Source organism: Lolium perenne, chromosome 3 (assembly GCF_019359855.2).
Source record: "Lolium perenne isolate Kyuss_39 chromosome 3, Kyuss_2.0, whole genome shotgun sequence".
In the NCBI taxonomy this organism is placed as follows: Eukaryota; Viridiplantae; Streptophyta; class Magnoliopsida; order Poales; family Poaceae; genus Lolium; species Lolium perenne.
Window position 1 is genome coordinate 194,650,479 of NC_067246.2, and position 72,089 is coordinate 194,722,567.

At 43.1% G+C, this 72,089-nt stretch overlaps 3 protein-coding genes and 1 non-coding gene across 4 annotated transcripts; 3 read left to right on the forward strand and 1 right to left on the reverse strand.

Annotated features, from left to right (window-relative positions):
• Positions 1–12,328: 12,328 nt before the first annotated feature.
• TRNAL-AAG (transfer RNA leucine (anticodon AAG)) lies at positions 12,329–12,409 on the reverse strand. Its single transcript has one exon. It is a non-coding gene; the product is annotated as a tRNA-Leu (tRNA).
• Positions 12,410–13,544: 1,135 nt separating this feature from the next.
• LOC127342968 (DEAD-box ATP-dependent RNA helicase 25) lies at positions 13,545–17,461 on the forward strand. Its single transcript, XM_051369032.2, has 10 exons — positions 13,545–14,011; positions 14,774–14,880; positions 14,979–15,034; positions 15,153–15,377; positions 15,451–15,657; positions 15,729–15,815; positions 15,894–15,989; positions 16,077–16,292; positions 16,366–16,548; positions 16,679–17,461. Exons 1-10 carry the CDS (start codon positions 13,641–13,643, stop codon positions 16,904–16,906), a joined length of 1,776 nt encoding a protein of 591 aa, XP_051224992.1. The 5' UTR covers positions 13,545–13,640; the 3' UTR covers positions 16,907–17,461.
• Positions 17,462–26,604: 9,143 nt separating this feature from the next.
• On the forward strand, positions 26,605–29,752 carry LOC127342969 (DEAD-box ATP-dependent RNA helicase 26). The gene is made up of 10 exons (XM_051369033.2): positions 26,605–26,953; positions 27,234–27,340; positions 27,441–27,496; positions 27,617–27,823; positions 27,910–28,116; positions 28,184–28,270; positions 28,367–28,462; positions 28,571–28,786; positions 28,860–29,042; positions 29,176–29,752. Exons 1-10 carry the CDS (start codon positions 26,733–26,735, stop codon positions 29,401–29,403), a joined length of 1,608 nt encoding a protein of 535 aa, XP_051224993.1. The 5' UTR covers positions 26,605–26,732; the 3' UTR covers positions 29,404–29,752.
• Positions 29,753–34,360: 4,608 nt separating this feature from the next.
• Positions 34,361–41,394, forward strand: LOC139838073 (uncharacterized). Its single transcript, XM_071827426.1, has 3 exons — positions 34,361–34,525; positions 34,575–34,757; positions 41,326–41,394. The coding sequence occupies exons 1-3, from the start codon at positions 34,361–34,363 to the stop codon at positions 41,392–41,394; spliced, it is 417 nt and encodes a 138-aa protein (XP_071683527.1).
• The last annotated feature ends 30,695 nt before the right edge of the window (positions 41,395–72,089 follow it).

Genomic DNA, 72,089 nt, shown 5'->3' on the forward strand with positions numbered 1-72,089 from the left:
AATATCCGGGCCCCGAAAAACGGCTAAGGACTAGAAAAAACGTGCCCCAGGATGGGGGCCGGATATTTGGCCGGATATTTGCCCGGATTTGTCCAAAAACAGGATTTTTCCGGGGGGGCCGGATTATCCGCCCCAAACTTGGGCCGGAATATCCGCCCCCCTGAAAACTGGCAGAAACATCAAACTGAAACGGGCATAACTTTAGCATCCGGACTCCGATTTTGATGATCTTGGGCTTGTTTTAAAGCTAGGAACAAGCTCTACAAGATCATGCAGGAAACCATAATAGTCCAACAAGGGAGGATAGAAACAAATGATGAAAGGTTTGACCTATCTAAAAAAGACATACCGGTAAAACCTCCAATCTTGAAAATGCAACAAGTTGCCCGTGCAAAAACCATTCTTGATGAACTAGAGCTTGTCATGAGAATAAGCACAAGCTCTAAATCATCACATGGATAAGATCCAAATAATAACCAAGAAAGATGATGAACCAAACTCGAAAACGCAACAAGTGATCTATGCAAAATCCGTTTTCGATGAACTAGAGCTTGTCATGAGAATAAGCACAAGCTCTAAAACATCACATGGATAAGGTCCAAATAACAACCAAGAAAGATGATGCAAGGATGCAAAGGTTTGAGCTCTCTCCGAACGATACGATCGAGTTACTCACTCGAGAGCCCTCTTGATAGTACGGCAACTAAACTATAAACCGGTCTCCAACTACACTATGAGACCGGTGAGAAAGAAACCCTATCAAGAGCAAACCTTATACTTGCGCATTCCACTTGAGCTTGATGACGACGATCTTGACCTCAACAAGATGGAACGCCTTTCTTGCTTGTGCTTGCTTGACGAAGTCTTGTAGATTGCTCCCCCATAAACCACCATGGGAGAGCTTCTTCTTCGGCGCATCTTCACATAAACATGACCACCATGTGGATTGCTCCCCCATAATCCACCATGGGAGAGCTTCTTCTTCGGCGCATCTTCACATATCCATGATCACCATATGGATGGCAAGACTCAAGCAAAGGATCTCTTCGAGATGGCTCATCTTGAACTTGCACATCATTTCTTCATTCTTCATCATGTTGATGTCTTGAAGTAACTTGAGGGCTCACTTCATCTTCATCTTCATGACATACTTGACACTTGATATCCTTCATCAATTTTTTCTTATTTCAACCTTGAAGCCAACATATGGTTCAAGAATTGCCTATGGACAACTCCTACAAATATAACTCAATGCAAACATTAGTCCATAGGGATTGTCATTAATTACCAAAACCACACATGGGGGCTCCATGCACTTTCAATCTCCCCCATTTTGGTAATTGATGACAATCTCTTTGAGAGGGTTTATATAAGGAATTTAAGTAACAAATAAGTTGAATCTATAGAGAAAACTCCCCCATAATATATGCATGTGTGAATGATCTTGACTTTCATAGCATATATTGGCATTCAAAGCCTAGTGGAGTTTCCTCTAAATATTCAACTATGAAAAGCAACAAGATGCAATGCAATAAAGGCACATGCTTAAGCACAAAGCAAAGACATAACCAAATTCCCTTAAACCCTCCAAACTTCTCCCCCATTGGCACCAATTGCCGAAATGGGTGAAAAATTTAGAAGGCCAATATAGTGAGAGTTCCTCCATAGCGTGTGCATTTCTCATAATTTGAGTGGAATCAAATGCACATATCCAATTACGAATATTCGGAAGGAATCACACCATAGATAGGATCAAAGATTGCAAAAAGATAACAAAGTCAAGAAGCTTCAACAAATGAAGCAAGCAACCAAATGAACCACAAAGAAGATACCAAAAGAAAGATAGATATTATGATAAGATCAAGAAGATTGCTCTAAATAATATGAGGAAGCTCCCCAAGGTTTGTGCACAAAACTAGACAATTTGCATTGGAGTATAAAGTGCACAAACATGGAATCATCACTCCCATAATATCATTCAAAAACAAAATATACCAAGTGAATCAAACTCTAATGATCACCAAAAGATAGTGCTCTAAATTAAATGAGGAAGCTCCCCAAGGTACATGCATAAATTAAAATGTTGTATTTGAATACAATATGCATAACATGGAATCCTCACTCCTTCATTACCATTTAAAACACAAACATTTGGAATAGATCATAGATAGAGAAATAAGCTTAACACTTGCAACAAACAAATAGTTGAGCAACAAGTAAGAGGCACCATAATAAAAAGGCTCAACCAAGAGGATATGTGAAAGGCATGATTAAGCATATTATAAGACTATTACAAGGATGAGCAAAAAGCATCATCATAGTCTTCAATGAATTATATTGCTTAGCATGACCAATCAACACGCAGTAAATAAATAAGATACCAAAAGGAGATGTATCATCTCTTAGGTGTATAAGTTTCTCTAAGTGGGCAATATCACAAAGATATTTATCCACAAAGAAACATGCACACATAAAATAGATACGCAAGAAAAATAGTATGATATCCAAGACGAAGTCATGCAATATACCAATAAGAATTTTTGCTTAATAGCATGGCCAAAGGCTCAATTTTATCTTATTGTACATTCATGAACTTCAACCACAAACAACTAAAATACATCACAAATATCAACAAGGGATAGAAGATAGTTGGGATGCATTTGAGAAAGGCAACAAGTATCACAAACGGGGATACCAAAAGAAGTAACTAAATTTGCACTTTCATCTATATTGCACATGTGAGAGCCTTGAGGAATTGATATGCAACAAAATTGCCAGATAGGCATAGTTGGGATGGATGAATCATGAGCATGATTTAAAATACTTCCCAACAAATGCACTCATCTCAAATTACTCACATTCACAATAAAGAGGTTTCATTAAGACTTTTGCAAGAAGCACAACATTTGCAAATCAAGAGATTCATGCCAAGATGCAACCATAAGGTTGGATACAAGAAAAGTATGCATGAGAAGATACTTGTTACCAAGATAGCATTGGTGTGGATGTAGTAGATATGTGTTCGTTGATCATCCTAGCTTGCCTCACGTTACCATTGAGTCACCACTTCTTTCCAAGAGTGAGACAAGCATTCAATGCATATCCATTGTACCTAACACAAAGGTAAGTACAAAATGGTCCCCAAACTAATTGGGTCCAAAGTAGTTAGACACACTACAACATATAGGACAAACTCCACAATTCTATGTGCATATAGATATGAAATTGAATTTCATGCACATCTTAGCCAAATTAGGATTTGATGGAGTTTACCCTATATATTGGATCAAAGAAAGTGACACATGCCATAAGATATACATATATTAAATATGCATGCACAATACTTTCAAGAACCAAAGGAGGATACAATTTGGACAAAACACCAAATAGACCAAGAGACAATGGTTGTCCAAATTATATCAAAGAATCAAATCAACACAAAATTGACTCCAAAGACTTATCTCATTATAAGAAGCTAATTAAACCTAAACACAAAGGAATGAGATAACCAACTCCCAAGAGAGCAAGGTTCCAACAAATAAACCAAACCCTCGAAACTTTTTATGATGGCACAAAGTACCAAAAAGAAAATTTATGTCTCCCAAAACCAAATTGTTGACAATGATCAAGAGATGTTAAGCCTTCTAACAAATATAGGAGAGCTCCCCCAAGATTAGTGCATTATCTAGGATTTTGCATATGAATACAAAATGCACAAAACTAGGATCATCACGCTACCTATATCTACTAAAAATGCTAAGAAAGTTTGAAAAGACAAATTAAATCCATAAGATGCAAGGAAGACACATGGGAGTCAAAGCACAACAAATTCATGGCAATAAATAAGGCAATATAAATACAAGTGCCAATGTAGATATGATCAATAATATCTACCTCATAATTGATTACCAATTGTCCCAGGACAAGAGGTATTAGGTAATATTTTCCGGTGGTAGTTTGTAAGTATAAGTAAGATCATATTTACAACGAACAAAGCATATGGTAAAAGATAAGAGTTAACCATCATGCAAAGATAGTTTCTTGATAGCTTCATTTAGTCATACCAACATGCAAGGCAATTAATAGTATTCATACCAACATGCAAAGCAATTAATAGTATTCATACCAACATGCAAAGCAATTAATAGTATGACTTGAAGCACATGGTTTTCCAAAAATGTATTGAGGGACACGTTGTGAAAAACCATGCCAAGAAAAACTTCCACAAATAAGATCCACAAAGATATTGGCAATGAAGCCATTTAAGCAAATTGGAGCTTGTTTGAGCAAACATGCCACATAGGAGAGAGATAATTTATGGTATCAATTCTATGTGACACAACCTCAAATGTTCACATTTTCTAGGCTTGTAATATGCACAAAGCTTATTACTCCCCCATAATGTGATAAGGAATTTATTTTCACAAGAGGCAAATAAGATCCAAGTAGAGATATTAATGGACATTAGAATTTGAATTTCTCATGAAGATGACATACCACATAGAGACTAGATAATCTTGCAATATCAATTCTAAGTGATATTCCTCATGTACACACATTGTTAGGATCATGAAATTCCCAAAGAAATATCACTCCCCCAAAATGGGATAGTCCATTAATCGCTTATAAGAGCCATATAAGATACAACAAGATGCAAAGTGGCTCATACACAAACACAAATACATGGTGTGCAACCCAACATGCATAGACTTGATTTCTCAAGAAAAGCAAATAGGAATCACAACATATACAAACACATGTTAGGAACAAAAACTAACACATGCAAAGGGGCGAGTAACTTACAATATAAATGAGTTGAGCACATGTTACCGCAAGGAGGAACATTGGATATATGATAGAAGCAAGATAACCAAGACTTGGCTTGAGATAATATAAATGATGAAGATCCCTTAATTCTTCATGATGTAGCCAAGTCTCCAATGCCCTCCAACAAGCACCTATTGATCAAGTTTTGGATTGTTGGTCCCCAAATAAGTTGGGTCCTAAGAGGTTAGTCACAATAGGCTTGGCAACCCAAATGGTTCTTTTCTTGACACCACTTTGAGCACCAACATATTTGGCAAACACATTGCCACCCTCATCCTTACAAAGAGAATAAACATCATCAATGGAGATAGAGTTGGATGAGGTACCAATAGTGCAAAAAGAGGAGATGTGGCCCTTCTCACGGCATATGTAGCAAGTTCTTTTCTTCTCCTTCTTCTCACTAGATTTCTCCACAATGGGAGCATTGGCTTGATTCTTCTTGGGAAGTGGCATTTCTTCAACTTGAGGTTGAATATGAGTTTGAGCGTGAGGCCGCTTCCCTTTTTGCTTCTTCTTCAAAGGGCAAGATCTAACATGGTGCCCTTCAATTTTGCACTTGAAGCAAACAATCTTGGCCGGGTCTTTGACTTGTACTTGGCCCTTGTTGTTGTTGTTGTTGTTGTTGTTGTTGTTGTTGTTGTTGGACTTGTTCTTGTTGTTGGATTTGAATCCAAGTCCACTCTTGTCATTGGGGAATTGTTGCACACTTAACATCGTGTCAAGTTTGCATTTCCCTTCATGACTCTTTACCAAGTCGGTCTTCAAAGAAGTGACTTGGGCCTTGAGCTCTTTGATTTCCTCTACATGGTTAGTAACAACACAAGTACTAGAGGAAGTAGAACCTTCATTGTTAGAGCAACAAGGCAAGGAAGATAATTCATCACAAGATTTAGCAATACTATGAGTGGATGAATTACTAGGACTAGCACATGGCAATATAGCTTTTTGGGTAGTAGTGCTAGTATCCACATGAGGCCCACAAGGTGTTTCCTTTGATATGATAGCCTCATGAGCTAACTTTAGCCTATCATGAGAGGCTAGAAGATCCTCATGGGAGCTAGAAAGCTTTCCATGATTTTCTTCCAATTTCCCATAATTGCTAGTTAGCAACTCAAGTTGAGCCCTTAGCTCAACATTCTCCTTCAAGATAAATGCTTCACAAGAAGTAGAGTTAGTAGCACAAGCATCATTATCAATAGCAATAGGAGAAGGCAAGTTGGCATGCTCTTTTAGATAAGAAGCTTTAAGTTGCTCATGCGACTCGGTGAGTTTGGTGAGCGCACTCTCAATGACCCTTGAGCCCTTTTTGAGTTGCTCAAAATCCTCAAGGAGTTTAGCATTAACAAACACAAGCTTATCATTTTTTAGCTTTAGTTCATTTGCCATCTCAAGAGTTCTATCATGGTTTTCCTTTTCTCTAGACAATTCTATAGCAAAGGTCTCCTCAAGAGCTTCCTTGATGGTTTGTTCTTCTTCAAGTTCATTCTTTAAAGATGCTACATCATCGGCATACTCTCGTTCAAGAGCACCCTTTTTATCAATGGTGTTCTCATGCATCCAAATAAGTTTTTGGCTCTCAATAGCGGTAGTCAAGATTTCAAAGAAGTGAGAGCTAGCAATTTTATCTTTGTAAAGAACCTTGAATACACTCTTACCCTTATCGCGTAGAGAGACAACCCAATCCTCTTCTTCATATTCATCCTCATCCTTATCACCACGAGAAATATTAGGTTCCATGGTAGGAGGTACCGTGGAACCCTTGGCCATAAGGCATATATGAGGGCCGTGAGATAAAGATGATGAGTTACTTGAGGATCCTTTCAAGATCTTGTCTTGACCAATAGAATTGTTGGTTTCCTCTACATTGTTAGTCACATAACAACTAGAGGAAATAGAAGCATTTTTTATCATGGTCACAAGACAAAGAAAGCATATCATCTTGAGATTTATTCAACAAACTTACACATGATATGCAAGGACTATTAACACAAGCATGTAGATGATTTATAGTGCTATATGTGTTTATGTCCATAGATGAAGCATTGCAATGAGATAGAGATGAAGAATCATCAATATTAAGCTCAATATCAACATCGCAATTTTCATCACCACTCACCATATCATTACCTTGTGTCTTGCCACACATTGGTGAAGTGGAAGAAGATGAGACCTCATCACGGCCGGAAGTGGAAGCAATACAACCATCCTTAATAATATTGGACACATCATATTTATCTTGAATCTTTGTCCATAATTCATGAGCGCTCCAAAAAGGCAAGTATGGAAAAAGACCTACATCTCTCAAAGCATTCATAAGAACATAAGAAGCTTGAGAATTGAGATATAAATTTTTCTCGTCCTCTAACGATAGATTTTGTGAATCCATAGGAGGAGAAAAACCTATATCTAGAATTTTCTCCATATGAGGGTCAATGTCCCGAAAATGACTAAGCATGCAAATTTTCCAAACATCATAATTTGTGCCATCTAATATAAGAGTGTTATCGTGCACTAATCCTCTAGCCGACATCTTTACTCTCAAGGCGGTGAAGCCTAAGAATGAGAGACCTTGCTCTGATACCAATTGAAAGGACACAGATGTCGCCTAGAGGGGGGGGGTGAATAGGCGATTTAAAACTTTTACGAGATGGGCTTAACAAATGCGGAATAAAACTAGCGTTTACTTTGTCAAGCCCAAAGCCTATAAACTATGGTTCACCTATGTGCACCAACAACTTATTCTAAGCAATGGTTCACCTATGTGCACTAACAACTTATGCTAAGCAAGACAAGCAACTTATGTGATAGCAAGATATATATATAACTTCAAGCACGATGGCTATCACAAAGTAAAGTGCATAAGTAAAGAGCTCGGGTATAGGAATAACCGAAGTGACGCGGAGACAACGATGTAGCCCGAAGTTCACACTCTTGCGAGAGCTACTCTCCGCTGGAGCGGTGTGGAGGACAAGTCACTCCAAATGCACGAGGACCACCGTATTCTCCTCGAGAATTCCCACCAAAAGGGATGTCCTCGATCCACTATGGGACCTTAGGAAGGTCACCGAACCCGCACAAAGCTTGGGGCTATCTCCACAACTTAATTGGAGGCTCCCAATAAATTGCCACAAAGGCCTTGCCCTTGAAGATTCTCCACAACTTAATTGGAGTCCCCAAGAACACCACTAAGATGCCACAAAGGCATTGCCCTTGAAGATTCTCCACAACTTAATTGGAGTCCCCAAGAACACCACTAAGATGTCACAAAGGCCTTGCCCTTGAAGATTCTCCACAACTTAATTGGAGTCCCCAAGAACACCACTAAGATGCCACAAAGGCCTAGAATCCGTCTAGGGTTCCAAGAACCCAAGAGTAACAACCTTCTTGCTTTCACCTCCACGAATCACCGTGGAGAACTCAAACCGATGCACCAAATGCAATGGCAAGAACACCACAAAGATGCTCAAGTCCTACTCTCTCAAATTCCAACAAAGCTACAAAAGCTATTGGGGGAATAAGAGAGGAAGAACAAATAAGAGGAGGAACACCAAATTTCTCCAAGATCTAGATCTAGTGGATTCCCCTCACAAAGAGAGGGATTTGATTGTTAGGAATGTAGATCTAGATCTCCTCTTCCTTTTCCCTCAAATAGATTCAAGAAGCATAGGTGGAGTAGAGGGAAAGAGAAGCTCTCAAGGTCAACAATGGTGGAGAGCACTTGGGGGAAGAGTTAGCTGCCCAAGGAGGAAGAAGGGGGGCTTAAATACCCCCTCCCATCGAAATATGACCGTTTGGGTCAGCTCAGGCCGGATTTTCCGGGCCGGATATTTGCAAAATATTCGGGCCCCGAAAAACGGCTAAGGACCAGAAAAAACGTGCCCCAGGATGGGGGCCGGATATTTGGCCGGATATTTGCCCGGATTTGTCCAAAAACCGGATTTTTCCGGGGGGCCGGATTATCCGCCCCAAACTTGGGCCGGAATATCCGCCCCCCTGAAAACTGGCAGAAACATCAAACTGAAACGGGCATAACTTTAGCATCCGGACTCCGATTTTGATGATCTTGGGCTTGTTTTAAAGCTAGGAACAAGCTCTACAAGATCATGCAGGAAACCATCATAGTCCAACAAGGGAGGATAGAAACAAATGATGAAAGGTTTGACCTATCTAAAAAAGACATACCGGTAAAACCTCCAATCTTGAAAATGCAACAAGTTGCCCGTGCAAAAACCATTCTTGATGAACTAGAGCTTTTCATGAGAATAAGCACAAGCTCTAAATCATCACATGTATAAGATCCAAATAATAACCAAGAAAGATGATGAACCAAACTCGAAAACGCAACAAGTGATCTATGCAAAATCCGTTTTCGATGAACTAGAGCTTGTCATGAGAATAAGCACAAGCTCTAAAACATCACATGGATAAGGTCCAAATAACAACCAAGAAAGATGATGCAAGGATGCAAAGGTTTGAGCTCTCTCCGAACGATACGACCGAGTTACTCACTCGAGAGCCCTCTTGATAGTACGGCAACTAAACTATAAACCGGTCTCCAACTACACTATGAGACCGGTGAGAAAGAAACCCTATCAAGAGCAAACCTTATACTTGCGCATTCCACTTGAGCTTGATGACGACGATCTTGACCTCAACAAGATGGAACGCCTTTCTTGCTTGTGCTTGCTTGACGAAGTCTTGTAGATTGCTCCCCCATAAACCACCATGGGAGAGCTTCTTCTTCGGCGCATCTTCACATAAACATGACCACCATGTGGATTGCTCCCCCATAATCCACCATGGGAGAGCTTCTTCTTCGGTGCATCTTCACATATCCATGATCACCATATGGATGGCAAGACTCAAGCAAAGGATCTCTTCGAGATGGCTCATCTTGAACTTGCACATCATTTCTTCATTCTTCATCATGTTGATGTCTTGAAGTAACTTGAGGGCTCACTTCATCTTCATCTTCATGACATACTTGACACTTGATATCCTTCATCAATTTCTTCTTATTTCAACCTTGAAGCCAACATATGGTTCAAGAATTGCCTATGGACAACTCCTACAAATATAACTCAATGCAAACATTAGTCCATAGGGATTGTCATTAATTACCAAAATCACACATGGGGGCTCCATGCACTTTCAACTACCTTGTTCACTATGAATCTCCTTCAGTTGTTGTGTTCTTGTTGTCTTTGTTAGCCAGACGAAGGTGTTGTACAGTTTTATTTATTCACTAGTTAAACTGAAATTTCAGTGTCTGGTAAACTGTAAAGAATACTGCTTGCGCTCTCTAAAAAAGAGTATTGTTGTCTGCTGGTGCTCTCTCAAGAGTATGTAGACGGTTGTAAAGATTACTGCGTGGACAGTGCTATTTGTCAAACGTTCTGTATCATGGGCACGGGATGGGATGTTTTGCAGTATATCCAACTGACCGCAAGATATTTGCTTGCTATCGTCCTTGCCTCGCTTCTGATTGAATCCAAAGGAGAATATGTGATTGATCGAACTTGTGTGCCCTTTGAAACACACAAAACAAAAAATATGATCTAAGAATCTAACCCATGATCTGTTTTAACTTGTACTATTTTTTTATAGAGGATTCACTCATATAAATTTCAATATTTCTTGGGCATTTATATTTTGTTAAAGGGTGCCTAATATATCACCTCCGTTCCAACAAAACAAGCATGTATTTCTAATTGAAAGTCAACATTATTTTTTATAGAGACAAATATAAACGCTACGATATATACAAAAATATATTCTATGGTGGATCATTTTTGTATTTTTGACTGTAAAATTGGTTGACATTGACTTTCCAGAAAAGTTGCATGCCTTTTTTTTTTGGTAACACATGGTGTATGACAATAAATCAATACCTATTCTAGATTTTCTCCTTGACCTTTTCTCGGCGACGTACCCAACTTCCATGAGTTTGCAACATTGAATTCACCATGATGTAGCTGGCATATCTTTCCCCACCTCATCCTTTCTTCGATGACCGCCGCCTGGCTCATCCAGTTTGCGGACAATGGTGGATGGGTTGTCTCCTTCAGTTGTTGCGTTCTTGGTGTCCTTGTTAGCCAGATGAGGGTGTGTATTCCGCTACGGTGACACATATGAACACATCTGATTTGGGGGGAGGGGGGGGCAACTCATAACATGGTGGGCTGCCAGCATCATGCCACTAGTGGTGATGCTAGTGGTTTATTCCTCATGTTGTGGTGGTGCTTGATATTTTTACATGTGACGAGATTGAGTTCCGAGGTTGGTGTATGACTGTATGGGCACACGCATAAGCTATGCATTGCCTCGGCCAATGCTGGCGGCGACGATGTTGTTGGGTGTCATTTGATCCTTGGGGACACTCGTCGTAGCCTCCTACTATTGGGCATGCAAAACTTCATCCATTCGAATCGGGACCAAGCGAAATCACAAATCAATAAGAACACCAACTACAGGTAGTTTATGACACCGGCAACACAAATAATTACATACTATCTCTATTCTAAAATAAGTGACCCACTTTACCTAGATATGAATGTATCTGCACGCATTTATAGTGTTGAGACTTTAGTTCAAATTTTGGCTAAAGTAAACTAAACCTTCGTTTTTTTATGAGTAGGAGGGAGGAGTAAACCAATTTAGGAAAAACAAACAGGACACATGCGCACGTGGGAAGCACTAACGATGTATCCGTGGCAGAAAATGGACAGATTTCTCACATCTGAAATTAACGAGAAGCTGCGCGCCTACACTCGCGAATGATGGAACGACTGCGCAGGAGAAGAAGGGCCGCTCCATACACGAGCACGCGGACGCCGGCGAGGAAGAGCACTAGCACGCGCCACCGTGCCGACCGACCTGCAGAAGTTCGTTGGCGCTACACAAGACGTTCTCCAGTCTCCACTCGCCTCCATCAGCAGTTCAGCACCGTGGGCTAGCCCATCTTCCTCTCGGCCTGCTGAACAAACTGGAAGGACACTGCGTATTGCCGATGCTACTATGGAAGACCTGGACGACGATCGCATGGAAACTGAAGAGTGATTCGTCTCCTTTGATCACAGCTGCTAGCTCCCTGTCAAAAACAAAGAGTGTGATGATGCCTGCTGCCGTCGTTCTGCTGGATAGCTTTTGAGATCAGTTGATCCTTTTGGATGTTAATCGTTCTGGTTCACAGGCCCCTGAGCGCCTGATGTTTAAACTTCCTAGTTTTTCTGCTGTAATAGTTTTATATTTTCTCTACAAACGCTAGCATTTGCGGCGCTCCCTCCCCCTGCTCTCTTCTGCCGTGTGCGGCATAACTCTTGTATTTTCGTTATCAGTTTGGTAATGAAAATCGATCCTTGGGATCGCTTGGAAAAAAAAAAAGCACCGTGGGCTAGCTCGAAACAGCTGCCAGATTTTCGAGAATACATAAAGGTAAAGAATTTGAACTGTGCAATCGAAACTAACGCCAAATTTCTCGGATTAAAAAAAGAAAAAGTTTTGACCAGAGTGGGATTTGAACCCACGCCCTTTCGGACCAGAACCTTAATCTGGCGCCTTAGACCAACTCGGCCATCTGATCGTTGTGATAATTTTTACACAGTAAGTTTAATATAGCACGTACTGTCGTTCTGATAGGCTCACTCTTTCGGCGACACAAGGAAACTAACCGGCATGATATTTGAATCCACGCCGTACAACTGTACAAGTTTCTTTCTCTCAAGCAAATAGACATCTATCCACCACATGACTTCCCTCACTTGGCTTCGTCTCAAAAGCATGTAGTATCAAAGATCTTTTCGAGACAATAGTACGCAACGCATAAAACCTCGAGATCTTTTAGGATTCTAGTGAATTTAACAATGGAAATCCACTCACAATTTCTTTTTCACCATGTATGAGAGACATCTTACTCCTTGCAACTCAAAATAAGATATGAGTCACTAAGACTATATAGAATCTTTTCTCCCCAAGGATATGACACAGCTTGCTCCTGGTCTCCGGTGTAAGCGCAAGGTAATCATGAATACCGTAGAAGGAGGCATCTTGTCACATCCTTTCCTACAAGTGGCCAAATATGGCGAGGGCTTGTTTTTCTTTATGGATACGTGTATTTTCACGAGATAACTACATGACGAAGGTCTATGGTTCGAAACTTTGAATGCCACCGGCGCGCAGGTCCAAGGGTGGTATTGATGGGCTATAATTCCTATATTTGTTTGATTAACCTGATTGTAGCTTTTGCACTTTCTCTTACGATACTCATAATCGTAATTGGGGTTGCATTCTTACTAGCATTTGTTAGTGAGACTGATGTGGCAATCATTCAAGGTGGTACCAGATCCCCTGGGGTCGTGATGGGCGATGGAGTTGTTATGTACATGTGTTTATAAAGGTTATACTAGGTTAGGATGGCTTTCAACGAAGTTTTGCATTTACACTATGCTAGTGTTGTGGTTTAATTTGTTGCTATACTAAACTAGCTAGGTTGTGTTCCATGCGCCATAATAAACATTACAAAGTTACGAAGAGGGCGGTCAACACAAACACAAATTACACATTTCTTTGACATGTTTTAGCTACCGTACCATTTCTTAGTTTTTTTTTTTTGCAAATATTACTACGAGTACAAAAATGTGGTTGCCTCCAATTTTTATACCCTACTAAAAATAATTCAGCCGTTATAAAGCCGCGCCCCACGAGGCACGAACCCGGCGAAATATCTTATCTTCTCGTCCCCGCGCGCCAAGCCGCGAACCCAGGCAGAACCTCCCGTCCCCTCCAGAACCCTACGCCCCAGCCACTCACCGGAGATGGCCGGCGGTGATATCCTGCTCCGCGCCCACGGAGGACTCCCCGTCCTCGCGAGGGCTTCTCCCTGCCACCTCCGCCTCCGCGTTACAGCCAGCGTCCGACGCATCGCCGCTCCCCTGGCCGCCGCCAAGGTCGACGTCGCCGACGTCGTCAGCCAGCTCAGGTCGGGAAGCGCCCGCGGCGCCGCCGACCCCAAGAGGCAGCGGAGGGTCGCGGAGGACGGCCTTGGGTTCCCTAGGGTTGTCGCGGGCAGGAGAAGGGGCGTCCGCGAGGAGGAAGGGGAAGGGGAAGGGGAGCCTCTGGGCTTCGATGCGGAGAAGAGCGGGGGCGAGGCGGGAGGCGTGGATGGCTCCTATCTCAGCGAGACAAGGTAACCGCGAAAGCCCAAACTTACAAGCGCCCTGTCCTCAAATCTTTTCAAACCTGTAGAAATGGAGAGCTCGAATTCAGTTAATGTTGCATGATTCTATGGTTTTAAGTTTGAAATAAGAAATGTTGAATGACCCTGCTAGTAGAGATTAGTAAATCTTAAAAGACTGTGTTAGGAAGAAATATTGAATATCTATTTTTGCCTTTTTTTTTGTTCCTATCGTGCAAGCTAATAAGCTATTATATATTGTTCTGCTTCAGTTAATCGATTTCACAAAGTTCTGATAGTATTCTGAGTTTTTATAAATGAAAATCCTCAGTATTGTAAATCAACAGTTGCGGCCTCTTTTAAGTAGTGCCGTGTTAGACATTGTGGTGGATTATAATGATCTCATTTGGTAGAGCTGCTATTACATACTTGGGTGCTTGCCTAACTTTTTTTTTCTGAACCAAGTTGCAACTGACATACTGTTTTCCAGAACATATAAGATTAAATATGATGGTACAGTCATTGGATAACGACTTTATTTAACTTGAATTAAGTAGACTGCAGCTGCAAAATAAGTATGGCATGGAACAATGAAGAACAACAAAATACTGGGGCATAATTGCATGCTAAGGAGTATCATGCCTCTCACGGTTGGGGCCTAAATGACTAATGGTCCTAATCTGTGATGCTCAGTGTTAGTGTTATTATTGAGAACTATCACAACTTGTATGCTTTGCTGAATTCGGAGGTTTAGTAATCTCATGCATATTGCAGGTTTGATCAATGTGATATTTCTCCATTTTCGTTGAAAGGCATCAAAGATGCTGGATATGGAAAGATGACCCAGGTTCAGGAAGCAACTCTGCCAGTAATCCTTCAAGGTCAAACAAAATTGCAAATATAATTGCTGCACTTTGATATCAATCTCTTGGGTAGGAGGAGCCTTGAAACTGATATTCCTTGTTTTCTTCCACTATAGGCAAAGATGTTCTTGCAAAAGCGAAGACAGGGACAGGAAAAACCGTTGCCTTTTTGGTACTCTTTGTTATTCAGCCCCAATAGTCAGATTGATGTTTAGCAGTTACTGAACTATCCGTTCGATATTCTAAACCATTATCCACTCTGACTGAGTTTCAATATTTTTCATTTCTAGCTGCCAGCCATTGAGGTTCTCTCTACATTATCCACTTCTCAGCGGACTCAGTTGCGGTCATCTATAAATTGTCTTGTGATGTGCCCTACTAGAGAACTGGCAAACCAAGTGGCTGTTGAGGCCAAAAAGCTTCTCAAGTATCATCGCTCACTAGGTGTTCAGGTTGTAATTGGTGGGACACGAATAACTCAAGAGCAACGGAATTTGCAAGCTAACCCATGTCAGGTCAGACCTATCAACTCAAGTGTGCGCATATCTAGCTGCGGTTATTCACTAATGCTTGGTATTGGTCAAACAGATTCTTGTTGCTACACCAGGAAGGCTTAAGGATCATCTTGAGAACACGCCTGGTTTTTCTACCCGGCTTAAAGGCGTGAAGGTTCTTGTTCTTGATGAAGCTGACCGCCTACTGGATATGGGATTCAGAAGAGATATTGAGAAAATCATGGCAGCCACTCCTAAAGATCGACAAACACTGCTGTTCTCTGCTACTGTTCCAGAAGAGGTATCCCCGTTAATCATTTATGCAATGTTAATCCCTGTTGGCAATCTGATTTTGTGAATGTTTTTTGTTAGGTCCGTCAAATTTGTCATGTAGCAATGAAGAAGGACTATAAGTTCATTAACACTGTTAAAGAGGGTGACGAGGAGACACATTCACAGGTTTAAATCCATCATTTTTCTATGAGTTGTACATTAGAAGTTCAAATCAAGTACCTTACACTAGTGCTGCTTCATCAGGTTAGCCAGATGTATATGGTTGCACCGCTAGATCTGCAATTTGCTATATTGTATGATGTATTGAAGAAGCATGTCTCAGAAGATGCAGACTACAAAGTAAGTCATCTCAGCATGTAGTTGCAATCATGTATACTAAAGATGTACTATGTGTTCTTAAGTCATCTTACCCATACAATTTTGCAGGTGATTATATTCTGTACGACCGCAATGGTCACAAAGCTGGTTGCTGAAGTTCTCTCCCAGCTGAAACTGAATATAAGAGAGATTCATTCCAGAAAGTCACAATCTGCGAGGACTAAGGTCTCAGATGAATTCAGAAGGTCAAAGGGTGTGATACTAGTTAGCTCTGATGTATCAGCTCGTGGTGTTGATTATCCTGATGTCACCCTTGTCATACAGGTAGGTTCTGTTTTCACAAATTTTACCGAAAATCCCATGCACATTCCTCATGAAAGTTATTTGTATTTACAAGGTTGGGATTCCTGCTGGTAGAGAACAGTATATACACAGAATTGGTAGGACAGGACGGAAAGGCAAGGAAGGGCAGGGCCTCTTACTGTTGGCTCCCTGGGAAAGTCATTTTCTTACTAGCGTTAAAGATTTGTCAGTGTCAGAGGCTGTGACACCTTCAGTTGATTCAAGCATTCAAACGGAAGTAAGCAGTATACAGTTTTAGTACATGTGTAATTTGATCTTCAGTCTGGTGCAAATTTAGCAACGACAGACTACTATTAGCTGTTTGATAAACCTGAAGTCAATTTTCTTATGTGTGCTTGACTTGGCAGGTGAAAGGTGCACTCAGAAGAGTAGAGATGAAGACAAAGGAATCAGCCTACCAGGCATGGTTAGGGTACTACAACTCGAACAAGACCATTGGCGGTAACAAGTCCAGGCTTGTTACTCTCGGTGAAGAGTTCAGCAGGAGCATGGGCCTTGCTGTCCCACCAGCCATACCCAAACTCATTCTTCGGAAGATGGGTCTCAGCAAGGTTCCTGGCTTTCGGTCTACATAATCTGATCTCCAAGGTCAAGCCGGACTTTTATGCTAGAACAGACTACGACAGGACCAACCAGAATGCTCTTGGTCTGGTAAGCTATTACTTTGCTCCTACTGTACCTCAGTGCTGCGGATATTGGGGATTTGCACATTGATCTGCCCGAGGGTGGTCAGAGCTTGAACAATGAACACTAGGATGACTTCCCTCCGAGTTCAGAAGTCTTTTTGAAGCCAAATGTTGACCGATTCGCTACCCACACAGGATGGGTTCAGACAGACCCATTGATTCATCATGTAAAGCAACAGACAGAACAATTTAGTGACCTGATAGACATATGTTCAGACCCATTTTGACAAATGTATTTTGCATTGTACCACAGGGCACCAGATAGCTTAGTACACCCAGTTGGTACGATATGTATCAGCTATAGTATCCTGTTGTATGGAAGCAGGAGTTTTTTTGTAATAGGTATTACACTGCAATAGTGCAGCAGTGCCTGCTGCTGGGTTTCGGATCAGTGTGATGTAGTGTGAATCTCCTAAAAATGCATTTGCCAGCATATTCGTTCCAGATGGCTTGTGCAATATTTCTGTAGCATTTTGTCATTCTTCTGCCCCGAGCAACTAAGACCTGTGGAGAAAGAAGCAATGAAACAGGAGGCTGGCGCGAATTTCTTTTTTATTAGATTAAGCTGTGACGCTAATTTGACAGATTGAGTGAGTACAAATTACAAAACCAATGTCCTGCTTCAAGCGGTCCTGGGGTTACACGCGGTGGCTGCTTAGAACGACTTGAGCTTTGCGACAACAGAGGGTTAGGCTCTTATTTGTAGGCAAAAGGCATCAGAAGATGACAGTCTTACATGCTGCTGAGGTTTTCAGGTTAACAGGGAGACTATGCAAAATCCAAAAATATTGTACAGTACTTATCTAGAACGCAGGGAGTAAAAGTCTCTTCTTTATTTTTGCGATTACTTGAAGACAGAGAGAAACACACAAACAAGCACCAGTTTTGTTGCTAATCACATGGCACATGGCAGAACGACTGACGTCCGGGCTACATCCGCCGCAGCGGCGAATCTAGAACAAATGGGGGTGGCAAGCTTTGTATTTAGCCACATAGTCAAAATTGTACTAGTACTAGTACGTAACAGAAATTCAATTCGGCACATGGGAGCATATGCTCCTGCCATCGAAAAAAATATTTTGAAATGTCAAAAAAATTCGAACAAGAGAACCAACCTGAGGTTGAGTGGTTAGGAGGGTGGTTGTACCTCCAGCCCACCAGAGTTCAAACCCCAGGGTTGACATATGTGTGTCTCATAAAGGCGGAATATTCATTCAGTGGGAGGCGACGTTCCCGTCGACAGCGAGGCGCATGTGGTGACTTCGTCAATTTCAAGATCCAATCCACCGGCTCAGTCTTCCGGAGGTGCTCATAGGGGTAGGGGTGTGCGTGTGTGCGTTCATAGGGGTGAGTGTATGCGCGTGTATGTGAGCGTCTGCGTTTGTAATGTGTTTCTCAAAAAAAAAAAAATTGAACAAAATTTTTCTCGCTTACGTTTCAACATTTTACGTGCGCACATCAGGTTTAGCGAAAAAACGACATTTTTTATAACTTGTGTGACAAAGACATACAAAACGTCTCGTATGCAACCTTTTTTTATAGCAAAATTTGTCTTTTTTACAGATGACACTCAAAATGTCGGTTTTCTGTGGAACAACTTTGTGAACGTGTAGAATTTCAAGATGTACCCACTAAATTTTATGTTCGAATTTTCAACATTTTAAAAGTATATTTAAAACAAAATTTAAAAACCGGAAGCATATGCTCCCGGGTGCCAAAACACCAAGCTAGAAGAAGTTCTATACTACCTCCATTCCAATGAATAAAAGACCCTCATTTTATGTGTTTTTTTACCAAGTATTACTCCAAATATACAAAGAATATTGATATAAAATTAGTATGATTTGAAAGTGCTTTTCACTAAAAATCCAACGTTACTCATTATGTGTAATATAGTTATAATTTTATTGCTCAAATTTTCTAGGTCAAAGTTTATCTTAAAATAAGCGTATGCCTTATTCATTGAAACAAAGGTATTACTTTTGAAGGCGGTGGCATAACACCCCCATTAGATACGCCACTAATGCCATTAATGCACCGACGTGTGTGTAATTGATGATGAGGAGACTCCAGTGGTGCAATGGAGTACCACTTTGTTTTTTTGTGTGTGATTGATGTGTACCAGGGCAATCACGCCCCTAGAGCTCTAGCACTCATCAAAGTGGTTGTCAAAGTTTAATTTGGTACTAGTACTAAAATGTCACTTGAAGAACTTGAATGAAGTTTGTTGTCTGATTCCAATCAATTTGTGTAAATCACTTCTTTGTTTTTCGCAGGTGATCCTTCACGCCAATTTTAAATTAACTTTTGCGCCACAACCGACTCGTATTGACATTGTTTGTAGATTTTTAACATGTCAGGTTGATTATGATAGTTTTGATAATGTATTGTTTGAATGTGTGGAAAGAGAGATTCAATTTTGACGCCAACCAGTAGCAGAGCTTGGTGGCTGGGGGGGGGGGGGGGGGGATCCTCAAAAATCCAAAATTTAGGCCTATCCCAAAAAAAAAATCTTCAGTGCATGTGCAAATCATGCGGGGGGGGGGGGGGGGGGGGGGCCCCCCTTTTTTCTAATTGATTGACAACCCTGACTCCCATAACAAACAAGACTTTTATATTAAGAATGTTAGCCACCTGGCAAAGAAAATGAAACGGGTTTCTGGTCTGTAGGGACCAGCGCTACAAGATTTGAAGCAAGTGGACTAGATAAAAGAAAAAAGTGGAAGAGGCTCAATGTAGTCGGCAGAACAAAGGAAACATGAATGAGAGATAAGAAACAAATCTAAGTAGTGAGAGGAAAATTGAGCTCGAATCCATAGCATTCTCCACGCACCCACCATTCATTAGCAGCGACCTTACCACACATCATCACCACCAACCATTTCACTCAATATGTAGGTTTGCTACCTTCGCAACTAGAGGCAATGAAGATTGTTTTCCTTTATTTATCTTTCTTGGCATCAATAACAAAAAGAACCATAGGTGCACCAACCAAGGCAGAGATTGGAGATACTACGATTGGACGAGCGGTTACGAACTTTTTGTTCGATTCAAAAAAGGATTTCCACTTGAGTAAAGCTATGGTGGGAAATAAACTACCAATTAGGCAATGCGCGTCTCTATTTCTTGAATTCTCTGGTATAGGCAACCCGAAAGCACAAAGACAAATCTGAATTATCCGGCAGATAAAAGACACTTAAGTCACCAGTATGGAAGTTACAGGCTCAAAAGTGGTAGTTCAGTCTCCGACAAGTGAGGCCGAATAGCCCCTCCTTCTAAACTAGCTGCTCTCGCTTGACTCTTCTAGTGAGCAAGCAAATTAGCCGGGGAACAGGGTCGGATCAAAGTAAGGAATGCGTCGATCTTATTATTGGTGTTTTTTATGGATTGCCATTTCAAGTATTGCTCCTATTGGTCTTCTGATGGTAGGATATAGCTCAAATAATAAACATGCACTAAGCTACGCCAGTGACGCCAAGACTAGGGGCATGCACAATGATGATATTTACGGGTGCCACTTATGATAAATGTTGCGTTGGGGGAAAGAGAAATTTGAAAAAAAGTTTGTCTTTATTAAAAGATGATCTCTTAGCAATATTTTTCTCACAACATATTTAAATATACCTAGTTACTATAGATAAGAATAAAAGATAAATTGTACATTATATTCTATTACAGTATTATATCTAGACTAGATTATGAGAGGGTATTAAGATAAGACGGTCTTGTGAATTACAGTACATGCCCTATAAGGCTATAAGGCTATATGACCTAGGCGACTAGGGTTTCTGACCTAGGCGACTAGGGTTTCTGCCTCCGGCCGGAGATCCTCTCCGACGCGGAGTCTTTCGTTCCCCCCTGAGGCAGCCTCGTCTCCGGGTCGTTTCCGGTTCTCCTTCGAGGGCGGACTTTTTTCTTCGGTGCAGGCCCTGGTTAGGGTTTTGGTCTCCGACGATGGCTTCTCCTGCTTCGAGCGCCGCGAGCCAGACAGGAGAGGGTTCGGGATCGAAGAAGGAAGAGCGATTGGATGATCTGCTTCAGCGACTAGGAATTGATGAGGAGGAAATCAACGATTTGGTCTTTGAGGAAGAAGCTGATGCACCGAAGGAGGGAATCAAGTGGATGGCTCTGGTAAAGGTGCACTCTATGAACTTCTTTAGTCCTCAAACTTTTGAACAACATATGCGGATCGCATGGAGCCCTGCAAGAGAGATCAAATTCAGAAATTTAGAGAATAATTTGTTCACAGTACAATGCTTTTGTCTGGGAGATTGGCTGAAAATCACTAAAGGAGGGCCGTGGTTGTTTCGCCAAAACGCGGTGACTGTCGAGGAGTATGATGGTCTTGTATCTCCTGATTCTATTGATTTGAACTTCCTGGCAGTTTGGGTCCAAGTTCACAAATTACCAGATGGGTATCGTGGGGAAAATCTGGTGAAGAATTTGATAGAGCGTAAAGTTGGATCAGAGGCGGTTGTGGATAAAACCCCTCATGGATTGGGAGATTTCATTAGAGTGCGTGTTAAGCTCGATCTTCGTAAGCCTCTGGCAAGATTTGTTACTATATCAAGAGCGGGACAAAGAGAATTCTTCAAAATTCAATTTGAGAAAATACCTAGATTTTGCGGAGCATGCGGTATGGTTGGCCACATTCACCTTGAGTGTGGAACGGGCAAACACGATGAAAGCAAGTTGAAGTGGGGAGACTTCTTAAAAGCTGAGAGAGATACTTGGTATGGACGTGTTGCGTTTGGAGGCAACCGAGGCAGAGGCAGAGGAAGATCTATGAACGGCCGGGGAAGATTTGATGGAGATGGCCGAGACATGGAATCATACGAGCCTATCATCCCTGGTCGTGGCCGTGGGACTGGGCCCTTTACCAGTTGGTGGCATAATGCTATTAGACAAGTCAGAGACTTAGAAATAGATGATAATTGAAAGGATACAGCAACCAGTCCGGTTAAAACACCCGAGGTGGTGATGACAGATGAAGAGAGTTCTGATCCTGGAGCAAAGAGGAGATTAAATATGTCACCAGAGGTACTAGAGGAAGAGCAGGAACAGACTGATACCGGCAATGGGACACTTGCTGCAATGCAGGTAGATGGAACTGAATTGCCTAAGGATGTTAATTCAGAGGGGGCTGAGAAGGATAGAAAGAAGCGTTCGAAGAAGGAAGGAGCTAACTCCACTTCGCTAGGATCGGCGGGTTCCTATGAGGAACCTGTCCGGTCGCAATGAAAATATTATCTTTGAACTGTCAGGGTTTAGGGAACGACCCGACAGTTCGCACGCTTTCGGATCTACGAAGGCGATATGATCCCGATGTAATGTTCCTATCTGAGACACACTTAGAAGATTATCCAACAGAATGTTTGAGAAGAAGAATGCAGATGGATTTCAAAATTGTTAATCCAAGTTCTACCAGAAGTGGAGGTGTACTTCTTTTTTGGAGAAAAGAGATTGTCATTCAGCAGATTTTCTCAGATCCTAAATATATTGATGTTAAAGTTATTGAATCACCAGAGAAGATCTGGAGGTTAACTGGTATCTATGGCGAACCACGATGGGAAGATAAGTATAAAACGTGGAATAAAATCAGAGAGTTGAACAGTAATTCTACAGTACCGTGGGCCATTATTGGGGATTTTAATGAGATTGCTTTTTCGCACGAGAAGGAAGGGGGTAATCCAAGACCGGATTCGTTCATGCATGCGTTCCGACAAGTGCTGGATGACTGTGATTTGGATGATCTGGGTTATACTGGTGATGCTTTCATATGGAAGAGAGGCAGAATTCGAGAAAGGTTGGATCGGGCGGTGGCTAATGCTGCTTGGATCACTATGCACCCGGGTGCTGCTTTGCAACACCTTGGTTATATTAAATCTGATCATCGCCCCATTATGTTGGACACGGAATATAAATCAGATTTAACTGATCACAGGGGAGGTTCACGGAAGTTTGAAGCAAAATGGCTACGTGAGCCAGGTTTTCGGCAGATTGTGCAACGAGCATGGGAAGAAGCTTCATCAATTCAGAGTGGAGTCTTAGCCAAGCTCAGCTGTATGCATGCATCCTTGCATGAGTGGGATTCAAATATTCTGAAAAAACCGAAAAAAGGCTACGTAAAGCCCAGCGTGAACTAGAAGAAGCTATGTCTGGGCAATTAACGGATGAGAACGAGGCTAAAGCAAAAGAGATGGCGAATCTTATTGAAATCCTTCTTGAGCAAGAAGAAGTGTACTGGTCACAGCGTTCCCGAGCTAATTGGATTCGGTATGGGGACAGAAATACAAACTTTTTCCACAATTTTGCTTCGGCAAGAAGAAAAAAGAATTTCATTGTTAAGTTGAAGGATGGTAACAATAATTGGGTGGAAGGCACGAATGATCTTAAGCCTCTTGTACTTAACTATTTTACTGATCTTTTCACCTCTGAAGTCCAGGAGACAGACCCGGCGGTTTTGGAAAAAATTCAACCAAGAGTTACTGATTTCATGAATGAAAATCTAGATGCTCCTTTTACTGCCGAGGATGTCAGAAAAGCGGCTTTCAGCATTGGTGATTACAAAGCGCCTGGTCCGGATGGGCTTCATGCTATTTTCTATAAACAGTTCTGGAATATTTGTGGGGAGGATATTACACAGGAGATTTTGCAAGCATTGAACTCTGGGCAGATTCCTGATGGATGGAATGATACTACTGTGGTTCTTATCCCAAAGGTAGAAAATCCTGAGCTCATTACTCAATTCCGTCCGATAAGTCTTTGCAACGTCATTTATAAAATTATATCCAAGATGCTAGCCCTCCGACTTAAACAAATTCTACCTGAGGTCATTTCCCCTACTCAGAGTGCTTTTGTCCCCGGTCGTCTTATTACTGATAATGTTCTTGTGGCATATGAGAGTATTCATACTATAAAGAATAAGAGATCGGGGACTAATGGATGTTGTGCAGTCAAGCTTGATATGCACAAAGCTTATGATAGAGTCGAATGGATTTTTCTGGAAAATATGATGAGGAAGATGGGATTTTCTGAGCGTTGGATCTCTATTATGATGGCTTGTGTTAGATCGGTTAGATACCAAGTGAGATTTAATTCAGAAGAAACCGATATGTTTGTTCCTACTAGAGGGCTTCGCCAAGGGAACCCTCTATCACCTTATTTATTCCTGTTGTGTGCAGAGGGGTTATCAAGTCTGCTGTTGTATGCAGAAGAAGTTGGTGGTATCGATGGGGTTAGGGTGTGCAGAAATGCACCATCAGTTTCACACCTTTTATTTGCTGATGATTCTCTGATCCTCATGAAAGCTGATATGAACAATGCAACTTCCTTACAACGGGTCTTGGACACGTACTGTGCAAACTCAGGACAGATGGTGAGTTTGGCAAAATCAAGTATTTTTTTCTCTCCAAATACTAATGTTCTTCTTAGAGCAGAAATATGCGAGGCGTTACATATCGATACAGAAGCATTGTCGGATAAATACTTGGGTCTCCCAGCTTTAGTAGGGGCTGATAGGAGTGATTGCTTCAAACATTTTATTGAAAGGATTATACAACGTATCAATGGCTGGAAGGAAAAACTATTATCTATTGGGGGCAAAGAAATCTTACTGAAGGCTGTAGCTCAGGCTATACCAGTTTATGCTATGTCGGTCTTCTTAATACCAAAAGGGGTTTGTAAAGGTATGATGGATGCAATCTCCAAATTCTGGTGGGGCGATGATGATAATTCAAATAAAATGCACTGGTTTGCATGGTGGAAACTCTGCTATCCCAAGAATGAAGGTGGAATGGGGTTCAGGGACTTTCACTCTTTTAATCTAGCCATGTTGGCAAAGCAGGTGGGAAGGCTCATTGATACCCCGGATTCCTTGTGTGCACGGGTCTTGCAGGCCAAATACTACCCTGATGGAAATATATTGACAGCGGGTCCTAAAGCTGGTTCCTCTCTAACTTGGCAAAGCATCCTAGCGGGGGTAACCACGTTTAAGCGAGGCTATATTTGGAGAATCGGTAACGGAGAAAAAATAAACATTTGGCGTGACCCATGGATCCCCAGTAGTCCGTCGAGGAAGATATTATCCCCTAGAGGTGGAGTGATCTACACTAAGGTCTGTGAGTTGATTAATCTGGTGACAAACCAATGGGATGAGGAACTACTGAGAAGCATTTTTGCAGATATTGATGTAAGGCGTATCTTGCAAATTCCACTACATAGTCATGGTCTTGAGGATTTTATTGCTTGGGGACCAACTTCTCATGGAAGGTATACTGTCAGGTCGGGATACTATTTACAGTGGCGGCATCAATTTGGTCCCTCGGCGCCACAACTAGCATTACCTGGATCCTCGGCTACAAATCCGGTTTGGAAAACCCTCTGGAAGATCAAAGTACAAAGCAAGGTTAAAATCTTCATATGGAGAGCATTACACGGCATCATACCTCTTAAGTGTATTCTTGCAAATCGCCACATTGGTACATCGGCTAGCTGTCCTATTTGTGGAGTTGGCCCGGAGGATGTTCTGCATCTATTATTTCTTTGCCCAGCAGCTACTCAGCTTTGGGAAGCAATTGGTATTCTTGATATTATTACTGATGCAGTGCAAACAGACCGATCTGGCTCAGTTGTCCTTGAGGTTTTGCTAAGAAGACAGGATAATTCGCTACAAGGCTTTGAGAATATGGGGTTAAAGGAAACTATTATGGTTACCTGTTGGTACTTATGGTGGATAAGAAGAAGACGCACAAACAATGAATCGGTTCCACCAATGTTTAGATGCAAGATGTCAATCCTAGCTATTGTAGCCAATTCAGCTAGGGCTATGAAGATACAAAGTAATTCTGAAACTGTGAAGTGGCTTAAGCCAGACCCTAGATACATCAAACTAAATGTAGACGCCGCTTATCATGATGACCAGCGGGCTGGGGCTACTGGCGTTGTCCTGAGGGATTATGAAGGAAGATTTGTTGCAGCATCAAATTCACTCATACCGCATGTCGCATCAGCGGCGATGGCTGAGGCAATTGCCATGAAGAACGGACTATTATTAGCAACTAGAATGGGATGTAATAGAATTCAAGCTGAATCTGATTCATTGGAGATTATAGATGCTTGTTCTGGAGGGGATAGATGGTGGAGTGAAGCTACTGCCATTTTTGCAGACTGTGTGGATCTTGTCACAACTATTGGAGATGTGAGCTTCAACTACTGCCCAAGAGAAGCAAATAAGGTTGCTCATGAGTTGGCTAGGGCCTCTTTTACCAATGCAAACTCTTGTAATTGGGACGATGAGCCCCCTAGATTTCTTTTACCTTTTTTGCTTGACGATGTAACAATACTGTGATTTGGGCGGCAAGTTTCAGACGCACTCTTTTCCTTCCAGGGTACCTAAGCGGGCTGGAAGGTTTTTAATGAGGCGGCTTGCTAGCCAGTATTATATATATATATATCTGTTAAAAAAAAAAGGTTATAAGGCTATATAACAGGACTAAAGGTTAACGGGTTTTTCTCTGGAGGGCCTAAATGCAAATCAATTGTGCGGTTGCAGTGGTGCGCATTTGGAAACCCATAAATTGCTGTCGCAAACGCGAAGTCCGTATTCGTGTTTCCTAGCTAGGTCATTGCGACTCCGAGTTTGTGACCTCCGCGTTCCCGCCCGTCCGCCGCCGCCGCCGCCAAAATCGTAATCACCGACGTCCCCAGCGGGATCATGTCAGGCAACCCTGGATACGCGGCTGCCCCGAAGCGGCACCGGAGGCGGCGCCCGAGGGACGCGGAGGAGGGCTCCGGGTTCCCCAGGGCTCGGCCAAGAGGTGCCGACCAGGTCCGCGAGGTGGCCGTGGTGCAGCCGGAGGTTACGGCTATGGATGTCGAGCCGAGTAGCAGCGCCGCAGCAGGAGGCGTGGACGGATCGTACCTCAGCGGCACACGGTAATGGCGTGCGCCGCATATTTGGTCTTGAATGCGCGCAGGAAATATTTGCATAACTGTGCAAATCATGTAGTACCATACAGCATATCTCTTGTGTGATTAATATTGGTCCTCGGCTTTACGAGCTATGATTATTATCTTTAGTTGGCGTCAAACGACTTGTAATTTGCGACACTGCTGGCTACCCTGTTTGTGTTCATCACATTATTGGGGATTGCATTAGTGTCAGGCTGTTTTTCTGCTTTGTTAGTTTGTAATGTTATTGTTATGCTTATTGCAGGTTTGATCAGTGTGCTGTTTCCCCATTGTCATTGCAAGGAATCAAAGATGCTGGGTATGAAAGGCTGACCCGGGTCCAGGAGGCAACTCTGCCAGTAATTCTTGAAGGTCAGCAAGAATGCAAACTATTTTTAACTCCGCTGTGTATTACCATGTCAATCTCTTGGAAAACTCTGAAGATAATTATTGCATAATATGTTGGCTGCAGGCAAAGATGTTCTTGCAAAAGCAAAGACTGGAACAGGGAAAACCGTTGCCTTTTTGGTATTCTTTCCCCTTCAGAACAACTATTCAATTTGATGGTTTTTGCAGTCCATGAGTTATTGCAGTCATGCTGTCGTGGGGATTAACCAGTCTGACTGAGTTTCAAATTCTTATTGCTAGCTTCCAGCCATTGAACTTCTCTCTACATTACCCCGTTCTACATCGATAAACTTGCTGGTGATGCTCCCTACTAGGGAGCTGGCAAACCAAGTGGCTGTTGAGGCTAGGAAGCTTCTTAAGTATCATAGCTCACTGGACGTGCAGGTTGTAATTGGTGGCACACGATTACCTCAAGAGCAACGAAGCATGAAATCTACACCATGTCAGGTTTGTACCCGTAAACTATATCAACTTCAGTTTGTTCATATCTGGAATACAGTTCATGTACTAATATTTTAGTGCCGACCAAGCAGATTCTTGTTGCTACACCTGGAAGGCTCATCGATCATCTTGAGAATACACCTGGTTTTTCTACCAGGATTAAAGGTGTGAAGGTTCTTGTTCTTGATGAAGCTGACCGCCTATTGGATATGGGATTCAAAAGAGATATTGAGAAGATAATTTCTTTCATTCCTAAAGAGCGACAAACACTGCTATTTTCTGCTACTGTCCCAGCAGAGGTATCTCCTTTTCTCAGACCACCTCTTTGTACCTGAAACAATCTGATCAGTTGAATGTTTACGTTAGGTCCGTCAAATATCTCATTTAGCAATGCACAAGGATTACAAGTTCATCAATACTGTTCAAGAGGGTGACGAGGAGACACATGCGCAGGTTTAGATTTGTCATTTTCCTGAGTTGTTAAGCTAGAATATTGAAGTAAGCTTGGCACTAGCTCACAAATACCTTCCATTATTGCTTATGTATCAGGTAAATCAGATGTACATGGTTGCCCCATTAGAATTGCACTTCTCTATAATATATGGTGTACTAAAGAAGCATGTTGCTGAAGATGCAGAATACAAAGTAAGTTATCTCGCTAGTTTTGTTTTGTTTTTATTGTTAATATTTCTTCTCACCAAGGTGCAAGCTTACATCTTTGGGTTTTTCTGGCGTGACATTGCAATTTTGCAGGTGATTATATTCTGTACTACAGCAATGGTGACCAAGCTTGTTGCTGAAATTCTCTCCCAGCTGAAACTGAATGTAAGAGAGATCCATTCAAGGAAGACGCAATCTGCTAGAACTAAGGTTTCAGATGAATTTAGAAGGTCAAAGGGTTTGATATTAGTCAGTTCTGATGTTTCTGCCCGTGGTGTTGATTATCCAGATGTTTCACTTGTCGTACAGGTAGGTTCTGTTGTTGTAGACTTTATCGAAAATACGCATGTACATTTCTTGTAAAGCTTATTTGCTCTTTCAGGTTGGGGTGCCTTCTGATAGGCAACAGTATATACATAGACTTGGTCGTACTGGACGGAAAGGCAAGGAAGGACAAGGCATTTTACTGTTGGCTCCCTGGGAAACACATTTCCTTAATAGCGTCAATGATTTGTCAATAACAGAAACTGTGGCACCTCCAGTCAATCCAAGCATTCAAGCAGAAGTAAGCAGTATATAATTTTAGTACCTTCTCATCTAGCTCACTTTGTAATCTGGACACTGGTGCAAATTTAGCAAGAAATTCTACTCCAGGCTTCTTACGAAATCTCTAACTTTATGTTTCCTTGACTTGATAGGTCCAAGGTGCCATCAGAAAAGTAGAGATGAAGACCAAAGAATCAGCCTATCAAGCATGGTTAGGGTACTACAACTCAAACAAGACCGTCAGTGGAAACAAGTCCAGACTTGTCAAGCTTGCAGAAGAGTTCAGTCAGAGTATGGGGCTTGAAATTCCGCCAGCCATACCGAGACTCATTCTTCGGAAGATGGGCCTTCAAAATGTTCCTGGACTAAGGGCTTCGTAAATCTGATGGTTCAAGGTCAAGAAGGACTTGTGTGCTAGAACACACTATTGGCATTTGAACAATCATAGTGCTCTCACCCAGCCTCGTAAACTATGCTTCACCGCTGCTGTATCCGATGCCGTGCTCTTTCTGAATCGAGCTCGAGTGAAGCTTGGGATGCTCCTTCATATAATATGGTCCTGAGCTGTTCCGAGGAGTGAAAAAAATGCGTATTTGGCAATTCGCCTCTAGTCAATGACAATATATAATGCACTCACATTGCAACATTATTATTTATCAGCTTGTATCATTTATGCTATCATATGGAATCAGAATCATTATTCATTACCAGCCTATGCTGTCTCATTAATCACTTAGCTTTGCCCGCATTACGTTCTTTTTTGTTGCAGTGCCTGTATTGTGCCAATGTAACCTGTTGCTGTTGCTTATGTTTTTCACAAGCTAGCAGTCTTTGCACCACGACTTAAGAATTTCTCTTGGTTTTTTTCTCGAGAGAATTTAGAAAATTGATTCATTTTCCATCTTGAAACTGGGTTTCAAGTACTCACAGTTCTTGTTGCAATCCACGGTGTGGCATGATTTTGAGCATTTTGTCACCACTTTGCCTCTTTCAGTGTTTCAGTGTTTGGCCTAAGAAGCTCAGCTGGTTGGAACGACAGATTGTTCTCGTCTCTTTATCCCTAGTCATCTTTTGTTTGCATCATTTTAGGACCATGCGCTGTGCCAATTTCTACCTGAGCATGTTTATATTTTCTTGCTTCTGCAGCGAAGCCAGAGCTTTTGTTTCGCAGTTTCGTTGTGCCATTTGTTTCCTTTGCTCCTAGTTGTCTATCCAAAATTGCATCTCCGAGCTCATCAGTGTGGGATGGCCGGGAATGGAAAATGCCAGTTCAGGTGGTGAAAAGGAAGGCGTGTGCCAGTTCAGATTTTATTTGTCAGCGTTGCTCTTGCATACAGCAAGATTCTAACAACTGAGGCCGATAAGTTAGGCTACATGCCGCCACTTGTGTTCTATGCAGGGTGAAACGTCTGTGCATCTGCTTCTTCATGGCCACTTGCAGGTCGGCGGCCACGCAACTAACTCCATGGCAAAATTGCAGATAGGTGGCTCAAGCTGCTAGAACTAGTCTGAGACAAGGTGGGCTGCTGGTGCTGCGATGTCATCTGCGTCTGCAGGCCGTATGATATTCGGAAAGGAACGCAGTACGTAGGCGAAATCTTCAGTCGGTCCATGGATCTGTGCAGCAAGTTTTTCCCATCTAGTTAGAGACAAGGTGGAAGTGTGGAACAACGGGAGAGAGCTTCCCATGCACGCATCGATGCACCAGCTATCTTGAGAAACTTGACCCTTCTTCTATGTTGCTTTCGGCTGATCACTGGATCGTTGCTTGCCTGTAATGCTTGTTTTGGCTGTTGTATCTGTCGGCTGTGCTATGTGCATGGGGCTCAAAGCCCTCTTTGATTTGTCTTATTCCGCAAATAGAGAAGACACAAGATCACAATGGGTCTCAATGGCCTCTTCAAAATTGGTCCGATTCAGAAAATGGGTCTCAATGTAAGTTTTGATCACAAGGATAGATGCAGCTTAAGGTATACCGGTTACTCAACAATTTAAGCTCGTTGTACTTGACAAGTTGGAAAATTCTGACACTCCTAGCTCATTCAGTTAAGAACTTGAGCCGGGTTTTTAGAACAACCTCCATTCGATAATAAATAACTACAATAAATCTAGATACATTCATATCAAGATAAAACTGAGTAATTTATATTTTTGAAAGGAGGGAGTCCTCATTTGTTAAGCTCATGCATGACTCACCAGTTTATTTTGCACTAACGCTAGCGTGATGTGTGAGAGTGAGAGAGAAGACGACGATTGTGCTCTTGAGAGAATCATGAAGCAAATCCGACAGTTGAGAAACTAAAACCCACTAAAACCAAAGGGGGATGTGGAATGCACCACACGACAGGAATGATTTCACTTGGTGCATTGTTTATTTTTATAATTCGTACGGTGCTGTGGGTACATTTTCGTGACGAGGAAAAGTTAGTTAGGAACAGATCGGATCGAACAATGGCTGCAGATAGCGGATGTACAAACTGGTATGCAAGATTGGTAGATGCAGGTTACGCATGAGCGTGCCTGGTCAAGTTGGTGCGAGGGTTTCGCGGGAGCCATGCCAGCGTCGTGGGCGCCTCACGGTCAACGTCACAACATTTGTGTTGGAGCCTGGATGATGGAACCCACCGCACGCGGGAGGTGTTTGTTTGGAGGTAGCGACGATTCAGAAAGAGTGTATCTGAGAAATGGCCTGTCATCCAGGCTAGATATCCGGCAAAGTTCGTATTGAGGTTATTGGAGCCGGCTGAGCAGACTCAATAATTTCGTAGCAGTGATTGCAGGTAGCAGCAGGCTCGACCATATTAGGACTAGTATTAGTGAAATCTTTAATTAGCCTACACATTAGAGAATGGCTCAGTAATCCTTTTGGTAAGGGCATCTCTCACGGCTCGACCTAAACGGACCAACGTGATCCATTTCAGTGTGTGCGAACACTTTCAGTGAAACCCTAAGCTTAACGGTCGGACGCGAACGTACCAATTTATCTGCTGCGACCCACTCATGGCTCAAAATGGGACCGTGGATGCGTCGCCGTGAACACAACATGGATTGCTCGGGTGATCGCCTATTTCGCCTTACGCTCGTGTGGCAGCGGTGCCACGGGCGCATCACTTCCCCTTCTTCATGTGCTGACCAATGTGGCACCATGAATGGCACACTTAAGCTTCTACATGACATCAAAGGCACACACTTGGAGACGAGCGCCGACATTGAATACGGTGGCACACCCATCCTTTTTATGGGTAACGCCATTGGCATCGGCCTTCCATCGACCAAACCGCGCATGTGGCATTGCCCTTCCTGCTGCTTCTCAAAGAGCACTACTTCACCATGGTCATGGCAAGGGGTGGCCATATAGGAAGCCCAAGAACGACCATGAGGCCGGATCGTTGTCGGCAAAGAAGAAGAAGCGGCACATCCGCATCCCCACCACCGTCGACGTGGAATAGGCCCCGACGGGCGCGCGCCGTGCACTCTAGGCTGGAAGAAGGTCCACCTCACCCGGTGGCTGGCTCCATAGCCACCAGAGGGTGCCGATGCCACCGGTGTCGCGCCATGGCTTGGGGAGGCGCCAGAAGATCGGTAGACGATGGTCCCTACTGCATCCAAACCTCATCGATGACCCCACATACGGTTTCAACTCGCTGATGTGGGACACCTTCGGCCACCTTTAGTGGGTATATGATTGCTGCACTAGCTAATTCAACTATCAGTTCGAACTAATGGAAGGAGACTATGTTGTATATTTATATTCAACACTCTCCTCACGTCTATTTTATTTTAGTACTTAGAGTGGATTCGGTGTAGGACGCATGGTATTTTTTCCTTTGTTTTAATACTGCGTGAGCAGGGTCTTAAACTTAAGGCCTCGTGGCACAGATACCATATAGAATTGTTGCACTATCCAATTAAACTATCAGTACAAACTAATGGAAGGAGGCTATGTTATATATTTATGTTCAACAGCGCGAACCGCGCTACCATGTAGGGTTCCTCGGTGACGACCAATTCAACAATGACGCTTCATCGGCACCGGAAGTGACGGTGGAGGACGAGGAGGAGGCGTATGATGGTGACCAAAACACGTGAGAGGAGGAAGTGAACGACACTGAGGACTACCTCGGCAACCTCGCGGAGAAAGCCAAGGAGGAGGGCATGGTGGACCAGCTCCCTATCATGCCGAAGGCATGGATGAGGATGAGGAGGCGATGAGGCTGGCCATGAAGGCCTCGCAGGACCAGCCGCCGCCACAAGCGCTGCCTCGCTATATGCCGCGTTGTTCATGCTTTTGGGTCTGTCCGAGGATGGGACCCTAAGGTATGCCATGGACACCTCGTGCGCGTCGCCATCTCCATCGCCTTGTGAGTAGTGGCCCGCGCCAATTCCGTTCTATCCCCAACATCCTCTAACGATGTATCCACTGCCTTCCGGGACGCCCAATTATCTCTGGGATCAGCAACCACCGGCTGCACCGGCCGTCCCTCCTCCTCCACTGTCGGTCCACTATCTGCTAGTGTTGCACCCAACTAGTTGTGGGCGTCAACGACCAGTAGAATAGGCCTAGGTCTCGGCCCGTTATTTTTAATGTTTTTATCCATTTATTTATCCATGTAAAATTATGCTTCCTATGAATGAAAATAAACTATTTTTTATGTCGGGCCGCTGTAGCTTGTCCCGATTCAAACGGACAAGAAATACGGCTTAATTTTTTTATATCCGCAGCTCGACGTAAAAGTAGAAAAACAATTCTTTTAAGAAAGAGTAGGCCCCCACCCCCGAAGCTAAACTTGGCCGGAGAGATGCCCTAAGCTTTAGTTTGCGGGAGCAAACGTCACACCAAACATCCTGACTCCTGGTCTCTTACGGGCGCCAATTCCTTGGCACGTCGCAAACAATCCGGTCTAATCCTAGCTGCGTTAGTTAACTCAGTTGCGTGCTGTGAAGTCAAAACCGTCAACTGCCTGCGTAATTAAACACACTAATCATGGCGTGGTCATCCTCTAGCAGCGCGCAGGTGCCATAAGAGCATCTCCAGCAGGCGCGCTAAAAGGCCCGCGCGGCAAAAAAACCGTCGGTTTGGTGCGCGCGGACGCTCGCGCGCAGCTCCAGCGGACGCGGGAAAAAAGCGCGCGTGCTAAAAAGTTTGCCGCGCGTCCGCGTTTGCGCCATCCCGCGCGGGAAATCTGCCGCGTCTGCTGCCGCGCGCGCTATATAGACGACACGCGCGAAGCGTCAACTGTCACTCCTCCCACGCGTCTTCCTCCCGCGCCTCTCTCTCTCCCCGCCGCTCTCCCTCCCGCGCTGCTCCACCTCCGGCCGTTCCCCGACGACGCGAAGATGCCGGCGTGCCGCCGCCCATCCTCCGGCTACCACGGCGTCCGCGCGCGGCCGAGCGGCCGATTCGACGCGGAGATCCGCTCCGGCGAGGAGCGGATCCGTCTCGGCACATTCGACACGGCGCACGAGGCGGCGCGCGCCTACGACGCGTCGCGTGGCGGCTCGGCCGCTCCGGCGGTCGTTGAACTTCCACGACGTCTACACCCGCGAGCAGGCGGAGATGCTCGCGCCGCCGCCGCCCGTCATCACGCAGGAGCAGGCGCGCCGGCGACGGGAGTTGGAGCAGCGCCTCCTCATCGCGGAGCGCGACGAGGCGATGCGCGTCGAGTGGGCGCGGCGCTTCCCCGAAGACCTCGCCGCGACGGAGGCCTTCTACGCGCAGAAGGAGGAGGAGAAGGCGGCGCTCAAGGCGAAGAAGAAGGCGAGCCGCGAGAAGCGCCGCGCCGAGTCCGCCGCGAGGAAGGCGGCGAGGGCCGAGAAGGCGGCGAGGAAGGCGGAGGAGAAGAAGAACGGCGCAGGGCCGTCGACGATCGTTCTGTCCTCCTCCTCCTCCTTCGAGTGGACGTCGACGTCGGTGTCGGAGACGACTCCGAGCACCCACTCGTCGGACTTCGATTGGGACTCCGAGTAGCTTTAGATTTTCGTTTTCGACTACTATGTCGCGCTGTATCGTTGAACTTTTTAAATATTCGTATTTTCGATCAAATTTTAATCGTTCGTTTGATTAATTTTGAAATTAACGGTCGAAACGCGCTGCAAAATACAGCCTCCGGCGGAGGTGCTTTTTTCCCGCACCAACGCGCGCTGCAAAATGCAGCCTCCGGCGGGGGAAAAATCGGTAGCACGCGCGCCAGTGGTTTGCAGCGCGCCGAAACAGACGTATAGCGCGCCGCGATATAGCGGTTGGAGATGCTCTAACTCAACCGCGAGGACCATTGAAAATTTCTTTGATTATAGGGTGCCAGCCTGCATGCGTGAGCCGTGACATGGCACCGCCCGATCGCGGCACATTCATGCACGCCAAAAGGCAGACCCGACCCAACCCGACGCCAAGTGGCTCGGCCGTTCGACGTGGCAGCTGCCGTGCATGCACAGCGCCACCCACTGGCGGCACTGGCCGCGACCCGCCAAGCCGCCATTGATCTCGCTCGCTAGCTGATGCCCGCCGGAGTTTAACCTCAGTGGTCACGGCCTGCTTCGCCTGCTTTGGCTGCTGCCTGCCGCGCGCGTACAGGGAAAGCAGCGCGCTGGAGTGAATGCGGCAGCAACAATGATACAGCTACGGACACAATCGGACAATCTTGATTAACACTTAATCGAATGGTATGCTTCAAATCATATCACGAGAGAGTCCAAAGAATATCTCTCCAAGTTTGAGGAGAAAATTCTATCTTGGTGCGCCCACATCACACGGCTTGCTTCTTATTCAGCATTGGAGTCATCTTTATAGCTACTAGTGCATACGCACCCGGGGGCCGGATTGAATTTCCGCTAGTTATAAACATAATTGGATGACTTCAAAGTATGCTAGTTCACAACTTGGATCGTGCGACCACCTCAGGTCTTAGTATTCCACCTCTCAAAAAGCACATAGCGACTTGCTCTCGTGTTGGCTTGATCTTTGGGCATGTTCAGCTTGCCTAACCCTTAGACATAACTAGTGCTGGTCGGTTCAGCATCTCGGTGCTCTACGATAGTTTTTTCTTTAGTTTAAGGCAATCGTTTCAGCCATCCGAATAAATAAAAAAAGAGCTATACAAAGAATGATTTAGTTACGGTTTATAAGGAAATTCGAGATGAAAACCCACACAAATGAGGAGCCCCATCATCTACAACGTAACTACCAACGCAACAAACACACCTCCAACTTCAGGGCTACCGCCCTGACTTACAAGTCAGAATGACCTCTGCACTGCCCGAAGACGAACCAGCCGAGCTGACATACTTGTTGTCCACACATGTCTCCAAGCCGTCACCCAAGCACCATGCCTTCAGGGCCGCCGCCCCCAACGTAGCAACCATGATGACCTTCGCATAGCCCGAAGATGAACCAGTGGGGTCGATCACCTTGCTGCCTCGAAAACACCCGAATCACCACCCAAAGCCAAACAGTGCCACGACCAAGCCGCATAGGACCGCAACAACTGAATAGGAGGCTGAGGCTACCGCTTCGATGTGCCACACCACCTAATCTACGATAGTTGGAACCTAATCCCGCCGATTTGCTCATTAGTTTCGGTAGCTTGTGTCTTAACACAACGTCAAACAGACCAAGAACAAACATTGCATAAACTAATTAAGTACGTGGTTTCATATTCGGATTTGTAAATCCGGCTACAATGCACTAGTTAATACATACTCCACCCATTCTTTTTTACTCTACATTTTAGAAAAAAATAGACAAATTAGTAGTGTATTTATTAGTTCTACTTAAATTGGTAAACAACCAAGCTGCTTACGTTGAAAATAATGATATCGAATAGATAAAGGAGGATCACTTTGTTTTTTTGTATTCATGTTAACTAAAAGCTAAAACACATAGAGTATTTCAAAACAAATTTTTTGTCTAGAATACAGAATATTTCAGAACGGAGGGTGTAGACACTTAACATTACAGATACATAGTTGGAAAGTGGAAACTTTAGGGCAGGAAGAAACTGGTACTACTAGTATATATGCAAGATCGGTAGATGCGGTGCCTGGTCAAGTTGGTGGGACGCTTTGGCGGGAGCCATGCCAGCGTCGTGGGCGCCTCACGGCCGTTCAACATCACAACATTTGTGTTGGAGCTTGGATGATGGAACCCACTGCACGCCGGGGTGTTTGTTTGGAGAATGGCAGGGATTCAGAAAGAGCGTATTGGAGAGAATTGTCTGTCATCCAGGCTAGATATCCTTCAGAGTTCGTACTGAGATTATTGAAGGCGGCTGAGCTTACTCAATAATCTCGTAGCAGTGGTTGCAGACAGCAAGCTCGACTATATTATGACTCTTTTTAGCGAAGTCTGCAATTAGTCTGCAGAATGCCTTTATTTAATCCTGGGTGGCTCGATAATCTTACGGGTAATCTTTTGTTTGTTGGGGCAAACGTCGCAACAACACCCGTTTTAATCCGGTATAATATGGCTAGCACATTTGTTAATTCTGTGGCGTGCTGTGAAGTCAAACCCGTCAACTGCCAGTGTAATTAAACACGGTAATTGCGCTGCGGAGTAAACGGATTGAATCGGATATTGCTATTATCATATTTTTTTTACTATATTTTTATAATAGATTTAGATCAGAATGGATAATGCTCGGACCCGACTCAGATCAGATGCGGACTATTAAGCAAAAATACATATAAAAAATAGAAGCATGCTTTTCTATGTAAACTGTGTTTGTAATTATAGACTATAGCTAAATGTACACATTTGTTCGTACAACAAAGCAAATTGCGTGCTAATAGCACACATAGTTTAGCCAATAAACTAACTATATTGTTTAAACATTTAGGATTGAGCTAATTTTATAGAGATATCCTCTTTGTGGACCTCGAATAATCCGCAAAAAATGGTGAATAATTTGTATCTGTCGGATAGTATCAATGCCATATCTGTTACCGAATCCGCTTGATCACTATCCACATCTAAATCTACACCGAATGGATATCTAAAAATATATCCTAAAAAACAAATATGAGCGCAGATTCGAAACGAAAATTATCCGTACCATTTATGCTCCTAGCTGTGACCATCCTCGGACAGCAGTGCGCAAGTGCCATTATGTTATGGGGTGCCAGCGCTGCTTGCGTGAGGGCGGCACAGAATCTGAACATGATCGCCAAAAGGCAGAGCACACCAGACCGGACGCCAAGTGGCTGGGGCGTTGGACGTGGCGCTCGCGGTGCATGTGCTGGGTGGTCAGGGCGGGTGGTCGAGCTGCCGTGCATGCACAGCACCACCTGCCGCCGCGCCCTGCCGTTGATCGCTAGCTGACGCCTGCCGGAGTTTAAGAGCATCTCCAGTCAGGGCGTCCCCCAAACGGCGCCGGATTGAACGTTTGGGGAACGTGTTTCGTTCGTGCCGCGTTTGGGGGACGTCGCTCCCCAGTCGCGTCCCCCAAACAAAATTTCGCAAATTTTAAACTTAACTAGATTCGATTAGATTCGTCCAAACTTACATAGATTCGAACGAAATTTGACTAACTTTAAAACTAAACCTAATCTAGAACCACTTGCGGCGGCCGGAGGCGTCGTAGTACTGCTGGAAGTTGTACATCTCGTCGGTGACGACCTCCTGCTTGCCGCGCTCGTCGACGGGCTCGTCCACGGGCTCGTCCTTCACCAAGCCGCTTGGTCCTGCCTCGCCATCGTCGGTGAGGTCCACCAGCGGCTTGCCGGAGTCGCGGATGGACATGGCGATCGCCGCGTCCAGGTCGCCCCTCCAGGCGTCCTTGTCGTCCATGGACGCCAAGAACGCCGCCCGCAGCCCTGGGCAGTCCTCGGGGTCGTCGCTGCTGGCGATGAGCCGCTGCTGCCGCTCGTACTCGCCGGCCAGCGCCGCCTGCGACGCTTCCTCCGGCTCCTCCTTCACCTCCGGCTTCGGGATGAGGAGGGCGCCGCCGCGCCTCCCTTGCTGCCGCCCGCTGCCGCTACCGCCACGCCTCGTGTTGACGGGCGTCGCCGGCTCCTCCTTGACCTCCCGTTTGGGGACGGTGTAGGGCGCCGACCGGTACGACGAGGACGGCGTCGATCGCGCCGGTCCCGAGGAAGAAGAGTGCGAGGAGGACGAGTACGTCGTCCTCCTCGGCTGCCATTGAGGAGACGGCAGCGGCGATGACGGCATCTCCAGCCTTGGAGCGCCGTTGCGGAGGCCGCGGATGACGTTCTCGAGGGTGCGCCCCGGAACGCCCCAGAACAGGGCGCGGCCTTCCCTGTTCCAGCTGTTGGGCCCGCCGATGAGGCCGGTGGTGCTGTGCATCTCGACGTCGTACTTGGCCTTGAAGTACGTCTTCCACCAGGCGTCGTTGTCGTTCGCCGCCCACGTCGGATCTGCCGCTCGGCGGCGGTGAGTTGAGCCCGCCGGGCCCTGATGCCGTCCCTCCATTGCTCCGTGCCCGGCTTCGGCGGCGGCGGGACGCCAATGCCGTTCATGGCCATCTTCCAGCCGCCGCTGCTTGGCAGCCGCATGTCCGGCGGGACTGGATACCGGGCGTGGTACAGCGCCCACGCCTCCGCCACGGTGAGGCTGCCGCGTCCGAAGCCGTTCGCCGCGGCGATCTTGCGGGAGGACGAGCTCGACATTTTTTGAGCGGCGAGGAGAGGATCTGGGAGGGGGGAGGCGGCGGCGACGAGAAGGATTATGAGCCGCGATAACTGGAGATGCTCTTAAAACAGCGGCGGCAGCGGGTGGAGGTGGAGGAAGTCTCTGGAATAGCTGCTTGTGCTACGTAGGTAGAGAACCGGACCCATCAAATTAGCAAGTTTCTCATGGATATTATACCTAAAAAAATATAGTACGCGTAAATTTTCGTAGGATCTTTAAAGCGTGACCAATAATAGATGCCAAAATATAAAAATACCAAAATGTACGAAATGAACTACTCCCTCCCATTCATAATAAGGGTCGGAAGTTTGGTTCTAATTTTATCCAAACTTAAATTAAACTTCTAACTTATTATAGATATGACGGAATATTAAAAATAGAATTCTAAGGATAACATAGGATACATGCCTAATTCATAATCCTACCAGGGCAAAGAGTTAGGCTACTATGATTTTGTTTTTGCGAATCAAAGAGTTTTACTGATTAATCAATCGGACTACTATCACTCAAAAGAGTGCTAACTAGAGCGTATGAATTATAATTGATACACATGCATCTACTCCTAGTTGAACTAGCTTGTTTAGCACAAATATGGGCCGCTTGATTAGCATCCCGCCCAACAAAAGCCAATGTGAAGCTAGAAAAAGCTCTCGTAATTTTCCTAGTCTCCTGGCATATAGATTTTAATTTTGATATATCCTTCCCTTCCTCCGCATGGAGCTGGACAAATTCCTTAGCACCAGATTCAATAATTACACGACTACACCATCTCGAATCACCAACGCTTCTAGCACCCTAGCGCTTGATAAATGCTCATACCACACTATGATTTCAAGACTAACTTAAACTAAGTTTCATTAACCACCTCGTGTCACCCCAATGCCCGATTACAAAAGTGGTGTAGATATAAGGCACACGAAGAAACATATATAGAGGGGTATGACTGTATGAGTGTACCAATGTCTGCACGGTCATGCGAAAAGATGAAATAGCCACTTTCAAGCAGCAGGGAAGCAACGACAATAGAAGTTGTGAATTTTTATATTTTGCGAAATTATATGATCCACACATATATATTTTGGGGTTTTTTGTGTGTGTGTGTGTGTGTGTGGGGGGGGGGGGGGGGGGGGGTGCAGGTGCCCCACCCCTTCTTGCAACTTTTACTTGGCTCACACCCACTCTTGATCGGTATGAACGGATGCAAACTTATGCCGGATGTGCTTGGAATGCGGTCCACCATCCTAACACCCTAGTAGGGCCTCATCGGCATCCAGATGTTCATTGTGCACCTATGAAAACACACGACACTAATTGTTTTCATGGATTCTCAAAAAACCTGAACTAATATGGCTCGGGGAATATAATGGGCCGTCAGTAGAAAGCTTGGCCTAGCAATCCTTCTGCAAAAGGAAATGTGCCAGGCGCGCGGGCGCCAGCGAGGAGGACCCCTTTCAAGCAGCAGCGCAAAACAACAATAGAAGTAGGGCTATGTTTGGATGTTTGTATTGGGAGGCTTGACATTGCTTTCGGTGATATATCAACATCCTGTGATATTTGCATTGAGATCAATACCAATATTTATGTTTAGATGTTTCGATATTTGGTTCCTCCCGTTCTCTGTCAATTTTAACTTCTTACAATGATTGCTTCATCCATGCAGATGGTGCTGGGTATTAGAGAACAAGTCCTAAGGCGCGGCATCGTGGTATTGTCGACACATACACTATAGAAGGCACCTCGGGGTGAGGGGAGAGAGAGAGAGGATGTAGGGCGGGCGGTTGTCCGGGACGACGATACACACGAGTTACCCAGGTTTGGGATCCACGACAACGGTGGAGCTCTATTCCTCCTATAAATCACTATATGACAATAATGTGCGGCGTTACAATGATGAGATTAGTCATGCCAAATGATAAAATATAAGATTTGGCTATTCTATAAGAAAAACTAGCTGAAAACCGGTACTACGGTACAACAACAACTACTCACATGATGAAACCGATGTCACGTTCCACGTGAGCCGATGACTCTGTCACTCAAGAGAGAAAAGACATCACCCTAATCACGACGACGTTTTTCGGAGCCTAACATCCACACCGGCCCCAGGGCCGTACACCCGCCTGGTTGACAGATTTGTCGCTCAAACAGCCAAACCTGACACCAAAAAAGCTCGTAGATGACATCGAAAGCCCATAGCCGAGGAGGCTTCCTAACAACAGAAGGTCACAAGGCTAGTGCCACTCGATGACCAGACCTCCAAGACGATGCTTCAAGGGGGATGCGATGAGACAACGCTGATGCCCGTTCAAACCACAACCTAAACTAGGGTTTTCACCTAGAGATACAAAGGCTGGGAAGATGAGGCAGGTAAAGGTGCTTCACCATGGCACCCCCGGGGAAGAAAACGACATCCGAGGACATCCTCATCGCCGACATCAACAAAAGACGGTGCGTGATTTTAACCAGCTCACCCATAGAGATAAGCATGGACGCAATGTCGCATCACTGCATCAGTTGAAATGGATGGAGTATGGGCGTGCATGTTGATGCAGTACGCGTTACTCATGCTACATTCATTTTATGACTTTTCCTTGGTGGTTAATGGTTAACAGAGGTAAGCATGGCCCGATTATTGCTTACATCGTTTGAACCCGATATGGAGTATGGGGGAACATCCGGATCCAGTACGCGTCACTCGTATGCTCCATTCATTTACGCCGACCTAAGCTGTGATGGTTAATGGAGTACGCAGCATGCTGTTGCACGATGCTCTCACTCACTCTCTTGCAGATGGGCATGCCAGTCACTACCGGATGCTGAAATAGTCCGAGGCATTCAAACCCAGAATGCTCTGCCGATCTACATGACTAAATTCCACGGTCAATCAATTTTGTAGTCCATCAGTATGGAGATCACCCACGCCCATGTGCCACCGGCCAGGGAATGAAGTGCGTGCATACATGAACATGGAGCAGTCCACATTAACTGCATACGGTCTTACACAAAACAAACCGTCTACATCGTTTTACTTTCCTACAAGTTCTTGCTTCCCTCGATGTTGATCAATGGGTTTTCTCCGATATGACATGACCTAGGACTAGGAAGAACCGAGAGAGGAGATCGATCGTGATAGCCGACCAAGCATTTGGCAGATGCAGATCAGTATTTTTATCTGGATATTTTTCCAAGATTCAGCATCTCCTGAATCACGCCGCGGGTCGCAGAATCTCGGCATAAACAAACATTTTTACTTGTCTCGTCCTCCTCGCATGGAGGCGCTCGCTGTCGGTCTGATCGATGGAACCACAAGGATTAATTTACCCAACGACTATCGCAAAGGACAAGGGCGAGGCACGAGAGCGCCATTAACTACGCGGATTATTCTTCCGCCGTTGTTGGCGTCCACGCCATGGACGGAAGCTCCTGGCCTCGTCGTCTCCGACGCCTTTCGTCTACCGTCCCGGCCAACGTCAGCTTTCTTGCGTTTTCTTTACTTCCCCTAGCAAAAAAATTCTTTGAAACAAACCAGCGGCTTTGGCGTGTTTTAGATGGTTGTCCGGATGAAACGAATTGGAGTGGCAGTAGTTATTTGGTAAGTGGCGAACGAACATAGTATAGTGGTACGAAAAGAGTGTTAGGACTAATGGTGGTAACTATCCACAGTTTTAAACCCAACTAGTTTCTCTGTGATTCGTTCGTGCTGACTTTTTCTTGCTGCTGCATTTTTTGGCATATGTTGGTTGCATGCTACCAGCGGCACGAAACTGTGAAGATATAATTGTTGGTTCACTTATACCTCTTAATTTTTTGGCATATGTTGGTTGCATTTTTTGGCATATGTTGTATATAGAAATAATGCGATGGCCGCGAGCACCGAAGCGAACCGATGTGGCCACTGTCATCGCTATACCTCAGTAGAGCCTCTCAAACCTTGTTGTAGAAGACAGTCAAGAAAGATGGTCGGTCAAACACCAACGCGTTTTGAGGCTGCTCTAAAACCGATCTAGGGTTTGGTCCCTCTCACCGGCGACGCTGCCGGTCCGCTCCGCCTCCGGTGCCCTTGGGGCTTTGGAGGTGTGGCGGACCGCGGCCTCTCACCGGCGGGAAGGTTTCAGTTTTTAGTTCTTCGTTTAGTTTGTTTTCGGTGTCTTCTTCGGGATGGTGAGGCGGCGGCTACTTCCTGAAGTCAGAATAAGGTCCTCCCCGTCCTATCCTCGCTCCGGTGGTGCATCTAGCGCCGGCAGAGGACGCGTGGAGTTGTGTGTCCGGCGGATCCCCCGTGATCCGATCATCTCTCATGTTCGATTGTGTGGTTTCAGGTCAGTCTCTTCCGATCTACGGTTGTCATCATTGACGATGGTTGCTGCTCTGGTGCGCTAGTCCTTTGGGCCCTTAGCACCACGACTTCCCGTCTGTCTACTACAACAAGCTCTACTACGACAAGCTTTGCCTGACTCCGGTGATGGAGGGGCGAGGACGGCGGCGCGCCCTCGGCTTGTGCTAGTGTCTGTAGTCGTCGCTAGGTGGTCCAATGACCTATTTGTAATTTTTATTAGTTTTAGGCATCTTTGTACTACTATTGATGATTATTAATGGATCGGTGGAATTTTCGAAAAAAAGAAGACAGTCAAGAAGTCATCGCGCTATGGCCCCAAAGGACCGCTGCACCAGAGCAACAATAGTCACATCAACGAGAAATAGAGATTGAAAAGTCAAACCCGCAACCACACCAACAAACACTTCCTCTAGATCCAAGCAGACCCGCCGGAAACCAACGCCCGCCGGTTGCAAAAACATAACTCTGCACGACCTCTACCGAAGGTAGGAGCAACGCCAGAGCGGAGATAGGGTAGCGAGGAGTTTATTCTAACTACAGGATATCGCCACCGCTTCACCACCCTAGGCTAGACAATGAAACAGAAACCCTAACACCAACAAGGGGCCATCGGCAGCCACGCTTCGATGGCCCAATTGGCCAACTGAGGCATGACATACGTCTGACATCACCATTGAGGGATAGAGGGGGAAGGGACGAACACTCTAATCGCCGCTACATAGCCTTTTCTCTTTTTTGGTCAGTTACCATCCTGAACCCTTAAGATATTATTTGTACAAAGTTAAGGTGATTGTGATTTGTTGTAACATCCCAAAAATTTCAAAAGAAAGAAAATGAATTTCCCTTTTTCCAAATTTTGGAACCAACAAAAACTTTTATTCAATTAAGTTTGAGACATAGTGACCTTGCTTAATTCTTGTGCTTTTGCCATGATTGCTTGTTAAGGTATCTTTGAAATGATCTTAAACCCTAAACCTCACCCCTCTTTTCACCATCCCAGTTAAAATAAAATAAAAGGAAATTAAATAAGAAAAAGGTATATGTGCCTATGGCTATTTTTGTAAATCTTTACCGTAGGCCTTTCTACTTTGTTTAGAGGTTTGTAAAACCTTCATAAACCTTACCTAGTACTTATCAAACCAAATCCAAGTTGAAACAAAAGAAAATAAAAAGAAAATAAAAATGCTATAGAGGCATATGAGAGCAAAATGCAAATTTGTGAATTTGAGGATCTTGACCCTAAGACATGTTGTGAATGGTTGGATCACTCCTCTATACCATTTCAACACTCAACAACACCAATTGGGTCAAGCCAAGTCAAATTGAAAATCAAATGCAACATATGCATAGAGGCATATGTGACACATAACCATAATACCCAATTCTTGTCCTATGCCTTTATACCTTGACCAAATGGTGTGAAACCATCTCTAAACCTAATCTAACCCTAAATGGACCCTAACCCATGCCCAAGTAAAGCAAGGGGAATAATTTACAAGATTAAGAAAAAATGGACACATCACCTCTTATGTGTTTATGGCCATTTTTGCAAATCTTTGAGCTAGACCATTTGGAATGGTTTCAATGGTTTGGAAATGTTCCTAAACTAATAAGAATCACATTTGAGTCAAGAAAAGTCAAATCAAATGGAGAGAAATCAAATAGTGAGAAAATTCCATTTTCACTCACATACACTTAGCCAATTTTGCAAATCTTCAACCAAGGCCACTTTTGCTTGTGCCATTGTTTGTAAAACACTTATATATCAATAACACACCCTTTTGAATCAAAGAAACCCAATTCAAATCAAAGATGAATTCAAATTCAACTAACATGTGATAATGGTCATGTGACCATTTTATAACATCTTCACCACTTTGCACCCCTGGTTTTAACTTTTCTTCAACCAAACTTGGTCAACACTTGCCACCTCATCCAAGAATATGTCAAGGTGAACCATTTTGCTGTTGACCACCAGTGCTGACTTTGACCAAGTTGACCAGAATAGAGTTGACAAGATGTGACATTGAAACAAAGGGAAGATAACCCCAATTTTGAAATCTCACAAATCTTCACCAAATCTACCACCACCACCACCATTCTACCTCTCTGAATATATAATTGAGATCCACCAAAAAGATTTCCAAAATTTGACAAAAAAGTTCTTGCGGCCATTATCACAAACACTTGGCAGGCATGAATTGCAATTTGACATACACTCTTTTACACACTGGTTTTTAGCCTCCACCACTTTCTATTTGTGATCATCACACCCTGGCACCTCCTCTGCATCAAGCAAAGCCCTTTGGCACTGAGTAAAGTGGAGACATGATCACCATTGCAACCATGCCGTGTACCATGCCACACACACAAGCACTCCATCTCCCTGGCCCTCCCCTCTCTCGAGCACCATGTCAGCAAGCACGCCCACACTTCCCTGAGCACGCAAGTACCATCGCTGACTCGAACCCAGCTCGGCATTGGCCAGAACGTCGCACGCCCAGACGCGCCAGATCAATGCCAGGCACACGGTGAGCGCGCACGGGCACGTCCTGGACGCGCCAGAGCACGCGCGTGTGCCGTCGCTCTCGTCCTCCCCTGCAGCCCTACCTCTGTCTCGAGCGTCGCCACCATCTCCTCTACCCCGTAGACATGCTCGCTAGCTCGCGGAGGACTTGTCGCTGTCGCCATGATCGAAGTTCTTGCTGCCAGTACACGCCGCAGTCGTGGAAGCGATACGAGCTGTCCCTTCCTCTTTTCACTGAGCCAGATACACGTTGAGAAGCTCCTAGCCATTGCCTACCTCCTGCGCCCCCTAGCTTGCCCCTTCGCGCCCTGGAGCGCCATTGCCGCCGATGACCCTCCACGGCACCCCGCAGCACCATTCACCCTATAAAAGGAGAAGCTCCCGCACTTCAACCTCCACACCATTTCTACTCCCCTCCTTCTCCTCGACCTCCTCCACCTCTTCCCCATGTCGATTACGCCACAGAGAGCCCCAATTGAGCCATCGATCGCCGGAGTCCGCCACAGTGCAATCCCGCGACTCCGTCCACCTCCGCTCCTCCCACGGCTACCAGTAGGATCCTCGTCCTCGACAACCTCGTCTAGCACCTGCGCCGCCCCTCGCCGGAGCTCCAGCACGCTGCCGACCCCCTACCTCCGCCGCGGCAGCAAGGTCTTCTCCCCGACAAAGACGACGCCTCTGCACCGCCCGATCCACATCTAATCCAACGGTCCAGGTTAGAGCATACCGATTCGGTTGAGTTAAGTCACTGACTAGTGGGACCCCTTGTCAGCTGGCCCGAAACGTTACTGGGCTGGCCTTTCTCTGTTTCAAACCAATTTGGCCCATCTAGTTCCCGCCTAGCCCATTTGGTTAAATTCAAATATTATTGTTTCAGCAATTTTCAATACTGGTCCCTTACTATAAATTGAATAGTTTCAAATCTACAAACCCAAATTGAGTGATTCAAATTGTTCCAGAAAGCTTATGAATTTATCTAACTAATCCCACTGGATTCAACCTCAGAGCTTTTGTATAATTTGAATAGAAAAATTAACAAGACAGAGACTTTTCAGTATTCAAATAAATCTTAAAAATCAAACAATTTGAATTTTGAAGCAAATCCAATTTCTATAATTCACATTTCACAAACTCTAATTTACTATGTAAAAATATAGTATATGTTCTGTACATGATCATGGGCTAGAAGCAAAACATTGGCTATGTAGTCAATACTAGTCCATTTAAACCATTTCAAATTTTAAGAATTTAAATCTATGAGGTGTAGCACCTCATTTAAATCAGTTTCTCAAGTGTTACGAAGTAATGTGATGACCTCTATTGCATGGGTTCATACTTGCTCACTTGGGGAATTTAAATCAAAATAGTATTTAAATTGCAATGGTTATTTAAATCACATGAGATGATGAATCTCATTTAAATCACTTTTCTCAAATGATAAGTGTGAAGTGTTGACCTTGGTCATCATGTGATCATCCCTGGTTATTTGAGAAGATTAAATCTTAAGAAGATTCAATGAGAGGAAATTATTTCTCCAAACCAAAGAGAAACCCTAATTCCAATTTCAATGAGAGGAAATTATTTTCCTAATACTAAGTAAGAAACCCTAGCATAATTTGTGAATAAATGTTAAGTAGTGGTGCTAGATCCATGGTGTGAGCCATTAAGGCTAAGTAAGACTACTTAAGTGTTGTTTGGTGATTGTATCCTCGTATTCGTTTATAGACGCTAGTACCGGAGACTATCAAGAGGAAGAGATCTTCTACCAAGAGGAAGAGGAAGAACACTTTGATCACCTCACCAATCAAGGCAAGCTATTTACCAATGCAAGCTAGACTAATGCAAGCTATTATGGTTGCAAGCTTATATTCTTGCAAAGTGCAAAGCTCTGCAAGAGCAAGGCACCATTACTTTTTTACTTTGTGATCCTATCCCAAGTTTCTACTTTACAAGCTTTATTGAATTTTTATTTATCAAAGTTACTTTTTGATTTATGATTCACTGGGTTTAGTCATAGAGTAGTACAAGAGCATCACACTTAGCCTAGCAAGCTCCAAGATATTTAGCACCCCTCATAACTAGTTGCTAGTGCTAAAGATTAAAAGTAACTATTCCAGTTGGGAACTTGTGAATTGAAATGACTTTGAAAACCTTGGAATGATGAGTCATTCTATTGAGAGATTTTGAAGGTGAACATGACTTTTGAATGACTTGGTGAATTTTACCAAAACTGATGGTTGGGTTCGGATGCGATACCATTCCAATTTTACAAGTACCCCCACAATACCTGAATCTGGGTAAGGCTTGACTGGAAACTTATGTATTTTAGTATGGGTTCCCTCTGAACAAGCTTCATAGGGGTTATGCCGAGGCTGCCTCCATTGAATGTGAAATGACATGAAATGAGGTGAATGTACTACCCAAGCCCTGTGCAGTTCCCGGGTTGACGGTTTGTTTTCACCGGGAGGCCAAGCTCATGGGGAGAGGTGCCTATACTAGAGTATGAAAATGAAAGGTTAGGATTGGTAGTTCGCGTACTGCGTACGATAAATCAGGGCCAGTTACCCCTGACGAACTATTGCAATTGTTGTGGCACAAGTGTACAACCACTGCAGAGTTTAACCTATTCGAATAGCCGCGTCCGCGGTCATGGACAGTTGGAAAGGCCATACTGTTCCGTCATCAGAACTTTTCTAAAAATATGAATGGTGACTGGTGACTTGAATTAAAAGGTGACTTTGACTTTGAATCACAACTGAGTTGTAGGAATGACACTAATGTCCCCACTTGAGTTAGTTAAATGAAGAGGCTTTGAGTATTAAAGTGTTTATAAAATAAAACTGGCTTTATGCAAACAAAACTAGAGCTTAGAAACGCCTTACTATAGTTGATAGTGTTTACCTTAGTATTAGTTTGCGAGTACTTTAAAGTACTCATGGCTGTGTCCCTGGCTATTCAAATGGCCAGACTATGAAGACGAGTACCAGAACCCGGAAGAAGGACAGCAAGACGTCTACGACAACTAGGATCACTCCTGACGTCAACAGTTGCCTGTGGAATAGATGGACTACCACTACGCTATTTCGCTTCCGCTATGTGTTATGTAATGGATCAATAGAACTTCTATTATTGTAATGAGACTGGATCATGTGATCCTTTATTTGTAAGATGATTATGTATTGAAATGAATGATGTGTTGTGATATCAATCTATTATGTCTCGCAAAAACAATATTCCTGGGATTGCGAGGAATGGCATAATAGGCATCTGGACTTAAAAATCCGGGTGTTGACAAGTTGGTATCAGAGCCATTGTTGACCTTAGGAGACCCTAGTTAGAATGGACGTCTGCAAAACTTAGTTTCAAAACCACAGAAGTGAATATTTGTGAAAAAATTATTCTCACTCTTATCCTTGAGATCTTTTTCAAAATGAGAAATTCATGCTTTACTTTTCCTTGAACATTCTACATAAAAATTTGCACACTTGATCCCATATCTAACTTACTCATCCAAATTGCTCACAGATGGAGTACACCTGCAAGTCCTATCAGCTTGGCCACGGAGGAAACCTCATGTTTGAGAAGGAGTTGAAACAACTGGTTGAATATCTAGGACGCCCGTATCCCGAGTTCTTCGGAGTACCCCTCAATAATCCATCGGGAGGACAACCTCGGTGGGAAGTTACTACAGATCTGAGAGGAAAGCTTGGAGGCCCAATATGGGAAACCATCTGGTTTTCTGTAACGGGAAGCACTTGGAAGGAAGGACTAGTCAGAGCGATGCAAGAAGCAATTGCCCGTCTGTGTGGACAGAATATGAACAAGCTCCATAATACCCGCTTCATTTACTACCCAGGACATGACCCCATGGGAAGACCAATAATCATGCCCTCGCACCCATAGATGAACCACTATGTTGCCTACCTCGACTACATGCTGTACAAGACCCGCAAGGAGTTGGACCACCAAGTCTCTTGCTCCTATTAAGCTCAGCCTTAGTAGAAGTAGGCAGCGGCACTGGGTGGACGTTCTTGACGGGTTTCAATGTCCTATCCACCGAAGCTACAATCCCTACTTGAGCTATGTCTGGGGAGACAGGTGCGGTAGAGAGGTCCCCCACTTCGATTTCTGTCCCGTTCCCTTTGAGCGAAATGTAGCAAAAGGAAGGAAAATCCATGGACCGACCCCATTGTCTCCACGCCCTCGCCTTTCGCCAAGCACATTACCCGTGAAGATGAAGAATCCCCCCCTGAAGAGTAGTTTCATTTAAAGCACTTTCGTATGGGTGAGTTGTATCAGGATCCCCTTGTATCGTAGAACGAATGAATGTATCTTCAAACCACCGGTGTGTTAGCTTTGTAATATATGATGCTTGGTAATGAATGAAAAAGTGTTGTTGATTTATACCCCCGCAACACTACTCAAGTTTTCAATTTATGAACTTTTTTAAACTTTAACCAAACAAACCATAGAAATTTCCCTCTTATCTTATCATCTACCTCAATGTTCAGAAGGCCCCACCAACCCGCAGCGCCACCCAGGATGCCATGATGCAGCTGCTGCAGACGATGATGGCAGACCGAGAAGTCGAAAGAGCTGAACGCCAAGCCAACATTGCCGCATTGCAACAGATAGCCCAGAACAATCAAGGCCATGGAAACCACGATCACCCTGGATCAAAGCTGAAGAACTTTCAGAACACCAACCCATCGATGTTCAACAAGACTGAAGAGCCCCTTGATGCTGATGACTGGCTCCAGACCATGGAGAACAACCTTGAAGTTGCGGGAGTTGAAGCCGCAGAAAAAGTACTGTTCGCCACCCACTACCTATCAGGACCTGCCAGAGCCTGGTGGACAAGTGCCCGTGCAATGAATGCGGGACAGATGATGACTTGGGAAGACTTCAAGCTGAAGTTCAGCAAATACCATGTACCCCACGGACTGATCAAGAAGATGCGAGACGAGTTCCGGGAACTCAAACAAGGAAGGATGTCCGTGGTGGAATACCGCGACAGGTTTCTTACTCTGTCAAGGTACGTGATATGTCTCCAACGTATCTATAATTTCTGATGTTCCATGCTTGTTTTATGACAATACCTACATGTTTTGCTTGCACTTTATATCATATTATGGCATTTATTGGACTAACCTATTAACAAGATGCCACAGTGCCAGTTTCTGTTTATTATGTCTGTTTATTGCAGAAAAGGCCCAAAAACCAAAGTGCTCGGAAAAATCCAGAAAAATTACAGAAATTCTATTTCGCTGGAAGACTCACGGAGCCGTAAGGGCAAGCTGTGGGGAGGCCCAGGGCCTCCTCACCATAGGCCGGCGCGGCCTGGAGGGTGGTCACCCCACCCTATGGTGTCGTCGCCTCGGGACTCTTCCGACTCCGACTCTTCGCCTATTTAAGCCGTCGTGACCTAAAACTTCGACACGGCTTGACGAAACTCCAGAAAGACTCCAGGGGCGCCGCCACATCGCGAAACTCCAATTCGGGGGACATAAGTCTCTGTTCCGGCACCCTGCCGGGACGGGGAATTGCCCCCAGAGCCATCTCCACCGCCGTCTTCACCGCCATCTTCACCGCCATCGCTGCCTCCATGATGAGGAGGGAGTAATTCACCCCCGGGGCTGAGGGCTCCGCTGTAGCTATGTGGTTTATCTCTCTCTCTCTTTGTGATCAAGTTGAATATTATCTATGTGCTACTCTAGTGATGTTATTAAAGTAGTTTACTCCTCCTCCATGATGTAATATTGGCAGTGTGTGCATCATGAAGTACTTGGTTTATGCTATGATTGTGATCTCTTGTAGATTATGAAGTTAACTATTACTATGATGGTATTGATGCGATCTATTCCTCCTTTCATAGTGTGAAGGTTACGGTGTGCATGCTATGTTAGTACTTGGTTTGGTTGTGTTGATCTATCTTGCACTCTAAGGTTGTTTAAATATGAACATTGAATATTGTGGAGCTTGTTAACTCCGGCATTCAGGGTTCGTGTAATCCTACACAATGATGTTCATCATCCAACAAGAGGGTGTAGAGTAGTCCTATTATGTGATCATTGTTGAGAGTGTCCACTAGTGAAAGCAGGATCCCTGGGCCTTGCTTCCAAGCATCGAATCTCCGTTTGTCTACTGTTTTGTTGAATGTTTGCTCGCTGTCATATTTCATTTAGATTGCTATTACCACTCACGCTCATCCATATTACTTGTATCTCACTATCTCTTCACCGAACTAGTGCACCTATTGTATTAGGTGTGTTGGGGACACAAGAGACTTCTTGCTTTGTGGTTGCAGGGTTGCATGAGAGGGATATCTTTGACCTCTTCCTCCCTGAGTTCGATAAACCTTGGGTGATCCAGTTAAGGGAAACTTGCTGCTGTTCTACAAACCTCTGCTCTTGGAGGCCCAACACTGTCTACAGGAAAAGGAGGGGGCGTAGACATCAAGCTATTTTCTGGCGCCGTTGCCGGGGAGGAAAGGTAAAAGGCACTCATACTCCGGTTCCAGGTAACAGTACTTTTCTGGCACCATTGTGTGCGTGCTCGAAGCTATTTCCTTTAGATCCTGCAATTGCATCTTTTTGTTTCTTGTTTTACACTAGTTAGGCATAATGGAATATAACTATGAGCTTCTTAATTTATTTCCTAAGCTAAGACATGAATTGTGTGATGCGAAAATTAAAGAACCTATGGAACCTCATTTGCATGCTAGTAGCAATATTATTGGTATGAACGCAATCACTGCTAATGCTATGAATAAGTCTAAGCTTGGGGAAGCTAGTTTACCGGATCTTTCTGGCTTCCCATCTTTAGGGGAGAAAATTTGTTCTGATAATGCTTTATCTCCCATATGCGATAACTCTAATAATGCTTGTGATACTTTAAATCCACCTACTGCAAGTGCTTCTTTCAAGATACCCATGAAAATTATTGAACGTTTTATGGATAACCGCTATAAAGGGGATGGAACTGTCCATCCTGGAGATCATTTACAGTTTTTGCATGAATTATGCGGGTTATTCAAGTGTGCAGGTATCTCTATGGATGAAGTGAAGAAGAAGCTATTCTCTTTCTCGCTGACTGGTAAAGCGGCGCATTGGTATAAATTGTTGGAGAATAGTCATTCTCTTGGTTGGGAGGAAATTGCATCTCTCTTTTATTCTAAATTTTATCCTCCTCATGAAGTGCATATTGATAGGAATTATATTTATAACTTTTATCCTCGCGATGGAGAGAGTATTTCTCAAGCGTGGGGTAGATTGAAGTCACTAATGCTCAAATGTCCCATTCATGAGCTCCCCCGTAATGTTATTGTTAACAATTTTTATGCGAGGCTTTCAGGACAACACAAGGACTATCTGGATGCCTGTTTGGAGGGATCTTTCACAAGCAAGGAGGTTGAAGCTAGGTGGGATCTTCTTGATCGGATTGAGGACAACGCTGAAGGATGGGAGAACGACAAAGGTAAAGAGTCAGGTATAAATTATGATTATGAATGCATTGAAGCTTTTATGGATACCGATAAATTTTGAAATATGAGTGCTACTTATGGTCTTGACTCTCAAGTTGCTGCAAATCTTTATAAAGCCTTTGCTTCTCATTTTGAATTGCCTAAAAAGAATTTTGATAAGTATCATGAACCTTTTAAAGAGGCTTGCATGAAGAATGAAATTGTTGTTAATTATTGCAATAAGCATGCTCAAACTCCTAAGAATGCTATTTCCTATAAGAGTGTTAATTTTTGTGGAATACATAGACCTTGTGGAATTAATCAAATCAAAGATGAATATTGTATCCATCATGCTAATGAAAAAACTAGAAAGTGGCTTAGGGCTCTAGATGATCTTGGTAAAAAAGTTTGTGCCCTCTATCCTTTTATTTGTGAAGTTTGCCATGAAGTGGGTCATTTTAATTTTCAATGCTCCTCCAATGATAATTTGAACCCAATGAGTGCTGCAAATTTGTATTGTGATGATGAAATTACTCCTAATCAGCATGATGAACTTACTTTATTTTTGGGGTGTGAAGAACTGTCGCGGAAAATCTCTTTGTTACATATGAGTGATCTTGATATTGATGATGTCCTGCATGGGTGTTTTTCTTATTGCATTGATAATAGCCATACAAATACTTACATACAAAATATTTTAGAAGATGACACCTTGCCAAAATATGATAGGACCGCTGTGTGTTTTCAACTAATTAATGAAAAGGAGGGATCCTCCCAAGTTTCTTCTATTGTTTCTGAAAGTAAATCAGGTTATGCGGACAAGCCACCCTTCAAGCCTCTTCCTCCTAAAGAAGGGAACGAGGAGAAGGAAGAGAAGAAGAAGAAGAAGGGAACGAAGAAGAAGAAGAAGAAGAAGAAGAAGAAGAAGAAGAAGGAGAATAAAAAGAAAGAGGTAACGGCGTATCCCCGCGTGAATGAGATAACGCTAGGTAACCGTAAGTATGTTGCTCCTAATGATTATTGTGATAATGAATCTGAATACGATGATCTTCCTATGCCCTTTACATACATTAGCGATCATGATTTGAATGAGCACACTACTTTTGATATTACAAATCTCTGGGAAACTAATTCTGAAGATGATAATAATTGCCATAGTGTCAGTGCTATCCATGCTTCCTCCCATAATGATATAGAAAGCTCTAAGCTTGGGGAAGAGGTGTTTGAAAATCCTTTTGCTACTGGTCATTATGTTCTTGATACATCTCCTTCTAATAACAATGATGGTGTGGACACAGATAAACCGACTGTGAAAGATAACTATTCTATTTCTTATGATGACACTGTGCCTCCGATCTTTGATGATTATTACAAAAAATGCTATGATATAGGTTATAACTATCCTTATGAAACTTGTCATAGTCATGATTGGATTACCAAAAACAATTCCCTTAATATGCAACTTGTTTACCATGTTCAAATTCTTGATAATGATCTTGCTCCAGTTACTATTAGTGAGAAGAACTCTTCTTATGCCAAAATTAATGATACTTCTATGCATATGAACCATGATAAGAATGTTTTAAGTGATGGGTATATTGTGGATTTCATCAATGATGCTACTGAAAGTTATTATGAGAGAGGGAAACATGGTTATATGCATCTTAATAATATTAAGTTTCCCCTCTTTATGTTGAGAATGTTGAATTTACTCGTGTTCTATCCTCTTATGCTTGTCACTTTGTTCTTCATGAATTCATTTGTGTACAAGATTCCTTTGCATAGGAAGTGGGTTAGACTTAAATGTGTTTTGAATTGCCTCATGATACTCTCTTTTTGCTTCAAATACTATTTCCTGCGAGTGGAACATTAAAACTGCTGAGCCCATCTTAATAGCTATAAAGAAAGAACTTCTTGGGAGATAACCCATGTGTTATTTTGCTACAGTACTTTGTTTTATATTTGTGTCTTGGAAGTTGTTTACTACTGTAGCAACCTCTCCTTATCTTAGTTTTGTGTTTTGTTGTACCAAGTAAAGTCGTTGATAGTAAGGTTCATACTAGATTTGGATTACTGCGCAGAAACAGATTTCTTTGCTGTCACGAATCTGGGAAAAATTCTCTGTAGGTAGCTCAGAAAATTATGCCAATTTACGTGAGTGATCCTCAGATATGTACGCAACTTTCATTCAATTTGAGCATTTTCATTTGAGCAAGTCTGGTGCCTCAATAAAATTCGTCTTTACGGACTGTTCTGTTTTGACAGATTCTGCCTTTTATTTCGCATTGCTTCTTTTGCTATGTGGGATGGATTTCTTTATTCTCTTCCAGTAGCTTTGAGCAATATCCAGAAGTGTTAAGAATGATTGTGTCACCTCTGAACATGTGAATTTTTATTATGCACTAACCCTCTAATGAGTTTGTTTCGAGTTTGGTGTGGAGGAAGTTTTCAAGGGTCAAGAGAGGAGGATGATACAATATGATCAAGAAGAGTGAAAGCTCTAAGCTTGGGGATGACCCGGTGGTTCATCCCTGCATATTTTAAGAAGACTCAAGCATCTAAGCTTGGGGATGCCCAAGGCATCCCCTTCTTCATCGACAAATTATCAGGTTCCTTCTCTTGAAACTATATTTTTATTCGGTCACATCTTATGTACTTTACTTGGAGCGTCTGTATGTTTCTTGTTTTTGTTCTTGTTTGAATAAATGCTTGTGTGGGAGAGAGACACGCTCCGCTGGTTCGTATGAACACATGTGTTCTTAGCTTTTAATGTTCATGGCGAAGGTTGAAACTGCTTCGTTAATTGTTATATGGTTGGAAACAGAAAATGCTACATGTAGTAATTGGTATGATGTCTTGAATAACTTGATACTTGGCAATTGTTGTGCTCTTGTTTAAGCTCTTGCATCATATACTTTGCACCTATTAGTGAAGAAATACATAGAGCTTGTTAAAATTTGGTTTGCATGAGTGGTTTCTCTAGAGTCTAGATATTTTCTAGTGAGGTGTTTGAACAACAAGGAAGACGATGTATATTCTTATAATGCTTGTAATATGTCTTTTATGTAAGTTTTGATGTACTAGTTTATGCTTGTGTTTGCTTCAAACAACCTTGCTAGCCTAAGCCTTGTATCGAGAGGGAATACTTCTCATGCATCCAAAATACTTGAGCCAACCACTATGCCATTTGTGTCCACCATACCTACCTACTACATGGTATTTCTCCGCCATTCCAAAGTAAATTGCTTGAAGTGCTACCTTTAAATTTCTATCCTCTACCTTTGCAATATATAGCTCATGGGACAAATAGCTTAAAAACTATTGTGGTATTGAATATGTACTTATGCACTTTATCTCTTATTAAGTTGCTTGTTGTGCGATAACCATGTTCCTGGGGACGCCATCAACTACTCTTTGTTGAATATCATGTGAGTTGCTATGCATGTTCGTCTTGTCTGAAGTAAGGGCGATCTACCACCTTATGGTTAGAGCATGCATATTGTTAGAGAAGAACATTGGGCCGCTTACAATATCCATGAGATATACATGTTACAAGTTGAAAGCAACCGCTGAAACTTAATCTTCTTTTGTGTTGCTTCAATGCCTTTACTTTGAATTATTGCTTTATGAGTTAACTCTTATGCAAGACTTATTAATGCTTGTCTTGAAGTTCTATTCATGAAAAGTCTTTGCTTTATGATTCACTTGTTTACTCATGTCATATACATTGTTTTGATCGCTGCATTCACTACATATGCTTTACAAATAGTATGATCAAGATTATGATGGCATGTCACTCCATAAATTATCTGTGTTATCGTTTTACCTGCTCGGGACGAGCAGAACTAAGCTTGGGGATGCTGATACGTCTCCGACGTATCGATAATTTCTTATGTTCCATGCCACATTATTGATGTTATCTACATGTTTTATGCACACTTTATGTCATATTCGTGCATTTTCTGGAACTAACCTATTAACAAGATGCCGAAGTGCCGATTCTTTGTTTTCTGCTGTTTTTGGTTTCAGAAATCCTAGTAAGGAAATATTCTCGGAATTGGACGAAATCAAAGCCCAGGGGCCTATTTTTCCACGAAGCTTCCAGAAGTCCGAAGGAGAGACGAAGAAGGGCCACGAGGGGGCCACACCCTAGGGCGGCGCGGCCCCCCCCTTGGCCGCGCGGCCCTATGGTGTGGGGCCCCCGTGCCGCCTCTTGACCTGCCCTTCCGCCTACAAATAGCCTCCGTGACGAAACCCCCGCATGCGAGAGCCACGATACGGAAAACCTTCCGTAGACGCCGCCAACGCCGATCCCATCTCGGGGTATCCAGAGATCGCCTCCGGCACCCTGCCGGAGAGGGGAATCATCTCCCGAGGACTCTACGCCGCCATGGTCGCCTCCGGTGTGATGTGTGAGTAGTCTACCCCTGGACTATGGGTCCATAGCAGTAGCTAGATGGTTGTCTTCTCCCCATTGTGCTATCATTGTCGGATCTTGTGAGCTGCCTAACATGATCAGGATCATCTATCTGTAATTCTATATGTTGCGTTTGTTGGGATCCGATGAATAGAGAATACTTGTTATGTTGATTATCAAAGTTATATCTATGTGTTGTTTATGATCTTGCATGCTCTCCGTTATTAGTAGATGCTCTGGCCAAGTTGATGCTAGTAACTCCAAGAGGGAGTATTTATGCTCGATAGTGGGTTCATGTCTCCGTGAATCTGGAGGGGTGACAAGAACCTCTAAGGTTATGGATGTGCTGTTGCCACTAGGGATAAAACATTAGTGCTATGTTCAAGGATGTAGTCACTAGTTACATTACGCGCAATACTTAATGCAATTGTCTGTTGTTAGCAACTTAATACTGGAGGGGGTTCGGATGATAACTGAAGGTGGACTTTTTAGGCATAGATGCATGCTGGATGGCGGTCTATGTACTTTGTCGTAATGCCCAATTAAATCTCACTATACTCATCATGATATGTATGTGCATGGTCATGCTCTCTTTATTTGTCAATTGCCCAACTGTAATTTGTTCACCCAACATGCTGTTCGTCTTATGGGAGAGACACCTCTAGTGAACTGTGGACCCCGGTCCAATTCTCTTTACTGAAATACAACCTACTGCAATACTTGTTCTACTGTTTTCTGCAAACAATCATCTTCCACACAATACGGTTAATCCTTTGTTACAGCAAGCCGGTGAGATTGACAACCTCACTGTTTCGTTGGGGCAAAGTACTTTGGTTGTGTTGTGCAGGTTCCACGTTGGCACCGGAATCCCTGGTGTTGCGCCGCACTACATCTCGCCGCCATCAACCTTCAACGTGCTTCTTGACTCCTACTGGTCCGATTAAACCTTGGTTTCTTACTGAGGGAAACTTGCCGCTGTGCGCATCACACCTTCCTCTTGGGGTTCCCAACGGACGTGCCAACCACACGCATCACATACCCAGAAGTACCGCAACAACTCCTCTGGAGGATTCACCCCAAGATACAAAAAGACCCCTGCCCAGAATTATCGCCCCAACTACACCAACAACAACGGAGGGCCCCCGAAGCCCGGAGGCAACAACAACAGCAACAACAACAACAACAATGGGAACAACAACCACACCAATACTGCCCCAAGGACTGGAAGCAATGCTACCCCCATCACCCCAAAGGACAAGGCAACCATCAACTGCTATGAATGTGGAGTTGTGGGTCACTACTCCAACGAGTGCCCCAAGAAGCTTGCCAGGATTGCCACCAATACCGCTGCACCGGCTCAGCAATAGCGCCGCTTTGCAGGAAGAAGGAATCAGAACAACAACAACGGCCGTCTCTACCACATGACTGCCACTGAAGCCCAGGAAGCACCCCAGACCATGCCAAGTATGTCTTCCTGTTAATCAAAGTGCTCAATCTTTCTTAGGAACCTAACTTTTCTTAAAATCTCGGGACGAGATTTGTTTAAGGGGAAAGGGTTTGTAACATCCCAAAAATTTCAAAAGAAATAAAATGAATTTCCCTTTTTCCAAATTTTGGAACCAACAAAAAACTTTTATTCAATTAAGTTTGAGACATAGTGACCTTGCTTAATTCTTGTGCTTTTGCCATGATTGCTTGTTAAGGTATCTTTGAAATGATCTTAAACCCTAAACCTCACCCCTCTTTTCACCATCCCAGTTAAAATAAAATAAAAGGAAATTAAATAAGAAAAAGGTATATGTGCCTATGGCTATTTTTGTAAATCTTTACCCTAGGCCTTTCTGCTTTATTTAGAGGTTTGTAAAACCTTCATAAACCTTACCTAGTACTTATCAAACCAAATCCAAGTTGAAACAAAAGAAAATAAAAAGAAAATAAAAATGCCATAGAGGCATATGAGAGCAAAATGCAAATTTGTGAATTTGAGGATCTTGACCCTAAGACATGTTGTGAATGGTTGGATCACTCCTCTATACCATTTCAACATTCAACAACACCAATTGGGTCAAGCCAAGTCAAATTGAAAATCAAATGCAACATATGCATAGAGGCATATGTGACACATAGCCATAATACCCAATTCTTGTCCTATGCCTTTATACCTTGACCAAATGGTGTGAAACCATCTCTAAACCTAATCTAACCCTAAATGGACCCTAACCCATGCCCAAGTAAAGCAAGGGGAACAATTTACAAGATTAAGAAAAAATGGACACATCACCTCTTATGTGTTTATGGCCATTTTTGCAAATCTTTGAGCTAGACCTTTTGGAATGGTTTCAATGGTTTGGAAATGTTCCTAAACTAATAAGAATCACATTTGAGTCAAGAAAAGTAAAATCAAATGGAGAGAAATCAAATAGTGAGAAAATTCCATTTTCACTCACATACACCTAGCCAATTTTGCAAATCTTCAACCAAGGCCACTTTTGCTTGTGCCATTGTTTGTAAAACACTTATATATCAATAACACACCCTTTTGAATCAAAGAAACCCAATTCAAATCAAAGATGAATTCAAATTCAACTAACATGTGATAATGGTCATGTGACCATTTTATAACATCTTCACCACTTTGCACCCCTGGTTTTAACTTTTCTTCAACCAAACTTGGTCAACACTTGCCACCTCATCCAAGACCATGTCAAGGTGAACCATTTTGCTGTTGACCACTAGTGCTAACTTTGACTAGGTTGACCAGAATAGAGTTGACAAGATGTGACATTAAAACAAAGGGAAGATAACCCCAATTTTGAAATCTCACAAATCTTCACCAAATTGACCACCACCACCACTATTCTACCTCTCTGAATATATAATTGAGATCCACCAAAAAGATTTCCAAAATTTGACAAAAAAGTTCTTGCGGCCATTATCACAAACACTTGGCAGGCATGAATTGCAATTTGACATACACTCTTTTACACACTGGTTTTTAGCCTCCACCACTTTCTATTTGTGATCATCACACCCTGGCACCTCCTCTGCATCAAGCAAAGCCCTTTGGCACTGAGTAAAGTGGAGACATGATCACCATTGCAACCATGCCGTGTACCATGCCACACACACAAGCACTCCATCTCCCTGGCCCTCCCCTCTAGCTTGCCCCTTCGCGCCCCCCTAGCTTGCCCCTTCGCGCCCTGGAGCGCCATTGCCGCCGATGACCCTCCACGGCACCCCGCAGCACCATTCACCCTATAAAAGGAGAAGCTCCCGCACTTCAACCTCCACACCAATTCTACTCCCCTCCTTCTCCTCGACCTCCTCCACCTCTTCCCCACGTCGATTACGCCACAGAGAGCCCCAATTGAGCCATCGATCGCCGGAGTCCGCCACAGTGCAATCCCGCGACTCCGTCCACCTCCGCTCCTCCCACGGCTACCAGTAGGATCCTCGTCCTCGACAACCTCGTCTAGCACCTGCGCCGCCCCTCGCCGGAGCTCCAGCACGCCGCCGACCCCCTACCTCCACCACGGCAGCAAGGTCTTCTCCCCGACAAAGACGACGCCTCTGCACCACCCGATCCACATCTAATCCAACGGTCCAGGTTAGAGCATACCGATTCGGTTGAGTTAAGTCACTGACTAGTGGGACCCCATGTCAGCTGGCCCGAAACGTTACTGGGCTGGCCTTTCTCTGTTTCAAACCAATTCGGCCCATCTAGTTCCCGCCTAGCCCATTTGGTTAAATTCAAATATTATTATTTCAGCAATTTTCAATACTGGTCCCTTACTATAAATTGAATAGTTTCAAATCTACAAACCCAAATTGAGTGATTCAAATTGTTCCAGAAAGCTTATGAATTTATGTAACTAATCCCACTGGATTTAAACTCAGAGCTTGTGTAGAATTTGAATAGAAAAATTAACAAGACAGAGACTTTTCAGTATTCAAATAAATCTTAAAAATCAACCAATTTGATTTTTGAAGAAAATCCAATTGCTATGATTCACATTTCACAAAATCTAATTTACTATGTAGAAATATAGTATGGGTTCTGTACATGATCATGGGCTAGAAGCAAAATATTGGCTATGTAGTCAATACTAGTCCATTTAAACCATTTCAAATTTTAGGAATTTAAATCTATGAGGTGTAGCACCTCATTTAAATCAGTTTCTCAAGTGTTATGAAGTAATGTGATGACCTCTATTGCATGGGTTCATACTTGCTCACTTGGGGAATTTAAATCAAAATAGTATTTAAATTGCAATGGTTATTTAAATCACATGAGATGATGAATCTCATTTAAATCACTTTTCTCAAATGATAAGTGTGAAGTGTTGACCTTGGTCAACATGTGATCATCCCTGGTTATTTGAGAAGATTAAATCTTAAGAAGATTCAATGAGAGGAAATTATTTCTCCAAACCAAAGAGAAACCCTAATTCCAATTTCAATGAGAGGAAATTATTTTCCTAATAATAAGTAAGAAACCCTAGCATAATTTGTGAATAAATGTTAAGTAGTGGTGCTAGATCCATGGTGTGAGCCATTAAGGCTAAGTAAAACTACTTAAGTGTTGTTTGGTGATTGTATCCTCGTATTCGTTTATAGACGCTAGTACCGGAGACTATCAAGAGGAAGAGGTCTTGTACCAAGAGGAAGGGGAAGAACACTTTGATCACCTCACCAATCAAGGCAAGCTATTTACCAATGCAAGCTAGACTAATGCAAGCTATTATGGTTGCAAGCTTATATTCTTGCAAAGTGCAAAGCTCTGCAAGAGCAAGGCACCATTACTTTTTACTTTATGATCCTATCCCAAGTTTCTACTTTACAAGCTTTATTGAATTTTTATTTATCAAAGTTACTTTTTGATTTATGATTCACTGGGTTTAGTCATAGAGTAGTACAAGAGCATCACACTTAGCCTAGAAAGCTCCAAGATATTTAGCACCCCTCATAACTAGTTGCTAGTGCTAAAGATTAAAAGTAACTTCCAGTTGGGAACTTGTGAATTGAAATGACTTTGAAAACCTTGGAATGATGAGTCATTCTATTGAGAGATTTTGAAGGTGAACATGACTTGTGAATGACTTGGTGAATTTTACCAAAACTGATGGTTGGGTTCGGATGCGATACCATTCCAATTTGACAAGTACCCCCACAATACCTGAATCTGGGTAAGGCTTGACTGGAAACTTATGTATTTTAGTATGGGTTCCCTCTGAACAAGCGTCATAGGGGTTATGCCGAGGCTGCCTCCATTGAATGTGAAATGACGTGAAATGAGGTGAATGTACTACCCAAGCCCTGTGCAGTTCCCGGGTTGACGGTTTGTTTTCACCGGGAGGCCAAGCTCATGGGGAGAGGTGCCTATACTAGAGTATGTAAATGAAAGGTTAGGATTGGTAGTTCGCGTACTGCGTATGATAAATCAGGGCCAGTTACCCCTGACGAACTATTGCAATTGTTGTGGCACAAGTGTACAACCTCTGCAGAGTTTAACCTATTCGAATAGCCGCGTCCGCGGTCATGGACAGTTGGAAAGGCCATACTGTTCCGTCATCAGAACTTTTCTAAAAATATGAATGGTGACTGGTGACTTGAATTGAAAGGTGACTTTGACTTTGAATCACAACTGAGTTGTGGGAATGACACTAATGTTCCCACTTGAGTTAGTTAAATGAAGAGGCTTTGAGTATTAAAGTGTTTATAAAATAAAACTGGCTTTATGCAAATAAAACTAGAGCTTAGAACCCCCTTACTATAGTTGATAGTGTTTACCTTAGTATTAGTTTGCGAGTACTTTAAAGTACTCATGGCTGTGTCCCTGGCTATTCAAATGGCCAGACTATGAAGACGAGTACCAGAACCCGGAAGAAGGACAGCAGGACGTCTACGACAACTAGGATCACTCCTGACGTCAACAGTTGCCTGTGGAATAGATGGACTACTACTACGCTATTTCGATTCCGCTATGTGTTATGTAATGGATCAATAGAACTTCTATTATTGTAATGAGACTGGATCATGTGATCCTTTATTTGTAAGACGATTATGTGTTGAAATGAATGATGTGTTGTGATATCAATCTATTATGTCTCGCAAAAACAATATCCCTGGGATTGCGAGGAATGGCATAATAGGCATCTGGACTTAAAAATCCGGGTGTTGACATTTGTGCATTGTTTACTTTGGTTTCAGTTAGGGCACTTCAGCGGCCCGACGCAAGTATACCGGGGTTGTCGGTTTGGTACATGCGGATAGGAGGGCACTGATGCTGGCGTGCAGTTGACGTGCCCGTTGGGAACCCCAAGAGGAAAGTGTGATGCGTACAGCGGCAAGTTTTCCCTCAGTAAGAAACCAAGGTTTATCGAACCAGTAGGAGCCAAGAAGCACGTTAAAGGTTGATGGCGGCGGAGTGTAGTGTGGCGCAACACCAGGGATTCCGACGCCAACGTGGAACCTGCACAACACAACCAAGATACTTTGCCCCAACTTAACAGTGAGGTTGTCAATCTCACCGGCTTGCTGTAACAAAGGATTAGATGTATAGTGTGGATGATGATGTTTGCAGAAAACAGTAGAAGGAGTATTGCAGTAGATTGTATTCGATGTAAAAGAATGGACCGAGGTCCACAGTTCACTAGTGGTGTCTCTCCCATAAGAATAAGCATGTTGGGTGAACAAATTACAGTTGGGCAATTGACAAATAAAGAGGGCATGACCATGCACATACATATTATGATGAGTAGTGTGAGATTTAATTGGGCATTACGACAAAGTACATAGACCGCTATCCAGCATGCATCTATGCCTAAAAGTCCACCTTCAGGTTATCATCCGAACCCCCTCCAGTATTAAGTTGCAAACAACAGACAATTGCATTAAGTATGGTGAGTAATGTAATCAATAAATACATCCTTAGACATAGCATTGATGTTTTATCCCTAGTGGCAATAGCACATCCACAACCTTAGAACTTTCTGTCACTGTCCCAGATTTAATGGAGGCATGAACCCACTATCGAGCATAAATACTCCCTCTTGGAGTTACAAGTAAAAACTTGGCCAGAGCCTCTACTAGCAACGGAGAGCATGCAAGATCTTAAACAACACATATATGATAGATTGATAATCAACATAACATAGCATTCATTATTCATCGGATCCCAACAAACGCAACATGTAGCATTACAGATAGATGATCTTGATCATGTTAGGCAGCTCACAAGATCCAACAATGATAGCACAATTAGGAGAAGACAACCATATAGCTACTGCTATGGACCCATAGTCCAGGGGTGAACTACTCACACATCACTCCGGAGGCGACCATGGAGGTGTAGAGTCCTCCGGGAGATGATTCCCCTCTCCGGCAGGGTGCTGGAGGCGATCTCCTGAATCCCCCGAGATGGGATTGGCGGCGGCGGCGTCTCTGGAAGGTTTTCCGTATAGTGGCTCTCGGTACTGGAACTATTATCGATGAAGGCTTAAGTAGGCGGAAGGGTAGGTCAGGGGGCGCCACGAGGGCCCCACACGCTAGGGCCGCGCAGCCCAAGGCCTGGCCGCGCCGCCCTGTTGTGTGGGCGCCTCGTCGCCCCACTTCGTAACTCCTCCGGTGTTCTGGAAGCTTCGTGGAAAAATAAGATCCTGGGCGTTGATTTCGTCCAATTCCGAGAATATTTCCTTACTAGAATTTCTGAAACCAAAAACAGCAGAAAACAACAACTGGCTCTTCGGCATCTTGTTAATAGGTTAGTGCCGAAAAATGCATAAATATGACATAAAGTATGTATAAAACATGTAGGTATCATCAATAAAGTTGCATGAAACATAAGAAATTATCGATATGTTGGAGACGTATCAGCATCCCCAAGCTTAGTTCCTACTCGTCCCGAGTAGGTAAATGATAACAAAGATAATTTCTGAAGTGACATGCCATCATAACCTTGATCAATACTATTGTAAGCATATGTAATGAATGCAGCGATCCAAAGTAATGGTAAAGACAATGGTTAAACAATTGAATCATATAGCAAAGACTTTTCATGAATAGTACTTTCAAGACAAGCATCAATAAGTCTTGCATAAGAGTTAACTCATAAAGCAATAAATTCATAGTAAGGACATGGAAGCAACACAAAGGAAGATTAAGTTTCAGCGGTTGCTTTCAACTTGTAACATATATATCTCATGGATAGTTGTCAACATAAAGTAATATGATGAATGCAAATATGCAAGTATGTAAGAATCAATGCACAGTTAACACAAGTGTTTGCTTCTTGAGGTGGAAGGAAATAGGTAAACTGACTCAACATAAAAGTAAAAGAATGGCCCTTCGCAGAGGGAAGCATTGATTGCTATATTTGTGCTAGAGCTTTTATTTTGAAAACAAGAAACAATTTTGTCAACGGTAGTAATAAAGCATATGTGTTATGTAAATTGTATCCTACAAGTTGCAAGCCTCATGCATAGATTACCAATAGTGCCTGCACCTTGTCCTAATTAGCTCGGATTACCTGGATTATCACTGCAATACATATGTTTTAACCAAGTATCACAAAGGGGTACCTCTATGCCGCATGTACAAAGGTCTAAGGAGAAAGCTCGCATTGGATTTCTCGCTTTTGATTATTATCAACTTAGACATCCATACGGGGACAACATAGACAATAGATAATGGACTCCTCTTTAATGCTTAAGCATTCAACAACAAATAATATTCTCATAAGAGATTGAGGATTGTTGTCCAAAACTGAAACTTCCACCATGGATCATGGCTTTAGTTAGCGGCCCAATGTTCTTCTCTAACAATATGCATGCTCAAACCATTCAACTCATGGTAAATCGCCCTTACTTCAGACAAGACGAACATGCATAGCAACTCACATGATATTCAACAATGGGTAGTTGATGGCGTCCCCAGGAACATGGTTATCGCACAACAAGCAACTTAATAAGAGATAAAATACATAAGTACATATTCAATACCACAATAGTTTTTAGGCTATTTGTCCCATGAGCTATATATTGCAAAGATAAAGGATAGAAATTTAAAGGTAGCACTCAAGCAATTTACTTTGGAATGGCGGAAAAATACCATGTAGTAGGTAGGTATGGTGGACACAAATGGCATAGTTATTGGCTCAAGGATTTGGATGTACGAGAAGTAATCCCTCTCAATACAAGGCTTAGGCTAGCAAGGTTATTTGAAGCAAACACAAGTATGAACCGGTACATCAAAACTCACATAAAAACTCTACACTGTTATCCTTGTTGCTCAAACCCTTACTAGAAAATATCTAGACTTTAGAGAGACCAATCATGCAAAGCAAATTTCAACAAGCTCTATGTATTTCTTCACTAATAGGTGCAAAGTATATGATGCAAGAGCTTAAACATGATCCTTATGAGCATAACAATTTCCAAGTATCAAATTATTCAAGACATTCTACCAATTACTACATGTAGCATTTCCCGTTTCCAACCATATAACAATTAACGAAGCAGTTCAACCTTCGCCATGAACATTATGAGTAAAGCCAAGGACATATTTGTCCATATGCAACAGCGGAGCGTGTCTCTATCCCACACAATGAATGCTAGGATCCAAATTTATTCAAACAAAAAAAAAACAAAAACATACAGACGCTCCAAGTAAAGCACATAAGATGTGACGGAATAAAAATATAGTTTCACTAGAGGAACCTGATAATGTTGTCGATAAAGAAGGGGATGCCTTGGGCATCCCCAATATTAGATGCTTGATTCTTCTTGAAATATGCAGGGATGAACCACCGGGGCATCCCCAAGCTTAGAGCTTTCACTCTCCTTGATCATATTGTATCATCCTCCTCTCTTGATCCTTGAAAACTTCCTCCACACCAAAACTCAAAACAACTCATTAGAGGATCCTTGAACCCCCACATGTTCAGAGGTGAAATAATCATTCTTAACACTTCTGGACATTGCACAAAGCTACTGAAAGTTAATGGAACAAAGAAATCCATCAAGCATAGCAAAACAGGCAATGTGAAATAAAAGGCAGAATCTGTCAAAACAGAACAGTCCGTAAAGACAAATTTTTTCGGTGCACCAGACTTGCTCAAATAAAAATGCTCAAACTGAATGAAAGTTGCGTACATATCTGAGGATTACTCACGTAAATTGGCAGATTTTTCTGAGCTACCTACAGAGACTACTGCTCAAATTCGTGACAGCAAGAAATCTGTTTCTGCGCAGTAATCCAAATCTAGTATGAACCTTACTATCAAAGACTTTACTTGGCACGACAATGCAATAAAATAAAGATAAAGAGAGGTTGCTACAGTAGTAACAACTTCCAAGACTCAAATATAAAACAAAAGTGCAGAAGTAAAATCATGGGTTGTCTCCCATAAGCGCTTTTCTTTAACGCCTTTCAGCTAGGCGCAGAAAGTGTGAATCAAGTATTATCAAGAGATGAAGCATCAACATCATAATTTGTTATAATAATAGAATCAAAAGTTAACTTCATTCTCTTTCTAGGGAAGTGTTCCATACCTTTCTTGAGAGCAAATTGATATTTAATATTACCTTCCTTCATATCAATAATAACACCAACAGTTCGAAGAAAAGGTCTTCCCAATATAATGGGACAAGATGCATTGCATTCAATATCCAAGACAACAAAATGAACGGGGAGAAGGTTATTGTTAACCGTAATGCGAACATTATCAACCCTCCCCAAAGGTTTCTTTGTAGAGTTATCAGCAAGATTAACATCCAAATAACAATTTTTTAATGGTGGCAAGTCAAGCATATTATAGATTTTCCTAGGCATAACGGAAATACTTGCACCAAGATCACATAAAGCGTTACAATCAAAGTCATTGACCTTCATCTTAATGATGGGCTTCCAACCATCCTCTAGCTTCCTAGGAATAGAAGTTTCAAGTTTTAGTTTCTCTTCTCTAGCTTTTATGAGAGCATTTGTAATATGTTTCGCAAAGGCTAAATTTATAGCACTAGCATTAGGACTTTTAGCAAGTTTTTGTAAGAAATTTATAACTTCAGAGATGTGACAATCATCAAAATATAAACCATTATGATCTAAAGCAATGGGATCATTATCCCCAACATTAGAAAAATTTCAGCAGTTTTATCACAGGCAGTTTCAGCAGTTTTAGCAGTTTCAGGTAGTTTTTCACGCTTTGCATTAGAAGTGGAAACATTGCCAACACCAATTCTTTTACCATTAATAGTAGGAGGTGCAGCAACATGTGAAGCATTAGCATTACTAGTGGTGGTAATAGTCCAAACTTTAGCTACATTGTTATCTTTAGCATTTTCTTCTTTCTCCCACCTAGCACGCAATTCGGCCATCAATCTTATATTCTCATTAATTCTAACTTGATGGAGTTTGCTGTAGTAACTATTTTATTATCAATATCCTCAGGTTTAGCAGCCATTTTATTAATTAAGGAAGATTGCAACGCAGACAAATATGAGATTCTGTTTTCAGCATTTGAAATCTTAGTTTGCAAACCCGAAATCTCCAAATTCAAATTTTCAAGTTGATTTCCTATATTTTTCAACAAGATAGATTGTTCATTCATAGTTTTAGTAAACAATTGATTTTTCTCATATTGTGATTGCATAAAGCTCTTTTAGTTGATCTTTCAATTTCTAGCATCTTTTCCTCATATCTACCGTAAGAATTACCATAATCATTACCGCTAGCAGGATATGGCCTATAGTTGTTACCCAAATTATTCCTATAAGAATTGTTGTTGAAATTATTATTTTTAATGAAGTTCACATCAACATGTTCTTCTTGGGCAACCAATGAAGCTAACGGAACATTATTAGGATCAACATTTGTCCTACCATTCACAAGCATAGACATAATAGCATCAATCTTATCACTCAAGGAGGAGGTTTCTTTGACAGAATTTACCTTCTTACCTTGTGGAGCTCTTTCCGTGTGCCATTCAGAGTAATTAATCATCATATTATCAAGAAGCTTTGTTGCGTCGCCTAGAGTGATGGACATAAAAGTACCTCCAGCAGCTGAATCCAATAGGTTCCGCGAAGAAAAATTCAGTCCTGCATAAAAGGTTTGAATGATCATCCAAGTAGTCAGTCCATGGGTTGGGCAATTTTTAACCAAAGATTTCATTCTTTCCCATGCTTGGGCAACATGCTCATTGTCCAATTGTTTAAAATTCATTATGCTACTTCTCAAAGATATAATTTTAGCAGGAGGATAATATCTACCAATAAAAGCATCCTTACATTTAGTCCATGAATCAATACTATTCTTAGGTAGAGATAGCAACCAATCTTTAGCTCTTCCTCTTAATGAGAAAGGAAACAATTTTAATTTTATAATGTCACCATCTACATCCTTATACTTTTGCATTTCACATAGTTCAACAAAATTATTGAGATGGGCAGCAGCATCATCAGAACTAACACCAGAAAATTGCTCTCTCATAACAAGATTCAGTAAAGCAGGTTTAATTTCAAAGAATTCTGCTGTAGTAGCAGGTGGAGCAATAGGTGTGCATAAGAAATCATTATTATTTGTGGTTGTGAAGTCACACAACTTAGTATTTTCAGGAGTACCCATTTTAGCAACAGTAAATAAAGCAAACTAGATAAAGTAAATGCTAGTAACCAATTTTTTTTGTGTTTTTAATATGGAGATTGCAAACAAGACAGTAAATAAAGTAAAGCAAGCAACTATTTTTTTGTGTTTTGATATAATGCAGCAAACAAAGTAGTAAATAAAATAAAGCAAGACAAAAACAAAGTAAAGAGATTGGAAGTGGAGACTCCCCTTGCAGCGTGTCTTGATCTCCCCGGCAACGGCGCCAGAAAATCTTGATGCTGGCGTGCAGTTGACGTGCCCGTTGGGAACCCCAAGAGGAAGGTGTGATGCGTATAGCGGCAAGTTTTCCCTCAGTAAGAAACCAAGGTTTATCGAACCAGTAGGAGCCAAGAAGCACGTTGAAGGTTGATGGCGGCGGAGTGTAGTGCGGCGCAACACCAGGGATTCCGGCGCCAACGTGGAACCTGCACAACACAACCAAGATAGTTTGCCCCAACTTAACAGTGAGGTTGTCAATCTCACCGGCTTGCTGTAACAAAGGATTAGATGTATAGTGTGTATGATGATGTTTGCAGAAAACAGTAGAATGAGTATTGCAGTAGATTGTATTCGATGTAAAAGAATGGACCGGGGTCCACAGTTCACTAGTGGTGTCTCTCCCATAAGAATAAGCATGTTGGGTGAACAAATTACAGTTGGGCAATTGACAAATAAAGAGGGCATGACCATGCACATACATATTATGATGAGTAGTGTGAGATTTAGTTGGGCATTACGACAAAGTACATAGACCGCTATCCAGCATGCATCTATGCCTAAAAAGTCCACCTTCAGGTTATCATCCGAACCCCCTCCAGTATTAAGTTGCAAACAACAGACAATTGCATTAAGTATGGTGCGTAATGTAATCAATAAATACATCCTTAGACATAGTGTAATATCTCAGGTATTGGGGTTACAAAAATAGAGGAAACAGATGTGTGCATTGCATTCATGCATAGAAAATCTGGGGGATTTTCGCGCTTTAAAGTAAAACAGTCACAGTAACTGAAGTTTCACTTGACATTGGTGGAATTGAA

What these genes read in the sequence shown, in the direction of transcription:
- LOC127342968 (XM_051369032.2), top strand. Translation starts at nt 13,641, where the DNA reads ATGGCCGGCGGTGATATCCTGCTCCGCGCCCACGGAGGACTCCCCGTC. An exon ending in TCCTATCTCAGCGAGACAAG is followed by an intron (nt 14,012 to 14,773) that starts GTAACCGCGAAA and finishes TGCATATTGCAG; the next exon opens with GTTTGATCAATGTGATATTT. An exon ending in TCTGCCAGTAATCCTTCAAG is followed by an intron (nt 14,881 to 14,978) that starts GTCAAACAAAAT and finishes CTTCCACTATAG; the next exon opens with GCAAAGATGTTCTTGCAAAA.
- LOC139838073 (XM_071827426.1), top strand. Translation starts at nt 34,361, where the DNA reads ATGCCGGCGTGCCGCCGCCCATCCTCCGGCTACCACGGCGTCCGCGCG. An exon ending in ACGCGTCGCGTGGCGGCTCG is followed by an intron (nt 34,526 to 34,574) that starts GCCGCTCCGGCG and finishes ACCCGCGAGCAG; the next exon opens with GCGGAGATGCTCGCGCCGCC. An exon ending in CGCAGAAGGAGGAGGAGAAG is followed by an intron (nt 34,758 to 41,325) that starts GCGGCGCTCAAG and finishes TCATCCATGCAG; the next exon opens with ATGGTGCTGGGTATTAGAGA.
- LOC127342969 (XM_051369033.2), top strand. Translation starts at nt 26,733, where the DNA reads ATGTCAGGCAACCCTGGATACGCGGCTGCCCCGAAGCGGCACCGGAGG. An exon ending in GGAAAACCGTTGCCTTTTTG is followed by an intron (nt 27,497 to 27,616) that starts GTATTCTTTCCC and finishes TCTTATTGCTAG; the next exon opens with CTTCCAGCCATTGAACTTCT. An exon ending in CTGCTACTGTCCCAGCAGAG is followed by an intron (nt 28,117 to 28,183) that starts GTATCTCCTTTT and finishes TGTTTACGTTAG; the next exon opens with GTCCGTCAAATATCTCATTT.